Source organism: Adiantum capillus-veneris, chromosome 2 (genome assembly GCF_014529385.1).
Source record: "Adiantum capillus-veneris isolate H3 chromosome 2, ASM1452938v2, whole genome shotgun sequence".
NCBI lineage: Eukaryota > Viridiplantae > Streptophyta > Polypodiopsida > Polypodiales > Pteridaceae > Adiantum > Adiantum capillus-veneris.
Window position 1 is genome coordinate 84,944,545 of NC_140932.1, and position 72,089 is coordinate 85,016,633.

The 72,089-nt window shown below is 40.9% G+C and overlaps 1 pseudogene; it reads left to right on the plus strand.

The window, feature by feature from the left end:
- The first annotated feature begins 42,083 nt into the window (after positions 1-42,083).
- Positions 42,084-44,256, plus strand: LOC147463102 (omega-hydroxypalmitate O-feruloyl transferase-like; annotated as a pseudogene).
- Positions 44,257-72,089: the final 27,833 nt, after the last annotated feature.

The window sequence follows — 72,089 nt, forward strand, 5'->3', positions numbered from 1 at the left end:
TTAAAGAATTTTGAATCAATTTGGTATTCTCCTCTTTTAATTTTTCCTTAAAACAATGTAATTCTGCTAAGATAATCAAGTAAACTAATTATATGAGGTTAACATAATTATCAAGGGTTTTTTAAGATGTAATTAATCTTTAAAAATTATCTTAAAGCATTTTGAATCAAGTTTCTATTTTCCTCCTTTTAATTTGTCCTAAAAAAAGTGTAGGTGTGCTAAGATAATTAGGTAAACTAATTATCTGAGGTTCATATAATTATCACGGGTTATTTAAGATGTAATTAACCTATGATAAATAGCTTAAAGCATTTTGAGTCAATTTGATTTTTTTCTGTTTTATTTTCCTCTCAAAAACAGTGTAATTCTGCCTATTTAATTATGAAAATTACTCAAAAGATTATAAAAGAATTTTTCTACCTTAATGACAGTCTAACACAGCTTTGATAATCATCTCATTTTAATATAAACTTAATTAGTATAGTTCCCATTAATTTATGGTTAAAATGGATAATATCAACCCTACTATGATATAATAATTAATTTGTTTAATATCCCTAAGCTTAATCACAATAATCAACAGAGAATATTTAATTAAGAGAGGATTTTTGAGTATACATGGGATTAATCTTTAATTTATTAAGAAAATAGGCTAACCTAGCTTTGCTAATTAAGAAGGATTAGGCTAATTACAGTTTAATTAACCAACTAGAGCTTGATCTCTAGTGATTTCTGCGTAGCGGTCCCTCTAGATGAGAGAGAGTGTGCCAAGCCTCCGAGTCTATCTGAAATTATGAAGCAAGGGTCATATTTATAGGTTTCTGGTCAAAAAATGCCCCCTGCTGCTAAATTTAGTCTGAGAGGGTTCATCATTACCCCACACAGCCCCCCAGATACACAAAATCGATTTTCTACTAGTTTGTTGACTTTTTAATGATTAATTTTGGAAATATCTGTAATTTCTAGAACCTTAGGATAATAAAGTCTTTATTAATAATAATTACTAACACCATCCAATTTTACGTAACTAATTAAATTCATAGTGTAACCACTCAGAGCCCGTAACCCAGGGTTTGCTATGCTTAAGATTCTAAAAATACCAATATTTGCCACGGTCGGAGAATTCTACATTGATTTTTCAATAATCATATCAGTTTGATTAGGGGGATATTTCCAGGCAAGCACTTTATAGGAATCAGGTGAGCAGATTCCTAACAAGATTCTCTCTTCCTCCTTGTGGACTATCTCTATCTCTCTGAGAGAGAGAGAGAGAGAGAGAGAGAGAGAGAGAGAGAGAGTGAGAGAGTCATAAAATCTAATATCTGACCAACCCAAATGATTTTCTCATATTAAACTGATCATTTAATGTGGGAGAATAAACGGGAACAAGGGTTAAGATATAGAGGTTCTTATAGATCTATTTAAGCACGGGGCCAATGGTAAAGGGGCCCATATGAGAAAAGGTCTATCAAAGAGAAAGGTTAACTAATGGAGAAAAAGACCTTAGGGTTGTCTTCATTAAAGCCTCCAAAGGTAACTGTTAAAAGCTTTAAGACATAGTCTTTAAAATTTTACTCTTTAATCACTAAAGTCCAAGCAGGCAAGGGGGTAGCTTGCTTAAGCCAGGGCTGTGCTTAAGCAGGGGGGTTGCCTGCTTACCAAGTTTAGAGTACTTGCTACTAAAGAGGGGGCGAGCCCTACAAAGGGGGGAGGTAGATAGTAAGTGAGCATCTCACCAAGGACCCATACCCTTATGAAAGGAAAGGGGCCACTTGTCAAGTGTAGAGACACACTACTCAAGCAAGTAGGGATTGTGCTTAACCAGGGGCTGTGCTTAAGCAAGGGGGGGTGCTAGCTTAGCCTCACAAAGGGAAATAAGGACACTTGTCAAGAGGCTACACACCTTGCCCCAAAGGGAGCCCAGCTCTCATTGGCTAGAGGGCTAAATGGCCCAATCAACTTCAAAGGAACCCTAGGAAAGGGGGTCGACCTAGCTAGCTCTCTCTCTCTCTCTCTCTCTCTCTCTCTCTCTCTCTCTCTCTCTCTCTCTCTCTCTCTCTCTCTCTCTCTCATTTGAGCCTCCCATGAGCTCTCTCTCCTTCATTCTTCCCTTCACACACTCTTGTGAAGCAAGGTTTCCATCTCCTTCTCCGAGCTTGAGAAGTTGAGTGCCTACTACCACAAGCTCTTGGCTATGGATGCAAATCCACACAAGAGAATGCTTATGCTTGCTTATCAATATCTGTAATCTCCATTAACTCTATGCTAAGACATGCTACAAGAGCTATCAGTGATTATGTGCAAGGGGTTATTTCTTTCTAGTAGAGCTACTTCTACTTCTCTCTTCCTCCTCACTCCCTGCTAGCTCTCCTCACCTTTCATGGTGTTTGAGGTCTTGGGATTGAGGCTGGGCATTTTTCAAGTTCATGCTAATCATGTTTATTGTTGTAGTTATGCTAATGCTTGGTGAGTGAAGCTTACCATCTTCATCTCATCAAGAAGGTCTCAAGGAACACAAACAGTTGTATTGAAAACAAGTCTTGCGTCATGGAAGAATCTATAGTACAAATTCCTATTAGAGGGGGGGACCGGCTCCAACTAATTCGGTCCTCTATTGGTGTCAATTTCTCTAAAATCTCACTCTCTTTTACAAGTATTGATCATGCCATGTGAAGGAAGTAATGTGTTAAGTGTTGCTCTCTCTCTATCCAAGCACTCTCTTTCTCACTATACATCTACACACTAAAGAATACTCAAGGAAATGCTCAATATGTTATTTACTTTCCGCTCCAACTCAAGTTAAAAGGCTAATTCCATTACATTGGTATCAGAGCATTTGGTTTCTCTTTTCTTGCTTAAGAAGAGAGGTCCTTAAGTAGCCTATAAATGGTTGATGTTGTTACTTATGTTAGGGTAAGTGGAACTGGGATCTATTATTGGTTTTGTTGAGCCCACTATGTGGGGGATGGTGCACACCTCGGAAGCTTTGGACTTAATAATGGAGTCTTTTTAGACTTGCCTACGGCTTTACCATTATTGAGCTAGAAGAAGTCCGAAAAGAGCTAGCCCTTGAAAACTCTGCTATGTTAGACCTACTCCTCTACTCTCTATAATTAACCACTTCGAGCCGTGGGTGTAGATACTTAAGAGCCGATTTTCAAAGGCTAAGAGGAGTGGCAACTAAGGTTTTGAATTACCAAAGCATACACTAAGTACATATATAGATTTTGAGTAACATGGCTGACATAATCAAAGGAGTAGAATGAACATTGATAGCTTTGATTTTGCACATGAAGGTGCTAATGATGATGCCTTCATGTTTGTGAATTATCTCGTCACTAGGTTACAGCAAGCTATGGGCAACCCTGCTTTGCAAGCCGAAGTTACTCAACAACTTTGTGCTTATGGAATTTCCCTTCCTCTCCAAGAGGAGGGAGAGCTTAGGAGGCCTCTTGAAGAGACCCAAAAAAGACTCTCTCCCATTCGAGAGGAGGAATCCAAGGAGCAAGAAAGAAATGAAAGTTTAAGTTCCTCTGAAAGGTGGCTCCACAAAGACGGCGGTCTAGACGATCGTCCACTCCTCTCAAGAGGAAAAGATCAACACATAGTCCTTCTCCTCATCATTCTAAAAGGCAAGAGAGGAAACAAAGGAGAAAAGGGCTAGGAAGAGGTCACCCTCTTCTCCTTCTTCTTCACCTTCCTCCTCTTCCGATGAAAGTTATGGCTATTCTCCTAGAGAATACAAGAGGGGACATCACAAATCATTTCCTGCATGGCGAAGGTCACAAAAGCTAAAGAAGTTCAAGGAGGGAGGAAAGAGTATCTCTTTTCTCACCTATGATGGCACCTTTGGTGCTACCGACAAAGTGTTGGCCTTCATTCAGCAATTTGATGCGTCCTTTGGAGATGAGGGCTTTACAGAGTTCTCCAAGCTAGGCCATGTAGCTATGCACTTCCAAAAATCAGCTCGTCAATGGTGGGCTAGCCTTTGTGGAAATGGTGAAGCCCCAAAGACATGGAAAACTCTACAAGTTTCCATCATCAAGCAATTCCTTGCAAGCGGTGCAAAGGACAAAGTGCTTACCGAATGGCGCAGCTTGAAGCTCCTCTCCCGTGAGTCTATCCACAAATATGTAGACAAGTTTTGGGATTTACATCTCAAGGCTATTGTCTTTCAAAAGATAGACTTTGCCGAGCAAAGGCAACAATTCTGTGCAGGATTACCTGAAGAGATGGCCGAATACATCAACTTTCAATGGCCTAGTACTATTAGCGAAGTAATCCATCACACCATGGTTGCTTCACGCATCAATTTTCATAAAGGGGCCAGACGTAATGTCAAGCCCATGGAAAACAAAGACAAAAATGATGCAAAGGGAAAAACCAATGTTCAATATACTTCCCAAGCCAATTCCAACAACAACAACAACAATCGGTCCAAGGAGAAGGGAGTTTACAAAGGTAAAAACAAACTCTCTCCTGAAGAGCTTGAAGATTTTCGCAAGGACCATAAGTGTTTCAAGTGTGGGGAGCAAGGACATGGCTATCGTTCTTGCCCCCAAGAAGAATGCTTGCAATGAGACTCCTAGGGCTTCTACCATCGAATCGAAGCCCAAAAGAGGATGCTCATTGCAAAGGATCATCCTATGCTTGGGGAAAGGTAACAGAGCATGATGCCTTCATCTTGTTTGACCTTGGCTCTACTCTTAACTTCATATCAATGGAGCTGGCCACCAAGTTGGGCATTCAAGCTTTTGAGATGGGAGATATAGTAGTGGTTGATGCATCTTTCAAGGGACAACAAGTCTCTATTACTCCCTTGATTGGAAGCTGAGGCTTCATGTACAAAGCTATGTCGACAAAGAAGACTTCTTCATCTCTCCTCTCCAACATGAGGATGTTATCCTAGGGGCACCATGGTTTGATCGCATGGCTGCCAACATGAAGTTCCCTGAAAGGAGAATCTACTTCACCTACAGGGAAAGAACATGTATATAAATGCTAGTGAGCGTGGTCGCACTATTCCACTTGTAAATCCTCTTGCTTTTGATAGGTCAATGAAGAGCTCAGTTTCTGCGTACATGATTTTTGTCAAAGAGTCTCTAAAAGATACTAATGTTTCATCAAATGTAAATGGTAAGAATCAAGGAGAGTTAGACTTGTCTAATTTTCTAAAAGGATTCCAAGATGTGTTCATCGATGATATCCCTATGTACTTACCTCCAAAACGAGGGGATGATGACCATCGTATTGAGCTCCTTCCTGGAAGCTCACCACCTAACAAGCCTCCTTATCAAGTCTCACAAGCTCAACAAGAGGAGATCATGAAGCAAGTACAAGAGCTGGTAGACAAAGGGATGGTGAGGCCTAGTTCCTCTCCCTTTTGTTCTCCAGTCCTTTTAGTGAAAAAGAAAGATGGTACATACTGTATGTGTGTGGACTATCGAGCACTAAACCATATCACTATCAAAAATAGATTTCCCGTACCTCGGGTAGAATATCTGTTTGATAAGCTACAAGGCTTGACCTACTTCAGTAGGATTGACCTTAAGAGTGTCTATCATCAAATAAGGATAGTGGATGAAGATATCTTAAAGACCGCGTTTCGCACAACTTTTGGTCTTTATGAATATCTAGTCATGCCTTTTGGCGTGACTAATGCACCAGCTACGTTCAATCGTTTGATGGAGAAAATTTTTAGACCATACCGCAAATTCACTGGAGTATTCTTTGATGATATCATCATCTACTCCAAGTCTTTGGAGGAACATAAGCAACATCTCCAAGTGAGTTTTCAAGCATCGAGGGAGAACAAGATTTATCTCAACCAAAAGAAAAGCAAATTCTTCCTTCAAGAGATTCAATACCTAGGTCGTATTATCTCTAAAGATGGTATCCAAATGGATCCATCAAAGTTAGAGGTAATAAAAGCATGGCCTAACCCAAGAAATCTACATGAGCTAATAAGCTTTGTTGGTATGTGTGCATACTATAGACGCTTCATAGAAAAATTCTCTCAAGTAGCAGGACCACTACACGACTTAACTAAGAAGAACGTTAAGTTTGTATGGACTGCTAAGGAGCAAAATTCTTTTGAAAATCTCAAAGAGAAGCTTACTTCCCAACCAGTCCTCATGCTTCCGGATCTCTCAAAGCCATTTGAGGTCCAATGTGATGCTTGTGGAGATTGCCTTGGAGCAGTTTTGCTTCAAGAAGGGCATGCCATAGCATATGAGAGCCGAAGGCTCAATACTGATGAACGAGTCTTAGGCATTTATGAGAAAGAGATTTTAGCAGTTCTACATGCCCTAGACACATGGAAGCACTATCTATTGGGGACTCCATTTATCCTACGAACCGACCACCAAAGTCTCAAGTATTTCATGATGCAAACCAAGCTTTTTGACAAACAAATGAGGTGGGAAAATTTTCTTTCGCAATTTAATTTCCATATTGCTCACATAGCTGGTAAGCACAATCAAGTGGCCGATGCACTTTCACGACGACCCAAAGTTAATGCGGTGTCTATAGCTACTCACAATGATCTATCCTCTATGATAGATGAGTATGCTATTGACCATGACTTTAGAGACATAATGTCAGCCCTTGCTTTGGGAAAGAAAGAGGAACCATTCACCTTGCAGGATGGTTATCTTCTCCACGGCAATAGGCTATGTGTTACCCAGTCCCTTCGTGAGAAAGTTATGTATGAATCCCGTGCTCCTCCATATGCGGGCATAGAGGTATTCAACCTACTCTCCAAGGAGTAGAGACGTACTTCTATTGGCCTACCATGAAAGTGGACCTACAAGAGCATGTATCAAAATGTGTAGTATGCCAAAAGACCAAGTATGATAGAGGGAAGCAACCTGGATTACTCCAGCCATTGCCTATTCCAAATTCACCATGGGAGAGTATATCCATGGATTTCATCTTTGGATTACCCAAGTCTATCCATGGGAATACAGGAATATGGACAATAGTCGATAGGTTTAGTAAGCAAGCACATTTTATTCCTGTCAAAAAGACTATTAAGCACATCAAATGTCAACTCTCTTCATATCTCAGATTTTCAAGTACCATGGATTACCCACATCCATCGTGTCAGATAGAGATCCTAGAATGACCAGTAATTTTTGGAAAGGTATCTTTGAAAATCTAGGAACAATATTGGATTTCTCTTTGGCCTATCACCCACAAACGGATGGCCAAAGTGAGATAGCCAATCTTACGATACTCGATCTACTCAAGACTTATGTTACCGAAGTAGATCAACGCTCACAATAGGAAAAGTACTTACCTCTTGTAGAGTATGCTTACAATAATACTGTACATACTTCTACGGGAAAAGAACCTTTTGAGATCATTGAGTGAAGACCTAAAAGTCCCTTGCTACTCAAAGTACATGGGAAGATCTTCGCCGTCGATGAATATAGCCGTGACCTACAAGAATATTTTCAACAGATTAGGGAGGCTATATCCATCTCTCAACAAAGGCAAAAAGCTGCTACTGATAAGCAGATAAGAGCCTTAATGTTCAAACAAAATGATTGGGTGTTACTCAAGTTTCCTAAGGCTCGATTAAGGCAAACGACGGGCAAAATCCTACGGGCCATCAAAAGTATTATGCTAAACTAGCAAAAAGATACTATGGCCCTTTCTAAATCTTGAAGCCCATCAATGAGACGGCTTATCAACTCAAGTTGCCCAACCATTGGCTCATACACAATGCCTTTCACGTAAGCCTACTTAAGCCCTACAAAGGAGAGCCACCAACTGAACCAATTATTGAAGACCCTCCCGAAGTTGAAGACCAAGAAGAGCTGCTATAACCCGAAGCTGTCCTTCGGCATGAAGACAAGGTACTATGACATGGTAAGATTATCCGACGGTATCTTATTATGCTCAAAAATTATCCTTTTGAAGATGCTAGATGGATGCAAGGAGTACAACTTAAGGATAGTATGAACCTTGTCAATGCTTACAACGCTACATTAAAGTAAGCAAATGTACAAATTTCTTTTAAATGACTCATGTTTTTGTCTTATAAGACTAGTTCTCTTTTTAACTGTGCACAAAATTAACTAGTATGCATGCTTAGAATCATGTTTGTGATGACGACGTCTCTCAAACACCAAGTAGAATTTGTCACTCTACTTTCAGAGAATGAAATGGGATAAAGAGCAGACATGCTTGCGGCAGATACGTCTCCCAACGACCAAATGGATTAGTCATCCATCTTGAAAAGATGTCCTAGGGTAAAAAGGGATCCTCTACCCTAAGTAAAATTGACTAATCACTAAGTCTTTATCTCTTCTACCTCATAGTCGAGGATGACTATGATTTCAAGAGAGAGGTAATGTCATAAAATCTAATATCTGACCAATCCAAATGCTTTTTCATATTAAACTGATCATTTAATGTGGGAGAATAAACGCGAACAAGGGTTAAGATATAGATGTTCTTATAGATCTATTTAAGCACGGGGCCAATGGTAAAGGAACCCATATGAGAAAAGGTCTATCAAAGAGAAAGGTTAACTAATGGAGCAAAAGACCTTAGGGTTGTCTTCATTAAAGCCTTCAAAGGTAATTGTTAAAAGCTTTAAGACAGTCTTTAATATTTTACTCTTTAATCACTAAAGTCCAAGCAGGCAAGGGGGTAGCTTGCTTAAGCTAGGGCTGTGCTTAAGCAGGGGGGTTTCCTGCTTACCAAGTTCAAAGTACTTGCTACTAAAGAGGGGGCGAGCCCTACAAAGGGGGGAGGTAGATAGTAAGTGAGCATCTCACCAAGGACCCATACCCTTATGAAAGGAAAGGGACCACTTGTCAAGTGTAGAGACACACTACTCAAGCAAGTAAGGGTTGTGCTTAAGCACGGGCTGTGCTTAAGCAAGGGGGGTGCTAGCTTAGCCTCACAAAGGGAAAGAAGGACTCTTGTCAAGAGTCTACACACCTTGCCCCAAAGGGAGCCCAGCTCTCATTGGCTAGAGGGCTAAATGGCCCAATCAACTTCAAAGGAACCCTAGGAAAGGGGGTCGACCTAGCTAGCTCTCTCTCTCTCTCTCTCTCTCTCTCTCTCTCTCTCTCATTTGAGCCTCCCACGTGCTCTCTCTCCTTCATTCTTCCCTTCACACACTCTTGTAAAGCAAGGATTCCATCTCCTTCTCCAAGCTTGAGAAGCTGAGTGCCTACTACCACAAGCTCTTGGCTATGGATGCAAATCCACACAAGAGAATGCTTATGCTTGCTTATCAATCTCTCTAATCTCCATTAACTAAATGCTAATCTATGCTACAAGAGCTATGAGTGATTATGTGCAAGGGGTTATTTCTTTCTAGTAGAGCTACTTCTACTTATCTCTTCCTCCTCACTCCCTGCTAGCTCTCCTTACCTTTCATGGTGTTTGAGGTCTTGGGATTGAGGCTGGGCATTTTTCAAGTTCATGCTAATCATGTTTATTGTTGTAGTTATGATAATGCTTTGGTGAGTGAAGCTTACCATCTTCATCTCATCAAGAAGGTCTCAAGGAACACAAACAGTTCTATTGTAAACAAGTCTTGCGTCATGGAAGAATCTATAGTACAAATGCCTATTGGAGGGGGGACCGGCTCCAACTAATCCGGTCCTCTATTGGTGTCAATTTCTCTAAAATCTCACTCTCTTTTACAAGTATTGATCCATGCCATGTTAATGAAGTAATGTGTTAAGTGTTTCTCTCTCTCTATCCAAGCACTCTCTTTCTCACTATACATCTACACACTAAAGAATACTCAAGGAAATGCTCAATATGTTATTTACTTTTCGCTCCAACTCAATTTAAAAGGCTAATTCCATTACAGAGAGAGCCACATAGAGAGAGAGAGAGAGAGAGAGAGAGAGAGAGAGAGAGAGAGAGAGAGAGAGAGAGAGAGAGAGAGAGAGAGAGAGAGTTGAGACATAGTGAAAGATATGGAAACTAAACAAATTGTTTCAAAAACAATAGAGACAAGGGTACTTAAAACAAGAACACCCATTAATAATAAAAAAGTTACATTTTATTAAACTTGCATTACATAAGCAAGAAGTGTTCATCTTCTAGAAGGCCCGGTTTTAGGAGTTGGTGTGCTCCCTTTGATTGGCATATTAAGATTCACCACGTTGCTTAGCTGCTGCCTCATTTCCTCCTCATCCTCCTCTGTGATGAGCCCAATCTTCTTCTAGCAAGAGAAAGCAAATTGTCCCATATCGTTCAAATTGATTAAGCTCTGCATATTGAGTTCCTTGCGGCATTGATAGAGGCGATACACGTCGATGGTTGCCTTTAGAGCCTGACTAAACCAGTCGGCTCCATACAATGCCTCTCCATTTGCAGTGGCTTCCATGGCATCCCACACAGACTTCATTTTACTCTCAAGATCGTCGGACATCGTGAAAGAAAGAGAGGTGTGCTAGGAAGCTAGTGGACGCTGTCACAAAAATAACTCAATCTATGGCAATTTATAGACATTGTGGTAATATTATATTATTTTTTACACGATTTGACACATAAACAACCAGTACTCAAATATGAAAAATAGCTGCAAATGAATGTATCCAAATTTGGCCATCCTAAGATAAAATTAGAAAGTAGTACAGTTGTCTAGGTAAAGCATACTAAGAAAAAGTGAGCATTGACAAATGCTATACATCCATGCCTGGATAAGTCCGACTTCGACTCAGTGCCCTGAAGATATCAACATCTGTCAGGATTGGTTGATGGATAAACATGTTCTCATTTTGGCCTAGCCCTAGCACACGCAGATAAATAAAATACAAATGTTTACATGCAAGATATGGTGCTTTGACACCCGTTCCATGAATTCTGGACATGTGCATGATGGCTGGTTGCTAATACAAACTTTGTACATCCTGACATGACCATCTTCACTTTTCGTCTCTACTTTGAAGACCTCACTAACACCATCTGCTGCACATATCTCTTCTATGACCTTCGCTCTCAGGGCTAGTGCTAGACTGATCTTGCGAGCAGCATCCTCGAAAATGGAAGTCCGATACTGTACACGCAGACCATCTCGCACTGTGGCTCTTGCACTGCCTTCAGGAGTGGATGTATCTTTTGACTTGAAAGGAGAATTTGTCATATTTTGTTCTTGAGCAACTGGCGTTACATTAGATACTCCTTCTTTGCTTAGCTCCACTCGATACCCCCCTTCATGCAATATTTGCATCTCATCCTCCGATAGGTTGGTGCCCACATGCACGGGCCAAGTGTGTGGTGGATGCTGAGGCTGCGGCTCAATGTTCTGGTCTACTATATGGCAATGCAAGACATGATCCGGACAAAACCAAAACCATTGACGCACCACACCATTTGGATGTTTTCGATATCCTTCAAACGATGGGGCTGGTATACCAAGGCTAGAACCTGCTAAACTACTTCCACACCTACGTCTGCCTCTTGGCGTGCCGCTACATGTGACCATGCTACCTTGTGGAGTTCGGCGTATGGCCCACATTGCCTCATTGACCTTGCGCTCAACTATATACTACCCACCAGAACCTATACTTCGTTTTGGGGTTTGTGATATCCCTTCTTCTGCAAAGTTGATCTTATGTGGTCTTCCACACTTCTTGCGATCTTTGGTGACCGAGTTGTACTCAGGTCTATGTGATGCATCATCTTCCACATTGATAACCTCATTTGGCTTCCGTTTTTGCCTTGATGGCTCCTTATCTCCTGTTAATGGAGTTGGCTGTTTATACATTGGAGTGCCCTCAGTAGCCGCATTCACTGCTCTTATCACTTGGCTAGGACGTTTTTCATGGCGTTCCATAAGATTTTGTATTGATGGACCCTTCCCAATGTGTTTTCCATGGCTGTATGAAATGGCCTTTGTGTTGTGAGACCAATTGTGGACATTTTGAAGATATAACATTTCTCCCCCTCCATACCCTGACCAGGAAACCGGCTTCCATGGGAAAACTCATATGTGCAGTCTCGCTTCAGTTTTAGGAGTGCATCAATGCCAAAAGATTCTTTGTACATCCATTTGATGAGATTCTAAATCAAATTGAACAGCAAATGCCAATAAAACTCGAACACTTGTAATGCGAACAACTAGTGAAAAAGTCTCTTGATAATCAACACCAGCTACTTGGGAGTAACCTTTTGCAACTAAACGTGCCTTGAACTTGTCAAAAGATCCATCTGCTTTTACTTTTGTCTTATACACCCACTTACATTTAATAGTTGTACGACCAGGAGGTAATTCAGTTAGTATCCATGTACCTTTAGAGATAAGAGAATCGTACTCTGCTTCAATAGCCTCTTGCCATTGATCCTTTTGTGGTGAAGAGATAGCTTCATCATAAGTAATGGGATCTTCAGAAGTATAAAAAGCATTATCTGCAATATCGTCATCATAAACATGACATGGGCCATGTTCAAAATCAATAGGAAGATCAACAAAAATATCAATATCATCATTGGCAACATTCAGAATGGATGGTTGTGAAGAGGAAAGTTTCTCTATAGGAAGACTTTCATCTTCTAAAAGAAATGGAAAAGCCTGAAGCAATGATTTAGTATCATCAGAATCATCCATGGACCATGAGCCTCCCATAAGCTGTTCATTAAAAGTAGCATCACTATTGACAATTACTTTCTTGGACGAAGGGTCATAGAATTTGTAGCCTTTGGAAGTGTCAAAATATCCAATAAAAATCACTTTAAGACCAGGAGCATCAAGCTTTGTTTGTGTTTCTTTGGGAACATGAATATAAGCAATACATCCAAAGGTTCGAAAATGAAATACAGAAGGAATGTCACCTGTCCATGCTGTGATGGGTATTTTACCAGAGGGTGCAGTAGTAGGAAGATGATTCTGAATAAATACTGCTGTCAAAGTAGCTTCAGCCCAGAAAACACGAGATAAGCCAGAATGAATCAACATACATCTTACAGCATTGAGAATAGTGCGATTCTTTCGTTCAGAAACAGCATTTTGTTGAGGCGAATATGGAATAGTGTGTTCATGATGAATTCCACTGTCAACACAGTAACTCACAAACTCTCGAGAAACATATTCACCTCCATTGTCACTACGAAGCTTCTTAAGGCGACGACCAGTTTGAAGTTCCGCAGCCTTGTGGAATTGTTTGAAAACAGATAAGGCTTCAGATTTTTGTCTAAGTAGAAATACAGTCGTATACCTTGAGAAATTATCAATGAAAGTAATGAAGTAGCGATATTGTGATCTCGAAGAAGGTAGAGGTCCACATATATCAGTATGAACAAGATCCAATATGTCATGAGAATGAGTTGTATTTGAAAGAGGAAAGGGTTTACGAATGTGTTTTCCAAGAGCACAAAATTCACAAATTCCCATATGGGGATGGGCTTTAAGATCCATGCCATGAACAAGATCACGACGTTGAAGATCAAGGAGTTTTGAGAAATCAGCATGAACAAAACGGTGATGCCATACTTTGCAATCATGATCACCTGGAGCAGTGACAACATTTGCTACAGCATCGTTGAGAGAGAGTTCAAACAAGTTACCATTTCGAGGAGCAGTGGCTATAGTCTGTCCATCTTTCTCAATTTGGCATTTGGTATGATCAAATCCAACAAACAGACCAAGATCAACAAGTCTAGCAACTGAAAGAAGATTACGTTGAAGATCTGGTACATGTAATACTCCTCACAAAATTCGAGTGGAAGAAGATAAGGTGCCAAGATATAAGTCTCCAATACCCTTTACTTGACAAGTAGTATCATCAGTAAGATAAACAACACGTTGAACTGGCAGTGGATGATAGTTATGAAGCCCCTTAGACTGATATGTCATATTTCCTGTAGCACCAGAATCGACAATAAAAAGTGATCCATCACGTACATGAAGTATTCTGTCTGGAGCAACTGAACATAGGACGCAGCTTGTTTCTGGTACAATGTTCTTTCGATGTTCAGTAGCATATGCTCTATTACGATCTGTGTCGAATCGACGCTTATAGCACATATGAGTGGGGTGATCAGATCGTCCACAATATTCACAAGAAGAAGAAGAACAGTCTCTAGATAAATGTGGTTGCTTTGTGGTAATATTGTGTTCTTCATCATATTGACGTGCCCAACAATCATCTTCAGTATGGCCATTTCTGTTGCAGTAAGAACATTGCTTATTAGGAAATTTGAGATGAGAGAAAATATTACCGCGACAGCCACCTCTGCGGTTGCCTCATTGAAATGGACGCCTTGGAGCATAAAAAGCACGTTCCATCTGTTGTGACTCAGTCTCCTCTTGTGAAATCATAGCTGTATCGTGACCAGCATTATGACGTTCTTGACGTTGAGAGTATTCAATTAAAGACATGCAGGCTTGGTCGAAATCAAGACCATCTTTATTAGAGAGAATAGTAACACTGTTATCATAAGAGGAGTCCTTCACCGTATCAAGAGAATTGTAATCAGTTGCTTTTGTGGAACAGGATCACCGGAAGCAGCAAGTTAATTAATAATAGATTTGAAAGATTCAATATGTCCCGTCATGGCAGTACCAACTTCGTATTGTAACTTGTTAAGCAACCCTCTCAAATAAAGTATTTTTGTAACAGATTTCTTCTGAAAGTTTGCAATAGGGTACTTGCATACATCGTGGGAAGTAGGCAGTTCATATATATCAAGCAAAAGGGAATCAGAAAGAGCAGAAAGAATATACCGACGAGCTGCTTAATCACGTCGTTGCCAATCCGTATAGGCAACATTCCAAGCTTCAAATATAGGTCCTTCAGTGATAAGCACGTTATCATTATCCGCATCAACAGGCTGAGGCGGACAAATACGATTTCCAAGAACAACATCGGAGAGTTCATCGCCTTCAAGAATTAACAACATCTTTGCTTTCCAGCCTGGAAATCCTTGACCTTGGAAAGGAGGAACAGAACGCTGTCCAGAAGGAAAGACGTTTACGAGAATATTCATAGCCATATCTTGTTGTGAGAAGACGTATAAGATAAGATCACAGAATCTGCACACCATATACGGTGAAGGCCGCAGAGAGAGATATGAGTACTGCATTCTGTCAAGGATAAACGTAAGAAGGATTCTCAAGGAGCGTCCAAAGATGTGAGAGACCTCACCCAAAAAGGCAGGGTAAAGGAGACGTTAATAATAAAAGAGTCCTCAAAATAGAGTGGCGTGAGACGCAAGATTGACGGCCACAATACGAATAGCAAAAAGCTAAATCTTCTTGAAGAAGTTAACGCCAAAATAAGAAAAACAATCGCGGACGCTTCACGAAGAAAGCTGCGTCAAGCTCAATTGCAGTAAAAACAACATAACTTTCTGCTGCGAACTTCGATTGACGCAAACCTAGAGCTCAAATCGAAGAGCTCGAGAAGACGAACAAGTTTTGGATAAAAATCTTTTTTCGTTTCTCCAAATTTTGAGCAGAGCACCCCGAAAAATTGAGATGAATTTCAGGGTGTCATCAACAAGAAAACGTAATCAACGATTAGATTGATTAGCAATAAACGCCATGCAAAACACTAATCATATTCTTCTCAATTTTGAATCTTACATGCGAATCTCATACACATACTGTTTTGTCACCATGAATTGAATCGACGCGTGATCGTTACCGCTCTGATACCATGTTGAGATGTAGAGAGAAAGAGAGAGAGACGAAACAAGAGACACACCATGTACGCTCCCAAAGACTGATTCATATTGAGGACAAGATACAAATATATAGGTGAGACCAAGTTGAGTAGAGTGAGCCATATATAGCTCCAACAGACCTCAGAGACGGACACACGCTCGGTGTGTGTCCCCCTCTGAGGTCAACGCACCGCCGGAGACAGAGTACACACACACGCCCATGGCCGTGGCAGTCCACGTGGACACGCCGGACTATGTGTCCACACGGATGTGCCACGTGTACCGTCGCTCGACGACAGTACACCTGCCGGCCACGCAGGTAGCGCGTCGGCCATGTGGCCCGCCATCTGTACTGTCGTCGGCCACGTGTACTGTCGGTTGACGACGATACACGTGGCACATCCGTGTGGACACGTGACGGCCGGCCAGCGTGGCCAACGTGTCCACGTGGACTGCCACATGTGTGTGAACACACACACACACAAACGCATACACACATACGCTGGCATGTGTGTGTGTGTGCACCACACATACGCACCTGTGTGCAGCATGTGTGTGTGCTCACACACACACACAAATGGCAGCGCCTGCGTGTGTGTATCTGTACACACACGCACAGGCGTGCACCCACACATATACGTGCGGACGTGTACACACACACACACGTACATTGCAACACACACACACTCCTCTCTCTCTCTCTCACACACACAAGGACAAAATAAAATAATTAAAAAAATTAAAATTAATAAAAAAATATGAAAGCTTATTGATCTTCTCTTCTTCATTTTCTTCTTCTCTATTTTCTTTTGCTGCACATATCTCTTTCTTTCTCTCTGTCAAGTTTCCTTTTGTTCACATCTCAAACTCTAACCTACAAATTCTCATAAATCATCCTATATCTATTTCTCATAAATTATCATGTATCTATCTTCTTTATTGCAAGCATGAGAACAAGAAATTAAACAAAAAGTACTGGTGCCGTGGATGAGGTTGATGTTACTACGTCACAAGAAGTACCTCCGGTATGCACACAGGATGCCCAACAATCTCAAGCCTTGAGTTTTTTAGATTGCATTGTGTGCATCATAACTGGAGTGGATGGAACATCACAATCAAGCGTCGGACCCAGTCATCGTGTGGAAACAGGTACCGCTATTGAAGATGTAAGAGACGAAGCGTTTGGAAACGTTGTCGACAAGCGCATTTCATTGGGTTGGGTGGATTCTCATAGAGTACCATACGATGGCAAACTTCCGCGATTGCCTCTATGTCGACTTCTCTCAAACCCCGCCATCCGCACTCATGATGACCATGTGGCCGATTTGCAACTCTCCATTGAAAACAAAAGCTACCAACCAACTATGGCAAGATTTATTGTTAGTGAACGGATTCCTTGGGAGGATCACAAACAATTTACTCGTCGTGGTCACGCTGCGAGGGATCTTGCAATGTTACATGATTTGGATGAGGAGCTTCGCCTAATCCCCGAGCTTAGTCACATGGTCGAGAGGTACTTTGTAGTTTGGGATGGTAATCACCGATTGGAGGCATGGATGCGGTGGATGAACAAGAATGAAATTCCAATTGAAAAGGCACCAAAGGTGGAGTGCGTTCTAGTTGACTTTCAGCCCCATGAGACAGCGGAGTTTCTATTGGTTTTGGGTATTATCAATAGGTGAGCCCTTTTTTTTTGCGAATGTAAATGCATCTTATTTTTAAACTATATAAATTACAATCGATTGTTAACCAGGGCCATGAGGTTTCAGTGCCTCACACAACTGCTCATGATATTTTCATGATGAAAAAGCTAGGGTTGACGAACCCTGCTTCACTTTTGCAAAAATTCCCCGAAAGAGCGCGTTTGGCAGCAGAAAGGGCTTTGTATTTTAGAGGTCCAAACAAGTCAAAGTGGCTAAAATTTCCAATGGATGTCCTTGCGCAACTACTTTGGAAGGTATCCTTCAAACCAATTGTAAATGAGAATATGTTTTGATTGCGAAATCTTATTATGTGTATTTTGATTGAGTCCTTGGAAAATGATAGGAAGAGTTCGATCATATGTTTAGTAGTAAAACGAAAGGGCTGCCATCAAAAGGGAGTTTTGACTACGAGTTTGCACCTGACGCATACGAGGAAAGCATCAATCTAGCGCTATCTCAAACGGAACAATACTTTACGTACAAAGGGCTTGAGATAGCCACCATTGCAAATCCAGAGAATGACAGCAAATTTTCCAGAAATGTATATCATTTACAGGTTGGGGCAAGAAGACTACGAAAATGACACCCTCGAGAGTGGCAAGAAGACCACGAAAATGACACCCTCGAGAGTGGCAGAGGTTGCGCGTGCACGCATTAGCCCGACAGAGTAAGCAAAAGTCATTTAGATCATTGGATATATTTCTCTTTTTATTATGTAGCAATAAAAAATAAGTCTCGCTTTTCCTTTGATAGGAAGTGCCGCTTGCTTGATTTGCTCCAATGCGATGATGCATCCTTGAAGGAGAAGGGCATCGATTTGATGGAGATGGCCTGGATCCAGTGGCTTTGATATCACGTGTTTTGGTGGAAATTGGAAAGGTTAGATTTAGTGAACATCTGCACCAGCTAGAAATTCGTTGATAATGTAACTTGTGACTTATTATTTGCTGATGCAAGAGAGTGCTTGAGATGGTCGAGAAAATGGAGGCCGAGAATCATGATGTTGCTATCCAACATGAGAAGGCTAAAGGTAGGCATGGTTGCACACTTGCCCACACATTATTGACATACAGACGCAAGAACTTTGAGAAGGACTTCAAGAAGTGGAGTGTTCGGATCAAGTCCACACAGGAACCCAAAGAGCAACCCCATTTTGCTTGTACGGAATGACGCTTGTTGTACAGGTTTGACATCTTTCATTGACAAATTAAGAATGTCCTAGGACACACTAATCAGGTTCTATGCAAATGAAAACATTTTGTTATGTCTTGTAGATGGTGAAGAGATGCTCTTGTCTTTCCCATTCCCGAGCACCCCAGTGATGCATGGTGCAAGTCGGAGAGAGAGGAGAAGGGCTTATATCTTGACGAGTGGATAGAGGACTTGTGGGCAAAGGGAGCGTGGCTCAAGTGTACTTGGTGGCTAGACTACCCGATCAAGGAGTACCACCTGAAGAGGAAGAGCTATACATAGGTATGCTCTATATAGTTTTTACCTTTGCAAGCAATAGAATATGGACTCAATAACTCTTCTTCTTTTAATTAATAGCGGATCATAGTGCGTCACGGAAGAAAGCGGTTGTGATATAGGATGATCTATCTCCAAACACATACAAGAAATCGGAGAATAAGAAACAAAACTCAAGGAAAGACTCGCAAGCACAACTGACTGACAAGCAACATGGGAAGAGAAAGAAGAGGGATGTAGTTTCCAGTGACAGTGAGAGCGAGCATGTGGTTGTGGAGTATTCTGTAGAAGTCAGCGATAGTGCTCATAGCCTTGGTGCTATGAGCCACAGTGTATCGACACTATCCTTCACTCCAAGACCAGTGGGGGGCATCCAGAAGTCCCCTCCATGTTCACTATCACATGGTAGGGCTGTAGAGGACCTATCAGACATGGGCAGAGTTGTGGGAGATAACCATCTAGGTACATGAAAATGCTTAATGTTGTGTTGTTCTCTTTAGCATTGCTTGAAAGATATATTTGATCTTATGTTGCTACATACAAATATGCATGTAGAGCCACGCCACCTTGCAGTGCATGCTAGTGCCAAAGAGTTGGCAAAAGCTATTCCAAATGTCTTGTGCAATGACATGTAAGACATGCTTATTTACAATCATAGTTATGTACACAATTTTAGTGCTAGCAAAGATTGCATCCAGTTCTATGCAGCCACTATGTAGATGGGCTCTCTATCAGGAATAGGGCAGATGAACCCCAGCTTGATATTGGGTGGCATTCGTTTGGTGTACATGGCCTTTCCCTTACACACTAGGCCACATGCATCTAGCATGGGTTGGGTTCCTTTATGAACCAATGGGATAGTGACCTTGTGGATGCTGCATTCCTTTTGGCATCCAAGTTTCTTTTGGTTGATGGCATGACTGTGGCGACATGTCGTGCAGAACATCTTTCCATTGTCACTTCGAAGGCAGAGGGAGCTGGTTTCCAATTGCTGAGGATATTTTACTTATGGCTACTGGAGGCTAGTTATACGACTGTTCAAGAATATTTAGAGGGGGTATGTTTTTTTTTTTGATAATAAATAGTAACTTCGATGTTTGCAAGTCAAAAATAATGTTTTACTTGCTCCCCGTAGGTTGGTGCTTTGTTGCTGGCCATTTTTTCACCCCCTAGAACTGGTGGGTGTCGGCTTCCGAGGTACGATCGAGCGGATGGAGAGATTGCAGCAAATGTACATGGCTTCTATGCAGATGATGACATGTTGTGGGAGAAGCCACCAGGATCAGATTCCACACAGTGGACGCTTGATCGTATGGGCCGGCCTTATCATAGAGGTGTTGAGAGGAGTCCAGCATTTGCCAGGTGGAAAAAACTTTTTGGTAGTTTTTTTTATTGTTCCTATAAAATTATAGGAATAATAAATCTAAAGGTTACTTTTTTTGTAGATGGCTACTAGGTACCTTCACAGACATGGGAGATGCTGTGTTGGATTGTTTTGAAGGAGTTGGGACATTGGCAACACAATGTTTACTACTACGTAGACATTGCATCAGTTGTGAGAAGGATTGGGCAGTTTTCAGTGCTTTTTTGGAGCCATCTCGGCGCCTACCTTCCTATTTAGGCTCGACATTGATGTTTCATAGGAGTGTCAGAGCTCAGGTAACTGAGCAACCGAAGTAGGTGTCCGAGAAGCTTCATCCACTTGACCCACCGCTCCCGACACCACTCAGCAGTCACGACGGGGTAGTAGCAGCACCATATCCCACTTTCACGACCCCATTTTTGGCATGGCGTGCAACTGGACCGTCTCCCAGTGCATTCATTGCCTCCACATCTGAGGCCCCGCCTGGGGTTGATCCATTGCCTCTTTCACTACCTAAACCCCCCCCCACATATAGTTCGTACCCTCTGCCATTTGGAGGAGTTCCCCTACCATTTGGTGCACTACCCCCATTGGCACGACCTTTGTTTCCTCCTAGAGCATATGGCCCCCCACCGCCCTTCTTTCCTCCACGTCACCCATGATGTATCACCCCCCATATGTATTTACTTCTGATGCAATGGAACACATAGATTTGGGGTTTTCTATTTGAAATAGGCCGTAATTGTGTGTAAGGAACTTCTATTTCTCTTATTAATAGTGTATTGAATGATTCCATGGTGTTTTTTGTTTGAATGTAAGTTGGTCGTGAAATGACGATCAAATTTTAGTTGAAGAGAGAGAGAGAGAGAGAGAGAGAGAGAGAGAGAGAGAGAGAGAGAGAGAGAGAGATGGGTAGATTGTCCCTTCTTTTGGGAATCCGCTCGCCCGATTCTTAAAAAGAGCTCGCCAGAAATTGCTCTCCCAGAAATCACGTCCATTTGATTAAGCTTTATACAATCTTTAAGGTTTCAGAAACTGGAAACCTTACAAGAAGTCACTGAAAAAAAACTTTGTGCTTACCACTACCTTGCCAACATGTATGCCAAATGTGGTGTGGATTGTATCCATTGATGGTTTTTGCCAATGGCCGTCGCTGAAAAGGACTTTGTGCTTACCACTACCTTGCTAACATGTATGTCAAATGTGGTGTGGATTGTATCCATTTCTGGATTTTCCCAACATGAGTAGGGCCAAGAAACTTTGGACTATTCTTTGAGGATGCAAAGCAAGGGCATCTCTTTGCATTGATTATAGGATATGCCCAAGAAGAGTGGGGCAAAGAATCCTTAGCCTAATTTTAGTAGATGCAAAGCATTGTATGCAAACTGTGGTGTATTGCAAAAAGCATAAAAGCACAAAAAAAATGCTTGAAATGATTTTTTTCGTCACACAACATTTGGGATACATGTCAAGGCAATGCCAAGCACGTGTTTTATTTTTCAACAGTCCTTGACTAATATTGTCATTATTTGCTACTTTTCCCATATAAGTAGCTTTCATATTCCCACATGCCTTCAAGATGCAGGTACACATGATTGCATATGGGGAATACCCTCACTTCACATTCGTCACCGAAAACTTCCTACACTACTCTTTTTTTCCATCCAGCAATATGATTATGAATATGTTTGTCCATAATAGCATCTTTCCTAGTGCCACATGTCTTCAAGATGCAACTATACGTGATTGCATCAAGAGGATGCCCTCACTTTGCATCCATTGAAAATGGCACAAAGCTTGTTCGTCGTGGTTCGGTTGGGAAAGTCTTATAATCAGTGCAATCCAAGCACCATGCCTGAAAGATGTAAGCATACATGATTTCATCTTGAGGGAAGCCTCGCTTTTTATTCGCTAAAAAGAACCCGAAACTTCTTTCCTTGACCCTCTTGAGAAAACCCTACAATCAGGATACATGTCCACAAAGGCAATGCCAAGGAAAATTTATTTTTCAATAGCCCTTGAATAATAATTTCATCGTATATTCTTTTTCTTATATAAGCACCTTACATAGTCCCACATGCCTTCAAGATTCACATACATGGGATTTCACATGGAGATATACCCTGGAATTGCATCCGCATAAATAGCCCAAAGCTTCTTGTCTGTTTGCATATCCCCTAACTAGCAATTTCAACATGCCCATAGCAATGTCTTGCCTAGTTCCGCATGCCTTCAATCTAGAACTACAGGTGATTGCATGAAGAGATATGTTCTTGCTTTACAACCATTGAAAACACCCCACAACTTACTAGCCTTGCTCTAGTTGGGCCCAAGTCCCAGAATTAGTGCATTCCAAGTGACCACCAAGTGACCTCCAAGTGCTATGCCTTCAAGATGCAAGCATACATGATTGCGAGTGGAGGGATTCCCATAGCTTCATATGTTGCCCCTCTTGGGAAGACCCCACAATCACTTCATTTCAAGTGACATGATCACAAACATAAGTTGTGTAGGCACTTGTTTGTGCATTTTAAATGCGCCAATTTTCACATCGGATGAAAACAACCCACAACTTCCTTCACTGCCCCTCTTAGGAAAACCCCAAACTCAATCCATTTTGAGAGACAATGTCCTAGAAAGAATCTCCTCAAGCACTTATTTTCTCTTTCTAAATGCACCATAGTTTTATACATGTCCACCAAGGCATTTCCAAGTAAATTTATTTTTTAAGTACACTATAGTTGGGATACATTTCTTTGCATCCACTCTTAAAATAGCCCAAAGCTTCTTGTTGTTGACAATCAATGCATTTGGAGAGATGCCCTTTCTTTGCATTCATAAAAAGCACCCTAGTGCTTCCGAGCTCTACTAGTGCTAGGAAAATCACAATGGATACACTCCACACCACACTGGGCATACAGGTTGAACAAGATAGTGCCAAGCACGAAGTTTCTTTCCAAAAACCCTTGACTAATAATGTCATCATGTATTATTTTACCTTTATAATCATCTTTCATATTGCTACATGCCTTCAAGATGCAAGTGCATGTGCTTGCTTCTCGAGAGCAGCATGTACTTCACATCTATAAAAAACACCCCAAAGCCTCCTACGTTGGTCCTATTGATGGGCATATCCCTTGACCTGCATTATCTTCATTAATACTTTAGCAACGTCTAGCCTAGTGCCACATGCCTTCAAGCTACAAATATAGTAAATTTATTCAAGAGAGATTCCCCTTGCTTTGCATCCATTAAAAACAACCCAAAGCTTGATGGCCTTGCTGTAGTTGGGAAAGTCCTACAATTAGTGCATTCAAAATGGTGTCCAAGTGCCATTCCTTCAAGATGCAAGAATCCATGATTGCATCTAGAGGGATGCCCTCGCTTCACATCCACTAAAAATTGGCATCCATTGAAAATCTCCATAGCTTTTTTCCTTACCCCTCTTGAGAAAACACCACAATTAGTCCATTCCAAGTGATGATGTGTATCCATTGCAGTATCTACCCAACATAAGCAGGGCCAAGAAGCTATATGATATTTTTTGTGCAAGCCTATCTCAAGATGCATTGAATCTGGGATATGCCCAATAGGAGCAAGGCTAATAATATTTAAGATAATTTTAGCAAACATGAAAGGATGTATGCCAACTATGGTGTACTTCACAAACACAAAAGTCGTGCTTGGGTTTCCTTGTTCCACATGTATGTGAAATGTGTTGCATTTAAAAAATCACAAATAAGTGCTTGAAGAGCTTCTATTTGGTACATTATTTCTTAAAATAGACTAATTGTGAGGTTTTCCCAAGATAACCAGGGTTTGGACATTAATTGTGGGACTTACCCAACTAGAGTAGGGACAACATGTTGTGTGGTGTTTTCAATGGATGAAAAGTGAGGGCATTTCACTTGATGCAAAATCACCTAAAGTTGTAGCTTGAAGGCATGTGTCACTAAATAAGACATTGTTATGGTAAAAAGTATTCATGATCATAATGTTGGTTAGGAGATATGCCAACACACAAGAATTGGATAAGAAGATTTGGGCTATTTTTGCAAATGAAAAGCGAGGATATCTCTCCATGTGCAATCACATGTAGTTGCATTTTGAAGGTATGTGGGACTATGCAAGACGCGGTAAAAGAATACAAGATGACATCATTAGTCAAGGGGCTATTGAAAAACACCTTTATGATTGGCATTATCGTTGTTGGCATGTACCCCATATGTAGTGTGGACTATAATTAAGATTGTGGGAATTTTTCAACACAAGCAGGGCCAAGAATCTTTTTGCTACCTTTTGCAAATGCGAAGCAAGATCATCCCTCCAAATGCATTGATTTTGGAATATGTCCAAACAGGAGCTGTGCCTAGAGAAATAGATATTAACTTGAATACATCACTAAAATTTTACACACCTAATTTATGATAAATCAAGAAAAAATTGTGAGCATTTCATGAGAGCCGTCATTTTGGAGAAATTATAATTTCTCTTTTGCAAAATAAAGTTAACTCCAAAAACAATTCTATTACTTAGTTGCCTTTAATTTATTGTATTTACCTTTATAAGAGAAATTTAGGTAAGAGAATAAAAGTAAGTTAATAATCAATAAAAAGGTTTATGCGGGAGATTAAGGGATAATTAAAGATATTAGTCACCATTCTTCATGCAGGCTATCTAAGTAAATATGATCTCCAATCACCTATGGTTAAAGAGAGTGCTTTCTACTCTCTCTACGACATATTAGGCTACTAATCTAAAGAGCTTAAAATAACGGGACTTGAAATAGCATCGTGGCTAGTTGTTAGCAATGTGGTTAGTTATGGTTAGTAACGAGCCATAGTTAAAAAGAAACAAAATAAAATTAAGAAGTTGTTCTTCTTTTTAAACAAACAAGGGAAATGGTTTCTCGTGAGAGATTAAGCATGAAAGGTAAAGCACTTTCAAGCAAATACAGTAGGATAACGAGAACAAGAAAACGTTGCCTTAGTGTGTGTATGGTATAGTCTTCTCCTTTCTTGATACGTAGTCGGCTCTCTCCATCTTCACCTTTACTTGTGGACCAACAATTTTGCTACTTGGATTGAGAGAAAGAAATGGGATAAACAAGATTCAAGGTATGGAAAGCTTGAGGGTTAGGAGAGAGGATAGGGAGAGTATAATGTGAAGAACATGATTAAATTTGGACAAACTTGATTAGGGTTTGGGCCATGGCTTCTCGTCTCACGTCTCTTGGAGAGGTGTGTGTGTGTGTGTATGTGTGTTTGAAAGAGACTTGGATATGGCTTTCTCAAGCTTACTCTCAAGTTTTCACCTTGAGAAATGAAGGAGATAAGTGTAAAATGAGAAGAGAATCCCTATTTTTATGCACATTTTTTATAAGTGCCTTCACTTATCTTGATAGCTTATCTTTCTTATAGATAAGTTTCTTTTTACTTATCATGATAACTTATCTTGCTTTCTAAAACTTATTGGACAAGCTACTTACTCATCTCATCCTTATTCTTATCTTCTTTTTCTTTTTCTTTATGCTAATTTTATTAAAATGAAGAGCTAATTTTCCATACATTGGTTATTTCCATGTTCCCATGGTGTAAACCTAAAGTGTCTCCTGAGTAAACTTTGGAGCTTGGATTTTGCCAAATTCACCCCAAACATTTTCTTATGCTAGAAGTTGATGGTTTAGATGCATCGGTCAAGAGTAAGGGCTAGGAGGAGGCCAATATCTTGATGAGATCATCCTCTAAAATGTTAGGTTTCTAGTTAGAGGAGATATCCACCACTTGGTAGGGAGGATCTTCCCACTGCTTTCTGGGTCTTGTGCAAGGTATTTTGGCATCAATAAATCACCCAATTAGCTCCTCACCTTGGCCAAAACGCTATGAAGAAAGTCGAAAAAAAACACAAACTTGACCATAAAAATGAAAAATATTCATAACTTGATCAAAACAAGTTAGAACTTCACCAATACATCTAGGACAACTACAAGCACTAGGTCATGTGGTTACAGGTCATATTTGGATCATGGGAGTCATGGCTTGTGATCCATGTCGGAACACATATGAGAATTTTAGTGATACCATCTAATAAGCATGATTTGGGAATGCTATGATTCACTTCATGGGAAATATAATTCTTTCCTTGCTTGTGCGAGGGAAGTACAAAGTGTCAAATATTGACATCTACCTCGAGCCCCTCATTGAGGAGTTGGAGGAGTTATGGAGAGGCATTCTTGTTGTAGATGTCTCACTTGGAAAGGGGGAAAAGAAGCCATTATGAGGGGAATCCTTATGTTGACTATGCACAAAGTATCCTGGGCTTGGAGAGATTTTTGGTATCTCCCTTATCCTCTCTCTCTATTCTCTCTCCCTTTAGTCTGAATATTCTCGCTAACAATATGATATGTATGCAGGGTTGTCCACATTGGATCACAATGCATGTCCTACTTGCGAGCCATCGTTGGTGACAGAGACGCCAAATTCCTTACACAAGGTAATCTATACAAACTACCATAGTCTCTTTACCCCAAGGTCAAAGAAATCACAAGGCTCCGACAAATGGGAAGATGCCTCTAAATCTCACGATGGCAAATTGGGCAACCATTTGGGGAGAGCACTACAACAACAATCCGGCTTTGAGTACTCCACTAAGAGGTATGTCAAGGTATTCCATATTTTTAAGGCCTGCATATTGAAAGGATTTGAGATAAACACTACAACACTAAATGAAGATATCGACGTGTATATATCGACGGCCATGCTTTTCCACGTGTATATCAACGTCATTAGCGTGCGTCGCTATACACGTCGTAGTGTACGTCGATATACGAATGGAAAGGTTTTATTTGCCACGCGTATTGCGACGCCTATATCAACGCGTATATCGACGCAAATAAATTTGGGGAAAAAAAGCGAAACCCACGTGCAGGGGCCATTTTCGCCTGCTCGGATCTTGGCCGAAACCTGCTGCATAGGTATTATGTCCATCTCCACCCTCCCCAACCCCTCTCTCTCTCTCTCTAGCTCTACCTCGTGTGTGTGTGTGTGTGTAGGAAAGAGAGAGAGAGAGAGAGAGAGAGAGAGAGAGAGAGAGAGAGAGAGAGAGAGCGGTATGTGTGTGTGTGTGTTGGAAAGAGAGAGAGAGGTGTGTGTGTGTGTGTGTGTAGGAAATAGAGAGAGAGAGAGTGGTGTGTGTGTGTAGGAAAGAGAGAGAGAGAGAGAGGTGTGTGTGTGTAGGAAAGAGAGTGAGAGAGAGAGAGAGAGAGAGAGAGAGAGAGAGAGAGAGAGAGAGAGAGAAATGTGTGTGTGTGTGTGTGTGTAGGAAAGAGAGAGAGAGAATTAATGTATGCTTAGGAAATTAAAATTAAAGAAAAAAAAATTAAAGAGAGAAATGAAATGAAATTTATATTAACGTCTTCGAAAGGCCAAAGTGACCTATGAGACATGAGACAAGAAAGTTACAATGTGATGGATTTGATACAAAGTCAGAGTAAGAAGATGACAAAATAAAATATTATGGAATCCTAAACTATTGGGTGTGGACTAAACGGCTAAACGAGCTAGTTGGGATAGGTAGATCTCCTCCATGGTCAGTACTCTGACCGGCGTTGTGCATGTCGAGCCAAAGTGACCTAGCTAGATCGTCTGATGTAGCCTCTGTCGATGTTGTGTAGTCCTCCGCAGTCGTGGGCGTCTAGATCTCCCTAGATCAGTCGCTCGTTCGATCATTAGAGAGATAGGGAAGTAGAGAGAGAGACAGAGAGAGAGAGAGAGAGAGAGAGAGAGAGAGAGAGAGAGAGAGAAGAGAGAGAGAGAGAGAGATAGAGAGAAAAGGAGAGAGAGAGAAAGAGATAGAGAGAGATACGAAATAGAGATAGAGAAAGATACTTATATATATATATATATATATATATAGAAGAGAGAGAGAAGAGAGAGAGAGAGAGAGAGAGAAAGAAGAGATAGAGAGAGAGAGAGAGAGAGAGAGAGAGAGAGAGAGAGAGAGAGAGAGAGAGAGAGAGAGAGAGATAGGAAAGTGGAGCTCCAAGAGTTATGGCAGAGAGATAGGAAAATAGGGAAATAGAGAGAGAAAGAGAGAAAGAGAGATAGCGAGAGAGAGAGAGAGAGAGAGAGAGAGAGAGAGAGAGAGAGAGAGAGAGAGAGAGAGAGAGAGAGAGAGAGAGAGAGAGAGAGATAGCGAGAGCGAGATCGAGAGTGAAAGAATGAGAGATAGAGTACGTAGACAGAGAAGAAACTATGGAACTAAAAGAGGCAAAGGGGCATGCATAGCCATGTACACCTGGGAGTGCATGTATGTCTCTACCCATATAGGATTTGACCAATAAAGATGAGATTTTGACCCGGTGGTCTTGATCTCCGTACACCTCTAGACCGAGATGTACGAAGATTGGGCAAGACTAGAGAATGCAGGGTAGTTTACATTGTGAGGAGTATATATATATATATATCAAAACAACATTCATAATCATTGTAGATGGCAACGTCATCAACTAACATGGAGGAAAAGATTGCATGCTCGTGCACACTCTGCAAGTATCAAAAACTGCACAAGCGTAAGATATGTAATGAGCATGTGCATAAGTACAGAGAGTTTGCTAGAGAAACTGTACATAATTTGCGATACGACTCCTACGGAACAGGCATTGATTTCCGCGACATAGCACCTACATCTGAGAGAGAGAGAAAAAAGATTATGCGTGAAGGTCTGACCAATATAGAGCCATGGATGGAAGCAGAAAAGGGCTTACAAACAGAAGACGATGGCATGGAGGAGATGCTGGATGCCTTCTTCCAGACAAGCGAGGAGAACGCGAACGAAGCAGCACCAGAAGCCGTACGCCTATCTTCTGAAGACATGTTGAAGAAGTTGGCACGTCAACCAATCTATGAAGGCGCCAAAATATATGTGCTTCGTACTTGTCTGGCATTTTTGAATCTTCAGTCAGTGTACGGGTGGTCAGATGCAAGCGGCACTTCTTTGTTTAGGTACGTAATTTACAAAAGAGATTTTCCGATTGCAACGGTGATGTGCTCGGAGAGCTTTTTAATTTAATGTGGCTTAAATAGGTTATTGCGGGAGCAACTTCTCCCGGCTGGCAATGAAATGCCCCCCTCCAGGCCAAATGCAAAGCAACTTCTGACCTCAGTTAGCTTGGACTACAACAAGATTCATGCATGTCCAAATGATTGCATTCTTTTTCGCAATGAATTTGCAGATTTTATGTCGTGTCCTAAGTGCAAAGCAATGCGCTACAAACAAGATGCAGTTGGCGAGACAGTGTCAGCTAGAGTGTTGCGGCATTTTCCTATTATTCCTAGGATAAAAAACATGTTTCGCTGTGGTTCCATTGCAAAATTGATGCGGTGGCATTCTACGAATAGATCCACTGACGCAACATTTAGGGTGCCCACTGATTCAAAGGCTTGGAGGCACATTGAAGATACCTGGCCACATTTTAAGAGTGAACCACGCAATTTGTGTTTGGGCATGGCAATGGATGGAGTCAATCCATTTGGATTGAGAAGCTCGTCATGGAGCACTTGGCCTATGTGCCTTATCAATTACAACCTCCCGCCATGGCTTGCTATCAAGAAGGGTCATTTATTGATTTTAAGATCTTGATTGTACCTGGTAAGTTCAAGGCAAAAAACATGGGAATGTTTATTAGCTCCACTAGTTGACCGAGCACCAGGAGTTATGGCATGGATCGACATAGCAGATGCGGTTGAACCAGTAGGACAATAGCATGCAGGATTCATGGACTTCTTATGTGGACTATGCATGATTGGCCAGGATACAGAACTTCTCGTAATGGTTATTGATTTACAAAATTCTCGCTATTCGCAAGCCCTTTGGCTTGGCCTGATTCATGCTTTAATATATGTAGGACTAACAACTTCGGGATACAATGCATGTCCAATTTGCGGGAAGTCTTTGGATGTGCGCTATTCTACCTCTCTTCTAAAGACAATTTATCAAGGCCACCACCGTTATCTTCAGATGGCCATCACTTGCGCGAAGGCCAACTTGGTCGCGTCAAATGTCGTCCTATGCATGTACAAGAGTGGCGTCGCCGATGGTAGCAACATGAGGGGCAACCTGTTCCAGGAATGAAACGTTTCTCCATTCTCCACACGTTGCCGTACTGGGGTGATCTACTAATTAACCATTTGTTGGATCCAATGCATATATTCAAGAATGTGGGAGAGCTCCTCTGGAAGACAATCATGGAAATGAAAGACAATCGAGCTTCACGAGATGATTTGCAGTCGGTTGGAAAGATACCAAAGCTGTGGCCTTTCACCAATGCACCTAGCCAAACAAAACTTCCAAGAGCACCATGGGTATTGCTAAAAAACGAAGAGAGACAAGTGAAAAGGGTGATTTCAGAGTTCAGGACGCCAACAGGATATATGCGATGTCTCAAGACAGCATTCACCCGTGACGATCAACTGTCAGGGTTGAGATCGCACGACTGGCATAAGTTCTTACAATTCATTCTTCCAATTGCGATCAAGGGGTGTTTAACGGAGGAAGTGCGGACCTGCATATACAAGATTTTAGAGCTAGTGCAGTGGATCTCTTCCAAGGAGAGACGGGAGGAATCTATTACAGTCGCAAGGGCTAACTCCTCAATAGTTTGCATGATTGAGAAGTATCTACCTATGAGCTGCCTAACTATCCAAATGCACTTGCTCGTCCATGTAGTAGATGAGGTTGCAGTGGCAGGTACAGTCCACAGCCGTTGGATGTTCTTCCTAGAGCGGTTCATGAAAACACTTAAGGGTTTTGTTCGCAGGGAGCATGGCAGAAGGATGGATGGTGCAAGAGTCTCTTGTATTGACGACCAAATTTCTATCCGTTTCTGACCCAGAAATGCCTCGACTGTGGAGCGATGAGGAGGATGCAAGACTAGTGGGAGAGGAGCCGCAAGGGCAAGGGGTGCCGAAGAAAATGAACCTGGCCATGTGAGAAAATATCATGAAGTTCAGTATACTAAATTCAGCGCCGATGAAAAAATGGCCTGAAAGGTACGAAGAAGAGAAAGAGAGACGCAATAGGGAGCGATCGGATTTCAGGCGAAGTCGAACGACTAGAGGCTTACCCTTGCCAGACTATCTCGCTCCTCTACCTGAATTCCCTACAATGGCATGGTTGGACAAGACAGTGAGAGCAGCTCAACAAATCGGAGAACCCATGTCTCTAGAAGAGGAAGAGCTGGCTATTGGATGTGACTGGAAGTATCATACATACATGGCACTGTGGTCACATGGAAATCATTTCAGAATACAACAAATTTACAGCAGAAGAAACATTTGATAGTGGGGTAATGGTTAGTTTCATGCAAAAGAGCAGGGCTAGTGCTAGAGACACGAATGAGAGCACTAGCAACCTGGATTACTGTGGTCTGGTGTCAGATATCCTGAAAGTAAGCTTCAGGAGGTTTGAGATGTTTTTGTTGGATTCAAGTGGTTCAAGGTGATTACTTCTGGTCGCAATGCAACGGTACGTAGAGATGGAAACAAACTTGTGCAAAGAGATTCTACAAAGATTTGGACAAATGCGAGAGACACATTTTCTCTCCCCGAACATTGCGAGCAAGTGGTCTTTGTACCGGACTTTCGAGAGAGACAATGGTGGTTTGTGGTTCAGGTTGCTCCAATAGATAAACAAGTATTTGAAGGGCAAGATCTCCTGGAGGAAAGTCAATCAGAGGACGTCCATACTACTGTGACATTAGATGAGATGGACGAAGGTATGGCAGAGGAAGCTGACAGATATATGAGGGATGACGCAGACGAGCCAGAATTGACACTTGTAGATGAAGATGCAATGGATGAAGAAAATCTTCCAGAACGAGTTGGGGCAGAGTTATGTTTGCAATTAGAGATAGACGATGATACGGTGCAAGATCTTATCGATGATGCCTCACTCGTCGAGGCCTAGTCCTGTAAGTGTTTGTGTGAAGACTTTGATTTAAAATTAACTTAAACAACTGTGTTTTGGCGCTTTATTTTACTTTCTTTGTGCAGTACTTTAGTATGGCAGACCAGATTCCAGATCCCGCTTCCATGAGTGCAGATGCATTCATGGGCTTTGTTACACGGATGACGCCTGCTCAGATGGTAGAGGCTTCTCAGTATTGGGTAGCCAGAGGCACGGTTACTACGTCTCCGGGATTCACACCCGAGGGTCCGACGCCTAGGGGGGGGATGCCTACGGGGTTTAGGACGCCTATGGGTATGACGCCTGCTTCTCCCATCACGGCCTCTTCGACACCTAGGGGTGGGGCATCGACGGGTACGTCCTCATCTCCGCAGCACAGGCGCACTCACCGATCTCGACGATCGTCAGGTGGAGGTGGTGGTTGCTGTGGAGGAGGGTCCACAGATTCTTCGACCCCTCCTCACTCACGACCCCCGTCCTAACTAGGTACACCTCTCGACACACCTCTTGGCACACCTCGGACACCTTGGGGGACACACGATCCTAGTGCCTCCAAGCTCTATACTGTACGGGGAGATGGTTCTGTTGACATGGATAGAGTCGGGACTGAGATGTGATAGCGAATTCGCCAACTCGCGGAGCTGCAGTTTTCGACCAACATTCTAACGTCTTGGGATCAGCAAGAAAACAAAAAAGTCACTTACATATTGGAGACTATCCTGAGAGAGTACCAGCCTGCTCCGGGTTCTTCCGTTGTTCCGAGGAGGTGGATCAAGAGTGTTGCATGGGACACCATGAAACATTGTTGAGATGCAGCTTGGAAGGCTTTCAGGACCGGCTCGCCGAAGCCTTCGGGCATCCCACATGAGACGTGGCCGCAGATCAGAGAGGATGAACGGACAGCGGCCACGCGGTTCAGACAGCAGCGTGAGGCCGTGCAGGTACGACAGATGACTAGGGGGACATCTCATCTTGGCATCGGAGGCTTCGACACCTTTCGCTATGAGTTTGTGAGTTTCTAATCCAATCTTAACTATGGCGTTTTTTAAAACGCGATGAATCATGTATTCTTATTACTTTGATTTTTGTATAAACGCAGAATCTTGCGATGCATCGAGCTCTGATATGCGAGGAGGAGTTAGATGGATATCGCAGAAATATCTATGAAGTACTGAATGATCTTGAAGCTTCAGGAGAGCCTGTAGACTGGGAGGCCTTACAGTCTCGCTGATCACTTGAGGTGAGACGTTAATATGTGTGAGTTGATTTAATTAAGTCAGTATATGTTAAGTAATATCAATACTAATTTTGTGAGTTGTCCTATGTGCAGGTTGCGACACCTAGTCATTAGTGGACCACATTTCATATATACGCTTTGTGAGACACAGACACGCTTCTGTGTCTCTTTTGTGTACAGACAGTTAGTGTTCAGACAATTATTGTTTCTCTTATGGTTATGATTATTGTCATTGTCATTGTATAGACTGTTCTTGTTTCCCTTTCTGGTTATGCTTATGGTTATGGTTATCTACATTATGGTTTTGATCAAAGTGGTTATGGCCGGTTATGGTTTTAAGTTATGGTTATGCTTTTAAGTTATGGTTATGGTTCGTTATGGTTATGCTTTTTAGTTGGTACGGTTGTCTTTCATTGGCCTTAAATCTCATGTGAGATCCTACATGGATAGCATGTAGGAGGCGTATACATGATATGGTTTTTCTTTTAAAGTTTATGTAAAAACAAAGAGAACTCTGCCGAAATTTTTGCGCGCGGGAGCATGGTTGATTTTGGTGCTGCTCCCTTTCTTGGGCAGAGGGCAGGAAGTCTCGCTGTGGCTCTGTCCATCTTTTAACTGGGCACAGGCCAGGCTACCTGCCCTCTGCCCAAGAATTTTGTTTTCTGTTATGGTCGTCGCTATGTGCGTGGCAATCTGCGTCGCTATCAGCGTGGCAATATGCGTCGCTACCTCCATGGCAATCTGCGTTGCTATCTACGTGTATACCTACGTTGCAAATAGCGACAGGTTCACAATGACGCGCATAGCGACGCACTGCGTCGATATCTGCGTCGATGACACCTTTTTTTGTTGTAGTGAAAACACCTCTTGAATCCCATGCACATATTCAAGAATGTAGCCCAAACCCTATGGGACCACATTATTGGCAAGAAGGACTCATTCGGTGCGAGGGAGGATTTGACGGTCTTGAAATGTCTGCTGACTCTGCTACTCCACGCCGTGCCCCCAATGGGAAGATTGTGCTTCATAAAGCGCCATGGATGCTATCCAAACAAGAATTAGAGAAAGTGAAGGGTACCATTGCATCTATTTTCACACGAACAAGATACATGTGGTCAGACGAGGAAGATGCAAGGAAAACTTCAGACTTGCCAAGTGGAAAGGAAAAATTATTTAACATGGATATGAATCTATCCTGAGTGGTCAATAACTTTTGTATTCTCAATGCAAAGGTTATGACCATGTGGGTGGACTTGTGGACAATGGCAAAGGCAAGGTGTTTGCAAGAGAGAGAGAGAAGCATGGAAACAAGTACATGGAGGAAGAAGGGCACCCCCAGTGCCTAGGCACCTTGCATGTTTCCCAAATCTCATTAGTGTGGAGTGGATTCATGAGGGAATTTTCAAAGAAAAAGCATGCAGAGAAGAAATCACCACCACAAACAATGGGAATATGCACGAGGCTGTGTAACAAAGGTAGAATACTCATATACCTAAACCATATTGTATAATTTTTTCTTGATTTTATCTTTCTAATTGATAAAAGATATTTTCCTATTTTGCACTGCGTTTACTTTAACTCTATGTGGTCAAAGGATCGTCACTTTCATACGCACCGCATTGACGAGCGTAGAACCACCATGGATTGTGGCATCATGGGCAACTTTGACATAGATGGTGATGAAGTCAGGTACTATGGAACTATTGAAAAGATACTAAAGGTTAATTTTAGAACAGGCTTTCATACCTTCATCTTCCAGTGCAAGTGGTTTGAAAATGTGTCTAAACAACATGAGAATGGCCTCTACATGGTGGACTCTAGTTTGCATCACACATGGAGGTATGACAATTTAGTTTTTCAACGCAATTGTGAGCAGGTGAGTGACTACCTTTTTATTCTTATTTTCTTGTAGCATTGATTATACCAATGTTACTCACTTTGAGCTTCTCTTCTATAGGTCATCTATATGCCATAAATCCACCAACCAAAACTTTGGTTCATAATTCTCCTCACGCCTCGAGGGAGAATCATTTTTTCCACTAATGAAGTGGAGACCATCTTTGACCCTCTTCCACCTCCTACTTTGGATGAGGGGGTGACAGAAGAGAGGGAGGTTGATGAATCAAGTCCGGCGGCCGCAAGTCTTAGCAAGGATGATTGTCATGATGATGAAGATGATGAGATGGAGGATGAGGAATTTGAAGATGATGAAGCCAACACATCCACAAATGAGAATTCAATTTCTCTCCTTATTGATTTAGGAGCCATGAGCTTAGAATTGGATGATGCTTCTTGTAGGGATCTTTTGGAAGATGATTCATACAAAATTTGTGTACTTTAAGTTATGAATTTTTTTGGTTGTGTCATCCATTCATCTCTCTATCCTCCCTCTTCCTCTCTCTAATTTTGTGAAACATGTTAAATTATGTTAACCAAATGATAGTGATTAGTTTAGCTGTAACCAAGTGTAATTGTTCCATGTTTTCATATCTCTTTCCTTAAAACTTGAAAATTTTATATAATGTTCTTTAGTTTTTTTAAGAGAAAGAAAACACCAAAATTTTTGGGAGGAGGAGATGTTTTAGCCAAAATTTGAATGTTTAGGCGCTAAATCGTGCTCTGAGAATAAACGCATAATAGTAGAGGTAAATATCTTTTTTATACTCACGGAGATACTCCTAGTAATATCTAAAATTCAAAAAAGAAACCCTTGCGCTCCTCTCTCTTCCCTCTCCAACTGATTTTGGACCTTCTCTCTACAAAACGCGATAAAAGACCGCTGTAAACAATTAGAGATTTTCATAATGTATCACCTTGTGATGGGTTTTTCTATGCACGATATTGCATATGTGTAGAAGCCTTGCTTCACCATGTACAATCGTGTGCTAATCAAGTTAACCAGGAAATTTATATGAAGCAAGATTTAAGAGCGAGCTGATGAGCAAGATTTTATTTTCTTTACTCTTGCATACCAATTTTGTTCAAAAATACCCACTCGATCGGAAATTGGAACCAAAGTTTTAGGAGAGAGCTTTGTTATCCATCTCCCTCATAGCTCTCCATATCTCTTAGTTCACACCTCCCTCCCTCTCTTTCTGTATCTTTTTTCTCCCTTGCTTTGTCTCTCAACCCTCTTTGAATGGAAATTACATTTTACTATAGAAGATGTCATTCAATATATCTCTATTATTCACCTCCAATGTACTTTGGTTTTCCAGTCGCACTTTTGTTCATGCAGATACTGGGCATAATTGACTCCCTTTGGTACATTGCTTCTCAATGCCCATGTGTGATGGTGGTAGATACTTCATGTGGTGAGACAACATACGTGTATGATGTCCAAGTGCTCATTAGGTGATATTTCATATGTGCATAGCTCCTAGCATGTACATCATGTTTATATGTCTAGATTTCAATTTGATGTCATTTGGGCAAGCTATGACCATTAGAAATCCTTCTAGGCCTTGGGAATTCCACCTTTGCACTGCCACAACTTTCACACCATGGCTCCATTGAGGAGTCGTCTAGACCGGCTTGTACCACACTTCAAACACCAAATTGTTTCACTTCAGATGCCTTGATTTTCCAACCCAATTGGCCCATTATGGAGCCCCTTTTACCTAAAACCCCCATCAGGTATACATTTTTGCTATCAGATGCGTGCCTAGGTCCTTTACACCTGCTTTAGCACTCCCACTTGCACTTGTAGGCACCCCTAGCATTGCATTTCCCACTTCCCATCATCAACCAACCCAACGGTTACAAAGGGACAGCAATGTGGAAAATGAATATGTTCTTCTTGATCTCATTAAACCTCCTATTGGACCATTCTCGAAGTAGTTTTATGTGTGGTTAGTTAGCCGAGTTCAAGACTATTTGAGGAGGTTTAGATCTATATCAAGATCACAAGGGAGAGGGAATCGTCAAGGCGAGCATGGTTCTTGAGGATCTCATACAGAAAGTGGTTGAAGAATGAGAGTGTAAGATGGGTAGATTTAGAGAAGAACTTCACTATTGGGGTAGAGTTTGATTGTATGGAGCTTCTCGCTTCCACGTGTGCATTGGAAACATTTTTTACTAATGTGGACTCAATATGCCATGACATTATTTATTGACACCAACCAAAAAGTTCCAAGCAACACAATTTTACCATTGCAGCCCCCATTATGCTTAAAATAAACCTAGTTCTAAATATTGGGTAAACTATCTTCACTGTATTTGAAGGTGACCCACTAACTTTCATAAAATTTTGTAGGTTTTCTCACATTCACATGTCAAATTTAGAAGTAAATGACTATATATATGTGGGATTACACTAAACCTAGGTTCTTGTCCTGCACACAAAGCGTGCCCCACAAATGAAAGATACATCACCTCTAAAACTTTGAAGAAAGTTCTCTCTCTCTCTCTCTCTCTCTCTCTCTCTCTCTCTCTCTCTCTCTCTCTCTCTCTCAAACTACTACAACTACAAACAATAGTTTCCATGTCAAAAGGCTAGAGTTATAAGAGTACTTGCAATGAGAGGATGCATGATTAGTTCCTAATTCAGCTTAAAAAATTCTTCCCTCTTATTCTATGCATGCTAGAACCCTCCTCATGATGTCTTGAGATGATCCATGATGCAATGCTTCAGAAAGAAGCTTCACCAATGTTCTCATTAATTCATATCTAAGGTGGGGGAAAATCTACCCCACGAGAACACACCCTCTACCATTGCTTGCATGCCCGTGAAACTTATTGATAGATCATAGTCTCTTGCTTGCAACCTAATCATTCATCTAGAAAACATGTAACATGAGACTCTTAGGTTTTAATGCTTAGTTTTATTAGCTAAAAATAATCCTTATGCTTTCTTGGCCACTTGCTAGCCTATCCAGCTGTAAAGTCCACCAAGTTGGTGCTTCCCATGCGAATCACACTTGATCCTTGCTGCTAGCACTTGTTCCCATTTGTCTTGTGACCTGGTGCAGATCCTTATCCTTCACCATCTTGTTTTCTTCCTTTATCCTTGTCTCTTCTAGATTTGATGTACCAACCATGGAAGCATTGTGTCTTACCCAATTGCATGTGATTTTGAGCCATGCACTCCTGCTATGGCCACTCCCTTGATGTGTCAAGTTGGTGATCTAGGACACCCTCTGTCGCTTCATGGTACCTTGTTAGTTCATGTATGTATTTAAATAGATGAAAAAAAGGGAAAGGATGATAGGAGGGGAATTATTGTACATTAGTAGGGACCCGAAGATGGTAGAGGCCATAGCTTTGTAGAAGGGCAAACCACTCAATGCTTACAATGTTCTATTCATGAATTGTTCTTGACACACATGTACTTCTAACTTACACTTGCCTCCATGCAACATCGTTGTCTCTTATGTTGTGCACATGGGGAATTTGGCATGTTTGGTAAAAAGGAGAGCACCAATTCAATAGGGCCCTCCACACCTATGCCCTTAGAGAAAGAGATTACTAACCAATCATATCGTAATAAAGGACATCCTTTGAACATGTTTGCAAGCAATCACCTCATTCACATGGAAGGAAGGAGACTTATGGCATTGAAGGCCTACAAAAGCTGCCATGCTTGTGACATGGAGATGCTAGAGCCCTTCATCCACCTATAGCATTGTTCTCACATCATATATTTAGCAATTCGATCACTGGATTAATGCTCTACATGTGCAAAAATGTTTAGTTGGCCATCACCTATTCAACATTGCAAGATCGGGTGCATGAATGCATGTTCATTCTCTCTCCCTCTCTCTCATGTTGTAGGACAATAACAACACACAATTCTTGGTGTGTGTGTGTGTGTGTGTGTGTAGGGTGATGGGATGAATCAAGTGTTCGTACAAAGTCCCTCTCTCTCTCTCTCTCCACCCATCTTGCAGACTATGTTTCAACAAAGGAGGATTAGTGCATGCAAGTAATACCACTTTCATGGATACGTAAGATTGGTTCACATTCCAATTCTCCTGTTGTGACTTTGGTGATGTTTCCATGAGGTAAAGTGAATTCTAAGCCCTCCTTGTTGTGTATTTTCCCTCCCTACCCACGTTGAGACCCTGTTGTTGCCTATGTGAACCTTAGCACTTATCGAGCATGTTGCCACCCTTATATCATAGTAAAGACATAGTAGTATAGATTTGTTAAGAAATTTTTTAAATTTGTTGTTGCAGCTATGGCAAAGGCATGTGGAGGAGGACACTTCACAGCCCTCCCTCCCCGCCCCATCTCTCTCTCTCTCTCTCTCTCTCATACACACACACACACATGATGGCTTGCTCTCTCTCTACCCCCCTACTCCCTCTCTAGTGTTGTGTCTTTCTTCTCTCTTGCTCACACATGGGGCGACACTAAGTCCTTGTCCTTCTTGCTTTTTGCATTGGCAACAAGGGAGGCAATACTTGGGGATTCCACTATGTTAAAATTGCATATAGCACGGGAAAACAAGGGGTATTTAAATAATCCCTTACTTGTATATAGCTTTCATGGAATGCATGAACACCTTTTCCTTGGCTAGTGGCTCCCAAATAGACCATCATAGAATATTGGTTGACCATCATAGAATATTGGTTGAAGATTCTAATGTAATATGAGTCACTACGACAGAGTGTTAAGAAATCCCAGATAGACATGTTTTCAAATTTTTGGGAATCCCTATGGGCTTCAAGTTCTCAATGGCTCAAAAATGGGATTGGGTGCTGGACAAATTCATGAAGAAATGGAAGTTAAACTTTGTATTGCAAACGTTTGGAATACACACTAGTAAACAGATAGTCAGAGAGGAGGCCATGCATCTTCACTTGTTGCAGATCTCTCTCTCTCTCACTCACTCACTGACTCTTTCACACACACCAACGCCCACACACACAGATGGGCCTTTTCTTCTCAAATTCCATCTTATACATACTTGTTTCCTACTATGTGTGACTCTGAGATTCAACCTACTTAGATCTCTCTCTCACTCTCACACATACTCTCTCTCTCTCTCTCTCTCTCTCTCTCTCTCTCTCTCTCTCTCTCTCTCTCTCTCTCTCACACACACACACACACACACACACACACACACACACACACACACACACACACACACACACACACAAACACACACACACACACACACACGCATGCAGACACACAATCGTATGCATGCAAACACACACATCAATATACACATATAAAAAAAGCACATAGTAAACTTATAATGCAATGCTATACTTGATGAAGGGAGTGCTATGGAAGGGTGCAACATTAGATGTAAAGCTATCTGGGTATGTAATTACATTGATGCAACAAAGGTAAAAAGCTGGCACTGCGATACTTGCTACTACCTAATAGATTGTGCATAGTACTTGTGTCGTTGTGTGTTGAGAGAGGAGGATGTATAGGGGTGCAAATGGGAGCCGGAGGCATCAAGATGGTGTGTAAAGAGGGTGGGAGGAGGACCGCATATATGTTTCAAGGATGATGCCATTCAACTAGAATATTGGGAAATGGAGCGATCTTGCTTGGATAGCAAGAGGTAAGAGTGGTCTAAGTGGAGGAGTGGAAATGGGTTGCAAACTATGTGCAGATTGAGAGAGGAATCAGTTCCTAAGCGGGACACTGCTAGGTGAATGAAATGAGCTATTGCAGGTCTCAAAGAACGATTTTTGAATTCTTAAAATTTAGGAAATTAATAGAAATTAATGGAATTTTTAGTTTAATTTTCTCAAATTCCTCCTAGGGGGACTTTTTGGATGCTGTGAAAAATGAATTTTCCCAACCACTTCTTACTTCACTCCCCTCAATAGTACTAATTGACACGGATCTCCCCAATGGAGATCAATGGTCCCTATCAAAAGGCGCAAGCGGTGCTCATCTACGCCATTGGATCGTGGATGTGCTCGGTTGTGATCACAACTGGATCATCATATGTGATCACCGCGTGCTTTTGCTATAATTGCAATGTGATTGGCATGTGAGCTACACATGTATGTGATCCAAATGTGATCCCTGTGTGATCCTCCATGTAGCTTTTGTTGACTGCTAAATGCAGGTGATCATTTGAAAGCTTTGCTCGCGTGTGACCGTGACCATGGCTCAATCAACTACCACTCATTCAATGTGCAGGAGAGGCTTAGTAGCCTTGGTTACCCAAACAAATAATTGAGACCTCGCGGGACCATAGCCTTAGTCTCATATTCTCTATGCTTCTCTCTCTCTCTCTCTCTCTCTCTCTCTCTCTCTCTCTCTCTCTGTGTGTGTGTGTGTGTGTGTGCGTGGAGGCAGCTAAAAACCAAGCTTGTACCGCCGGGATAGTCTGAGTCCGACCTTTTAGTCTTATCTCTCTCTCTCTCTCTCTCTCTCTTTACTTGGAGAGTTGCTCTCAGTTTTTCTGCACGTGATATACCAGCTCCCTGCTCAACTCGTACAACGCTATTCAAAAGGCCATGTGTTTAAACTTTATTGGCGTTATGCTCTGTTTGAGAGATTACCGAGTCGTAACTCCCGAGTCCTGACGCTCAGATCATTTACAAGGTAAGTCTGCATCAACCAGCTGCCATTTGGTCGTAGACACCTGCCATATGATCGCAGCGCCATGTGCTCAGAAAGAGGTTTCCTGCAACGTCTCGAGCTTGTATATAAGAAGAACCAACTCTTGAAGAAGCGCACACACACACACACATCTCTCTCTCTCTCTCTCCCCACAGACAAAGATGGGTTCCTTCAACACACCTCCATGTTCGCTCACAACAAAACTGATGAGGCTGGAGGCCACGATAATGGTGAAGCCCCCCCCGCCCTCCACCGCGGTGCTCGAGCTCTCCAATCTTGACCATATGCTCAACTTCTACTGTAGTGTCATCCTCTTCTACTCTACATCTATCAAACCCCATACACATGGTAACAACAAAGTTATTCCCTTCAATGACACCCATTATATCCACCCTCGTGTTCACACCAAGGACGTGGTCCTTATGGTCAAGTGTGCCCTGCAAGAATTGCTCACCCACTACCCCGCGGCCGCCGTCCGACTCCGTTTGAATACCTCACAAAACCGACTTGAAGTGGAGTGCAATGACCAGGGTGTCCATTTGTTTCTGGCCATGCCGACATCCCGCTTTCAGACTTGGGCGATGTGTCGCTCGCCCATCCCTCCATCGACCTTTTGATTCCTAACATTGTCTCTCATGAAGAAGAGAGGCCTCCAATTGTCGCTTTGCAAGTAAGGTTGGGTTCAGACGATGCCGGTGGAAGAAAGCCAAAAGCATACAGTCTTCCAGGCGGAAGGTGAGAGAGAAGAAAGCTTCCACCGGGCAGGCGTTCACAAGGCGAGGCGGAATCGCTCAAGGCTGTCAGAAGCTCTTGCGTGAGTGGATGCTGAAGATTGGGTGGGGAGTTGAGCTGGAGGGCGGAAGGAACTTCGGGCGAGGGGGGGGGGGGGGTCGGAAGATCACATAGGGGTGGCGGAAGAAAATTCATGTTCCTTTGCCGTGACGTGGAGCAGAGTTTACAATCTCCCACCGCGCCATCTGAACGGAAAATTCCACTTGGGGGAAATTAATTGGTTGACGCCTATTGCCACCGCGCCTTGTGAACCCAGCCTAAGTAGCCATTCGTCCATATTGTTGGGCACCAAAAAGTTGGTGTCAGTAAGGCTTTGAGGAGTGTTCTCCATCTTTAGCTAAATAAAAACCTTACTCTTACAAACAAGTAACTTGATGAAATTTTGAGAAGCCGGCTTCCTAGTCACAAAGAGAGTGACAAACGTAGGAATAAGCAGGAAAGGAAAGTAGAGAATCCTTGAAAACAAAATAAGGAGAAAAAACACACACACACACACACACACACACACACCTTCTCTTCTTTGTCTCACTTCTCTAGCCTAAGTTCTATTCCTAGCAAGTTAGAGGCATCATTTAGCATCACAACCAAATACATGTGTGTCTTGAATATCATCCCATGCCTAGCTTGAAGTGTACATTTCATGTAACTAGAGCATCCTCATCCCATCCTTGTTCCCAATATTGATGTCAAGTTTTGCTTTGATTTGATTCTTGTCACCCAGGTTACTATGTTTAATTGTGGTGGCTTTCCTCTTGCCCTCACGAACAACCATGTGTACATACCTAGATGGGCATTCTGCAGCTGTTTTCTTGCATAATCTTGCCTCCATTGCAAGAGGAAATGGAATCTGCTACCTATGTTGACATGACACTCTTACCCATTGAGCGCTATGGGATTGCCACAAGGATATCCTTTTGTGCAAATGCTTTGATGAGATTACGAAGTGACGTACTCATTGGTCATACTTACTTCAAAGATCGCTCCAAGTAACAAGCTCTCATTGCATTACTCTGGAAGGCAAGAGCTAGAAGCCTTCTACAAACTCAAGAGATCCCCAATTGTATTGAGCTACCCATACGAATTCCTATAAACCCTAGAGGAAGAATGATGCCTTCACTCACTCAAGGCTATGTTGGAAACGGCATAATCTGCACCATTGTTAGTGCCTCTCTTCAAGAATTGTGCGAGTCCCCATTATATCTCATTGTGGTCAAGATTCAAAGAGCACTTTTCTCTGCCACTCCAGAGTTTGTGCAATCAATGTTGGATCATCTAGAGTGTGGAGAGGGTCCTTTTTTAATCTTGGTCTGACCCATCTTTCTTTGGGATGAGCTCCCTTGTTAACTTGCCTTTCTATGACACAGATTTTGGATGGGGCTCTCCTATCTATTGTCAACTTCCAAGTAGGCAAATGAACAATCATTTGTAAATACTTGATGGGGGTGCACAAGCTCCATCAATCTTGGAATGCTATGGTGGTCCTTGAATCAAACATGGAACGTCAGATCTTCTTAGAGACACTGGCAAATTATGTCAACTTCTCCACCTAAGCTTTCAAATCTTCTTTTGTCAATTTGTTGACTATCAATGGTAGTTTTGGAAACTGTTCAAGAATTTTATGTTTGGATCATGTGAATGAGAACAATATATGGGGTATTTGTAGAAGAATGTAGAAGTAGAGGGGTGAGTATAACAATACAACCATGTAAGCATCCTTTGCCACATGTGAGTTAAATAACAATACACGCATGTAGGCATCCTTTGCCACATGTGACATGACTTGCTCACACCTTCATCCAAAAACACCAAGACAAAATATAATCTTTTTTACACTACAAGTGCCGAAAGACTTTAACAAACATTCTACCAAAACTAACACAGAATGGCACTTTCGCACTTGACATTACTAAAGTGTATTACAATTGCATTGAGAATTGTCGTGAGAGAGCTTCTATATGATTTGTAATTTGCATCAGCATCATATTGGTATGGAAGATCTGAAAAGATGACGGACAAGAAATAATAGACTATAGACTTTGGATTGTTGTTGCTTACCACCACAAATTGAAAAAGAAAACCAAAGAGGCATGCCAAAGCTGGGACTACCATAGAAATAAAACAATAAGCAATCAATGAAAACTCATCCTTGAAAAAACTAACATATGTTCACGATAGTAACTACCATTAGGTTTCGCTCCCTCTTATTACTGGTACATGTGTGTGTGTGTGTGTGTGTGTGTGTGTGTGTGTGTGTGTGTTTGTACATCTCCCCATCACACACAAACACGCACACACATTGGACGCTTGTTTACCCATGCTCAAACGCTTGTTTGTTCCACTCCATCTTCGACACGCACATGCGAGAGAAGAGAAGAGAAGAAGAAGAAGAGAGAGAGAGAGAGAGAGAGAGAGAGAGAGAGAGAGAGAGAGAGAGAGAGAGAGAGAGAGAGAGAGAGAGAGAGAGAGAGAGCGGGGAGGGGGAGACCTAGATTCAAATTTCAAACTCCAAACATGGAGAAAGACATCACACTGGCTCGAGCCTTGCAACCAGCATGCCGTTTTAGGGTAGTTTGACATAAAAGAGAGAGTGATGAGTCGGCGATGCCACGCTTTCAAATTAAAGTTGACCACGTTTGACAATAGCCACCCCCCACATTGCACTTTTTCGCATCTCTCTCTCTCTCTCTCTCTCTCTCTCTCTCTCTCTCTCTCCTCCCAAGCTCAAATGGCAATCTTATACAATTTTGCGAGCTCACTCATGAGTACACATATCTCTCTCTTTCTTTTTTATTATCACTTTCGAATGTCTCTATGTATGTATCTCTCTCTCTCTCTCTCTCTCTCTCTCTCTCTCTCTCTCTCTCTCTCTCTCTCTTTCTCTCACACACACACACACACACACACATACACACATTACAAGCTACTACTTTTCTTTGGCATTCATCCACCCACACTCAATCAATCCATCCTCAAACCGACCCCCACATCTGTCATTACCCTTCAAACACTTAAAAGCCACACTGATATTTGATACATGCACAATGTAGGACACATGCACACAACCATAGACGTATCATGCAACCAATGCACTCCTTGAGACAACATTTCATATTGAGAGACACACTCACTTCAAATCCACAGAAAACATCCGAGAGCATATGCGATTGCATTTGGAGAGACACCCTCTCTTTGCATCTGCCAAAAATAGCCTTGGCCAAGCGTATGGAGAGACACCCTCATCGAACATAGCCCATAACTTCAAGATGCAGGATATGTGATTGTATCTAGAGAGACAACCTCACTTTACAACTACCGAAAATAGCCCAGAGCTTGACGATGCAAGCATATGTGGTTGCATCTAGAGAGACACCCTCACTTCGTATCTACCAAAAATAGCCTAGACTTTCTTAACCCTAACCTTGTTGGGCATACCCAGCAATCAAGGCACTCCGAGGGCACTCCATGAGACAACATGCATTTAAGGAGAGACCTTTGCTTGCATTAGCTGAAAAAAAATTGTATGTGATTGCATTTGGAGAGACACCCTCACTTGGCATCCATTGAAAAACTCCCAGAGCTCCTTGCCCTAACAAAGTTTTACATATCTTGCAATCATTGCATTCCAACAAATGGCATCCTAGACTCAGAGCTCCTCAAGTGCTTTTTGTGCTGTATGAATTCTTTTGGCCAGATTAGCATCTTCTGTAATGCCACATGCCTCAAGGTGCAAGTGTACATCATTGCAGTTGGAGAGATGCCCTCTCTTTGCATTTGCTGAGAATACCTCTCTCTTCCTAACCTGACCCTATTGAACATATCCTACAATCAATGCACTCCTTGGGACAACATGACCTTTGTTTGCATCAACTGAAAACAGCTGAGAGCATGTGTGATTGCATCTAGAGAGACACCATTGCTTTGCATCCACCAAAAACAACACAAAGCTTCTTTGACAAGCGTATGGAGAAACATCCTCGCTTTGCATCCACCCAAATGATGCAAGCGTATGTGGCTGCATCTGGAGAGACACCCTCGCTTTGTACCCGTCAAAAATAGCCCAAAGCTTCTTGAACCTGACCCTATTGGATATATTTTGCAATTGGTGCACTCCATGAGACAACATGCATCTGGAGAGACACACTCCCTTTGCATTAGCTAAAAACAACCTAGAGGGTATGTGCTTGCATCTAGAGAGACATCCTTGCTTCACATCTGCTCAAAAATGCCCAGAGCTCCTTGGCCCTAACCAAGTTGGGAATATCCTACAATCATTGCATTTCAAGAGACGACATCCCAGACACAAATCTCCTCAAGCACTACTCGTGCTTTATGAAATCTTTTTCTCATATCATCATCTTGTGTAATGCCACATGACTTCAAGGTGCAAGTGTACATCATTGCATTTGGAGAGATGCCCTCTCTGTGCATATTCTAAAAATACCTATCTCTTCTTGATCTGACCCTAGCGAACATATTTTGCAATAAATACACTCCTTGAGACAACATAACCTCGCTTTGCATCAGCTGAAAATAGCCGAGAGCATATGTGATTGCATTTGGAGAGACACCCTCACTTTGCATATGCCCAAAACATCCTAGAGATTTAAGATGCAAGCGTATGTGATTACATCTGGAGTATAAGATAGCACAGTTGGGTGGAGACTACCACACACATTACCACTGCCCTTTCACTGGTATCCGAGCTATTTTTGGAAGGAGGCAAAAAGCGGGTTGCATGTGCGTGCGACGTTCTGCTTCTCTCCCACGTTCCGCAGACAGCAGCGACAACTGACCGCGGCCTCCCCGTCTACATCCCCCACAACGGATGAACAACGCAAACTCGACGGCATAGAAGGCTTTCGTTGACAACGTTGGCTACGTGCGTAGGATAGCCCGCTTAACCGCTTAACCCGCTATTGACCCTTATTGTGTATAACAAGGAAAGATAGCATACTTATGTTGAAAGAAAAACTAGAAGGAAAGGGAAAGCTTAAAACTTCAAGGAAGTAGCTTCACCCTTCCTTTTCACTTCTTGGAGGAAGGCAAGCTTTCTTCCAAAAAAAAAAATCCCTCAAGGAGGTAGTGAGGCGGTCTGGGGCGGGCAACAAGAAGAGCGGCCTCTAAACACCCTTCCAGGCTCCCGTGCTGCTCAATTGGGGCTGGGGCAAGCACAATCAGAGACAACAACAACCCACAGCCAGAAACCAAACAAGAAAAGGGGCACCACCTAGTTGTAGATGCGAACTAGGACGCACGTGATATCTCCTTGTACTCAAACGCACAAAGAGAGGGGAATGCAAGGTAGCCACACACACCAAACACAAACATTCACCACGCGAGAGAGAGGTAAAGAGCACAAATCAACTTGAGCAACTCCGTCTTAGCCTTAAAGACTAGATGCACACAAAGCTTGATGAGAAATAGAGAGACAACACAAAACTTGACCTTGTCGCCAATACACAAATTGTCTTAGGGTCACGGGAGCCCTCTCACCGAGCACCCTCTTACAATTGAAAGTTTTGGCAAACAATTCAACAAGCCCTCAAACCACCAAGCATGAAATGACACAACAAACTTCAAGGACAATATACCTTCAACCACCCGATGAGCCAACTTATCAAGTCAATTTGGAGAGAAGAGTCGTAGTTGCAACATACAATTGCACCCAAAACTATGAATCTTATTTATGGAGAAGAGTAGGCTACAAGTGTGATTGCAGAGTATAGTATCACTCCACTCCTCTAGATGGCATAACTAACTTCAAGCTTCTCCATGCACCTATGTGTAGTGATGGAATAGAGCACTCACAATGCACACACTCTACACAACTAGGCTTGAAGAGTGGTGTATTATGTGTTGAGAATGGTGTGGTGTAGTGTGATGATGGGATGATTTACAAGGGAGAGAAGGGCTCTATTTCTGGGTTTTAGAAGCCCCGATTTGGATTAGGCCTAATCAAGTTTATTTGAAGGAATAAAAGATTATGCATATTTTTTTATTTTATTTTTAATGAGGGTGGGTCTCTCTTGTCCTTTGAGTCACATGGATGTGGGCTCAAGGGAAGAGAATTATTGAGGATGATAGGAGAGAGGATTGAGTGAATAATTTGGGAGTGCCTACTCTAGTAGAGGGTGCATTTTACAATAAGGTTAGGGGTTAGTAGTTAGTAATTATCACTAAAAAATATTTACAAAATCATTCACCAAATGGTGAGATATATGATGAGAAAAGTTAGCGAAGGGATAAGCTTGTAAAGCAAGGTTGAAGCTTGGAGAAGTTGACATTCACCTCTTTACAACACCGGTAGAAGAAGCGCTCAGCATGGCGAAGTAACGCGTGTCGATGAAGCTACATTATCTTCAAACCTTGGAAAATTCATGATAAAGCCTTCATTTGCAGAGGTTAACCTTGCATTTTTGCTGATTTTTTGAAGTTCTTTACAAAGCTGAAGAGAGTATGCTAATATGGACATTTATGTAGAGAGAAAGGGAGAAACATAGGGTGTAGAAATGGAGGATGAAGGCTATGGAGGTGACAGAGATGTGGCAATGGTGAAAAGGGTGAATTAGGACATGGGAGTTGCAGGTTTGGGAGTGGGAAGGAGAGGGAGGAGTGTGTGTGACAGATAAAAATGATAAAGTGGAAGAGGGAGTGTGGCTGCATAGCATGGGCAAATTGGGGTCCACCACTAAAATCATAGCTCACAGCTCGTAGCTCAAACAAATATGAAAAAAGTTGAGGTGAAAGTTCAACCCACGAGCTACAACTTTTGTTTGTATCACCTTTTCAAATTCGGGGAGCATGTGATCTTCAAAAATTCAGCAATACCGACTGTTTTTTCCATTGCACAAGGTCCTTCTTTGGATGATTCTTTTGAATACTTCCAAGAGTGAGCTCCCCATGGTGCATGCATGTATTCCACATACCCTTAACCTCATTTGGTAGGTCTATAATTGAAGATATTGTTGAGATCATGATATAAGTGAGTAGTACAACTAAGAAAATCAAATATTGAGGGGTTTAAAAAAATAAGTACATGTCAAATATAAATAATATAGGTGAAAAAATATAAAGGGGTCAAAATAAATCTCTCTCATTATAAATCTACCATAAAAAGATGAATATTTTTTGTGGTCTAATTTATGAAAGTAATAGAGAATAGATGTAGGAAGGAAAAAATCACAATAGTGAAAAAATATACACATAAATAGAACTAGTTTTTTTGGATTTTTGTTGGGATGGAGTTACACCTAAAATTAGAGAAGCTTGCATGAAATTATTTTTATATGGAATAAAGAGTATGCAAAATGGTAAAAAAAAAATTATGATAATGGTGAGTCAATGTACATAGCATAAATAACACACTATAGGTAGAAATATTTAAATAAATAGCAAAATAATTATGAAAAATCCTTTTATTTAGGCCCTATATAGAATGAAATATTTACGCACAAAGAGGCCATAATATACCTTTTTAAAATTATTTTTATTATTGTTTTGGCTTAACTAGCCCATTGACTAGCTAATTGAGGGTTTTTAAAGAAAATATAGGAAAAGTTCTCTAACTCACACATGCCTATATATAGTGAAATGGTAGGGATAGCCATAGTGTTTGAGTGATTTGATAGGGTGAGGTAGCTTCCTATGGCAATTATGGAAAGCCGAAAAATGGCTATCATTAGCCCCCCCCTTAGATAATGGTACATTCATGTACCATTTATCCGATCATACAACATGTAGATTGTGTAACGTCTGTCTTTGTCTGCTCTCATCTTTGAATAACCTTTGTTGTATGATTAAAAAAACCTTGTGTGATATGAAAGGTTCTCAGAGCCAATAACAGGATGTAATGAAGTGACGGAGTAAACCTCCTCCATTGAGAAAGTTTCCATAAGCATCCCCCAGGATCAAAGATCTTGAAATTTCTTTCCCAAAGAGAGATATATGGTATGGAATCACTTACTGATTTCGGTTGAAGAAACTTGTAGATTTTATTGTTGTCCATCATTGCATCTATCACTATGAATGTGATATAAAATATTGGTTGCTCTTCCTCTTGTGTAAAGTTGATGTATCTGCTACGATCTTCAAGAGCTTGTATGAGCAAATTCCTGAACTGTAGCTCATAAAATTCATTCAAACTGGGTAGGCTCATCAAGTCGAAAATTCTATGACCTTCATGATTTAGGAAAGGTTGATCCATGCTTCCAGCTGCTATTGGAAGATATTGCAAATAGTTTACCACATAAGTATATATAGACGAAGGTTTCCATTTCTTCCAACACATTCGAAGAGAATAAATTTTGGTATTGATTGATGAAGTATCCACATGTAGCAATCAACAAGTTTTTCATCTATGATGAAGACCAGAAGCATCACAATGTGCGACCTCCATACACCAAATAACCAAATGAAGAAGGTTTGGAAACATTCGTTCATCACCAAGTATTCATGTCCTCTTCCACTTAAGAAGGTATGGTGCCCCCGATGAAAGGTATATGTGAAGAGAGGAGAAGTTGACTTTGAAGAGGTGAAACCCAATGTGAAGATGATTGAGGCTTCAAAATCTTGGGTTTTCTTGCTAAGAGATTGTCCCATGAATGAAGAGCCACCCACTAAAACACCATTGGAGAGAATGATACCCTTCTGATAGTTTCCTTTTATGAATTTATCTTTTACTACTCTCCCATGTTCTTCATCACCTTCTAAGCTCCCCCTTTGGCAAGGTTGTAACTCCTCACATTGTACTACCTCAAAGGTTGATGGATTACTATTTGATTTTGTGAAAACTTTGGCTTCTTGCATGATAGGTTCCTCTATGCTTAACATACATAGGTCATACCAATTCTTTTCAACATCCTCAAACACTTCTTGAAGATTATCCTCACATGGATTCAACTCACACTCTTCTACTTTGTTTTGGAGTTGGCATTCCATGTACACAATCATCTCTTTATGATCAATGTGGTCTATGATCTCCCCACCTATGATTGCATCTTCTTCTTCACTCTCTTCTTTTAGACAAGATACACTCTCAGAACATTCCATAAGATCAAGGTTACCTTCAAGGTCTTCATTCTCCATAGAGTCATGTTGCACAAAAGCTTCGTCTGCTCGGACTAGAAATTGATCCTCTGCCAAAAGGTTGGATGTATCCATTATTGAATCATCAATGCCATTTGAGATATCTTGTGTCGATTTTTGCATGCTTGTGATAAAGGTAGAAGAAAGAGATTCCACATTTGAATCTTGGCCACACACTTTAGCACTTGAATAATCAGTTGGCATGTAAGTAACTTCTTCAATATTTGTCGGAGTAGAAGGAGACAAGTATGGAAAAGAAGATGACTCCTTGATAGAAACACTTTCATGGTGGTTGGTTCTTCCAGCATTATGGAAACCATTTTTGATGTAGAAGTACTTGTGAAACTTCCTTCGGGAAATAGTGATTGCTTCTTCAAAGGTAGAGGGTCCACTACAAGTAACCTTAGTCTTTAGGAAAGGAGACAAACCCAAAATAAATTGCTCCATTTTTACATAATCTAGAAATCTAGAACTAAACCCACATCCTCCCCATTGACGAGAAAAATATCCTCATAAGCATAGTAGTCTTCAACATGTTGTTGAAGTCTCCCTAATGAAGCCCGTGATGTTTCTGTTGTTGGAAATTTAGAGAATTTGGTCTTCAAAGCTTTGGAAATTTGGGTATATCCATCTTCAATCTGAGAAGACATACTCCAAAACCATTGCTCATTGTTGCCTCTAAGGCATAGCAATAGAAAATCCCCTTTTTCAATGTCATCCCTTTTACCAAGGATATGACAAACCATTCTAAAATCAGCAAGAAAATCATCAACATCTTCTTCTAGATTTCCGAAGAAGATTGGGATATCATCAAAGGTAGAGCGTGTCATAGTCTCTCAATGTTAGAACCACACAAAGATTAGTTCCAAACAATCATCAACTAGCTACACAAAGTTTTGAAAGGTCTATCAACATGAATTCTAGACTCTTATGTGAAAATGTTTTTTTCCTTTCTTATGTTATGCTAATCCAAACCATATTTTAGATCAATTTTTGTTGCCTTGAAATTAAACTCGGTCATACAAGTTTTCATAATTCATATAATCTACTTGATTATGCTAAAATTCAAGCTTTCATGCAATACAACAACAATAAGCACAAAGTAAGTCTTTAGTGGGGGCACCAATTTGAGGCGGTACGGGGCGGGCAACAAGAAGAGCGGCCTCTAAACACCCTTCCAGGCTCCCGTGCTATTCAATTGGGGCTGGGGCAAGCATAATCAGAGACAACAACAACCCATAGCCAGAAACCAAACAAGAAAAGGGGCACGACCTAGTTGTAGATGAGAACTAGGACGCGCATGATATCTCCTTGTACTCAAATGCACAAAGAGAGGGGAATGCAAGATAGCCACACACACCAAACACAAACATTCACCACGCCAGAGAGAGGTAAAGAGCACAAATAAACTTGTGCAACTCCGTCTAAGCCTTAAAGACTAGATGCACACAAAGCTTGATGAGAAATAGAGAGACAACACAAAACTTGACCTTGTCGCCAATACAAAAATTGTCTTAGGGTCACGAAGCCCTCTCACCGAGCACCCTCTTACAATTGAAATTTTTGGCAAACAATTCAACAAGCCCTCAAACCACCAAGCATTAAAAGGCACAACAAACTTCAAGGACAATATACCTTCAACCACCTGATGAGCCAACTTATCAAGTCAGTTTGGAGAGAAGAGTCGTAGTTGCAGCATACAATTGCACCCACAAATATGAATCTTATTTATGGACAAGAGTAGGCTACAAGTGTGATTGCAGAGTATAGTATCACTCCACTCCTCTAGATGGCATAACTAACTTCAAGCTTCTCCATGCACCTATGTGTAGTGATGGAATAGAGCACTCACAATGCACACACTCTACACAACTAGGCTTGAAGAGTGGTGTGTTATGTGTTGAGAATGGTGTGGTGTAGTGTGATCATGGGATGATTTACAAGGGAGAGACGGGCTCTATTTATAGGTTTTAGAAGCCTCGATTTTGATTAGGCCTAATCAAGTTTATTTGAAGGAATAAAAGATTATGCATATTTTTTTATTTGATTTTTAATGAGTGTGGGTCTCTCTTGTCCTTTGAGTCACATGGATGTGGGCTCAAGGGAAGAGAATTATTGAGGATGATAGGAGAGCGGATTGAGTGAATAATTTGGGAGTGCCTACTCTAGTAGAGGGTGCATTATACAATAAGGTTAGCGGTTAGTATTTAGTAATTATCATTAAAAAATATTAACAAAATCATTCACCAAATGGTGAGATATATGATGAGAAAAGTTAGCAAAGGGATAAGCTTGTAACGCAAGGTTGAAGCTTGGAGAAGTTGACATTCACCTATTTACAACATCGGTAGAAGAAGCGGTCAGCATGGCGAATTAACGCGTGTCGATGAAGCTACGTTATCTTCAAACCTTGGAAAATTCATGATAAAGCCTTCATTTGCAGAGGTTAACCTTGGATTTTTGCTGATTATTTGAAGTTCTTTACAAAGCTGAAGAGAGTATGGTAATATGGACATTTATGTAGAGAGAAAGGGGGACACATAGGGTGTAGAAATGGAGGATGAAGGCTATGGAGGTGTGAGAGATGTGGCAATGGTGAAAAGGGTGAATTAGGAAATGGGAGTTGCAGGTTTGGGAGTGGGAAGGAGAGGGAGGAGTGTGTGTGAAAGAGAAAAATGATCAAGTGGAAAAGGGAGTGTGGCTGCATAGCATGGGCAATTTGAGGTCCACCAATAAAATCATAGCTCACAGTTCGTAGCTCAAAAAAATATGAAAAAAGTTGAGGTGAAAGTTCAACCCACGAGCTACAACTTTTGTTTGTATCACCTTTTCAAATTCGGGGAGCATGTGATCTTCAAAAATTCAGCAAAACCGACTGTTTTTTCCACTACACAAGGTCCTTGTGAGGTCCTTCTTTAAATGATTCTTTTGAATACCTCCAAGAGTGAGCTCCCCATGGTGCATGCATGTATTCCACATACCCTTGACCTCATTTGGTAGGTCTATAATTGAAGATATTGTTGAGATCATGATATAAGTGAGTAGTACAACTAAGAAAATCAAATATTGAGGGGTCTAAAAAAATATGTACATGTCAATTATAAATAATATAGGTGGAAAAAATATAAAGGGGTCAAAATAAATCTCTCTCATTATAAGTCTACCATAAAAATATGAATATTTTTTGTGGTATAATTTATGAAAGTAATACAGAATAGATGTAGGAAGGAAAAAATCACAATAGTGAAAAAATATACCCATAAATAGAACTAGTTTTTTTGGATTTTTGTTGGAATGGAGTTACATCAAAAATAAGAGAATCTTGCATGAAATTATTTTTATATGGAATAAAGAGTATGAAAAATCGTAAAAAAAAATATGGTAATGGTGATCAATGTACATAGCATAAATAAAACACTATAGGTAGAAATATTTAAATAAATAGCAAAATAATTATGAAAAATCCTTTTATTTAGTCCCTATATAGAATGAAATATTTACACACAAAGAGGCCATAATATACCTTTTTAAAATTATTTTTATTATTGTTTTGGCTCAACTAGCCCAGTGTCCCACTAAGACTATGGTTAAGACACCGAAATTAACACGTGTACTTGTAGAGCATATATATAAACTCTACGGTCTTCTAGCTGGTATCGTTAGTGATAGAGATCGCAAGTTTGATAATCACTTATGGAGAGCTGTGTTCCAAAAGTTGGAAACTAAATTTAATCTAAGCACGGCTGATCATCTAGAAACGGATGGTCAAATAGAAAGAGTTAATCTAGTGCTAGAGGATATGCTACGAGCGTATGTTAGCAAGAAGCAAAGCAATTGGGAATACTACTTACCTATATTGGAATTTACTTATGATAGTTCAAAGCATGTGACTACAACCTACAGGGTTTAGTCCATTTATGCTTTTTTATGGATTTCAACCTAGATCACTCGTTACGGTGAGGTTGGCTAAGGAGAAGATACAACAAGCGAAGGATTTTCTCCAAGACCATTCTGACATGCTTCGAGTTTCTTGACAGAATGTTAAGCAAGCTCAAGATCAATATAAGAAGTACGCAGATGAGCATTGACATCTTGCTACTTTTGAAGAAGGAGACAAGGTTTTCCTCAAAGTTTCGGAGCATTTAGAAAGTCTGAAGACGGGAAAAGTTGCTAGACTTTCACCATGCTATTGTGAACCGTTTACCATTCTCAAACGTATAGATCAAGTGGCCTATAAGTTAGCTCTCCCAGAGCACTCACGAGTTCATCCTATTTTTCATGTTAGCCACTTACAAAAACATCTAGGACAGAAGACACCCTCACTTTGCATCCGCCAAAAATAGCACATAGATTCTTGGCCAACCGTATGGAGAAACACCCTTTCTTTGCATCCGCCCAAAACAGCCCAGGGATTCAAGATGCAAGAGTATGTGATTGCATATGGAGAGACACCCTCTCTTTGCATGCTACTACTTCTCTTTGGTATTCATTCACCCACACTCAAACAATCCATCCTCAAACCGACCCTCACACATTTCATTACCCTTCAAACACTTAAAATCCACACTAATATTTGATACATACAAAATGAAGGACACATACAAAGAACAACAGAGATTGGAATCCTCAACCATAGATATATCCTACAACCAATGCACTTCTTGGGACATATCCTGTCCAAGTTAGGCATATCTTGCAATTAGTGCATGCTAAAGACGACATCCTGTACAGGAATCTCCTAGATATACACCCTCACTTTGCATCCGCTGAAAAATGCCCAGAGCTACTTGGCCTCGCCCAAGTTGGGCATATCCGGAAAGTATACATGATTTTGTCTGGAGAGATGGCCTCTCCTTCTAGACCCTACTTGACATATCTTGCAATTGATACACTTTATGTGGACAAGAATCTCATAGATGATCTATTGTGCTTTTTCAAGTCCACTACAGTTGACATATATACTAACTTTCTTGACCATGTGTTCTTTTCAAGCAACCCACTATCACAAATATCAGGAGACACCCCTATTTTACATCTGCCAAAAATAGGGCAGAGCTTCTTGGCCCTACCCAAATTGGGAATACACCGCAAGTGTACGTAATTACATTTGGAGTGCATTTGCTGAAAACAACCCAGAGCTTCCTGGCCCTGACCATGACCCTTTCCTTCATGATGCAAGCATATGTGATTACATTTGAAGAGACACCCTCGCTTTGCATCCGCCAAAAACAGCCCAAAGCTTATCGGCCCTACCCAAATTGGGTATGTCCCGTAGTCACTACATTCCAAGAGACGACATCCCCAACACAAAGCTCGAAAACTTTTGTGTTTTATAAAGTACACCTCACTTGGTGTACATGTCTACCAAGGCAGTGCGAAGCACGATGTTTTCTTTTAGGAGCCTCCCATAAATGACATTGTTTCTTTTGCCTATTCCTGGGCTTTTTCTCTACAAAATTGCATAGCTAGTAGCACAATTCGGACAAGCGTAATGAAGAAGAAATACTAGGAAACAAAACCTATTGCTTGGGCCGTATTCGTTGAAGAAGTTGTGGCCAATGTCATAAAGAAAGGCCTTATGCCCAAAAAGTTGATAGGTGGAGAGAGGCCAATGGGGCCACATGATTTGTGGCATCACCTCTACTCAATGTGAAGCTTCAAGTAAAGCACAAGGTAGAGAAAACGGCCACACAAAATGTGGATTTGCAAGATCATATATTGGCAGCCAAAGAAAATGGTTAGCACCTTCAAAGAAAGGGTTCATGAGAAGAAAGAGCAATTGTAGAGAGTGAATGCAGACTTGGAGGCAACAAAGGCAGACATGCACATAAAGGAAGGTCTCTTGAATCGCGTAGCTGTATTTCAAAAGAAACTGGTAGATTCTCAGTGCCAATTGAAAGCAAGAGATGCAGGGGTGAAAATACAAACATGGAGTAAATTATAAGGCTCCATGCTGCCATTAATTAAAGCGGCAAAGGAATTTTTAAAGCTTCTAGGATCTTGAGAAATGTCTAACTATGAGAAGTGTGCCACAACTTACCAGACAAAGAGCGATAGGGTGCAAGAATTTCGTGACTAGGATTTTTGCAAGTTGGAGTTCTGCAAAGACAGACTTAAATTGCTGGGGCAAAATCATGTGTACACAATTCATCCATTTTCCCCGTCAGACAGTCATAGATCAATTTGTCTCATCATTGAAGACATTTGTGCATCTTGCTGCTTGGGGTATCCCAACAATGAGGTAGTGGGTGTTTGTATGCTCCAATGCAAACACCCTTACCATCTCTTATGCTTTGCAGATCTTTGTGGAAGTAGCAATATGTGCATGTACAGTGGCTGCAATCAAGTAATTGTCAATGTTGCTCGCCAATTGTGCTCACCCTTAGTTTCCAAGAAGTCTCTATTAGCTGGTATGTTCATATGAAAATGTGCTTCTGCTTCGCATTTCCTCGCTTAGGAGAACACCCACAACATAATCAAACTTAAGAGTATTTGCGCCAGAGATAGAATTACTTACAGCCATCACAAGGCTGTCCCAACTATCCGGTAGAGATGATAGTATAAGGAGAGCTCGCACTTCGTCATCGAAATTGATTTTCACTGATCGAAGTTGACTTATGTTTGTGTTAAAGTCATTTAGGTGTTCTGCAACTGAACCATTCTCTTCCATCTTTAGATTGAACAAGCGCTTCATAAGAAATACCTTATTGGATGCCGATGGTTTCTCGTAGAAGTCGTCAAGTGACTTCATCAAGTCCTCCGTGGTCTTCATCTCCGAAACATTGAAGCCACCGTTGACGCCAAGCTTAACCGGATTGTTCCCAGTGCCTTTCGATCAAGGACAATCCATGCTTCATCTGCCATTGTTGTGGGCTTCTTCGCAAGACCGCCTAGTGGCAAATAGAGGTCCTTCTGGTAGAGATAGTCTTCAATCTGCATCTTCCAATGTTGGTAGTTTTTGCCGTTGAACTTATCAATCTTGAGCTTTCCTTCCTCCGCCATAACTCCCACTCAATTCAAGGAATCCTTTCCTTGAGATAATTTAGCTACGAGCAAACCTTGCTCTGATACCAGTTGTTAGGAAATAAGACGTAGCTAAATAGATAATTGAGTAGATTACTTAATGGAGAGAGACAGATTTATATACACGAGATTATAGAGTAGAGAGAGAGAGAGAGAGAGTACACACGATATACGTGGTTCACCCAATGTGGGTTACGTCCACGGGAAAGCAGCCACTCAATGGCTTTAGTACTTCAAAACAAGAAGTAGTTTACAAAGAGATTATACCCTTAATGGAGCTCCCGCCTTGCTTCACTCTCACCACCTCACACTCACCTTGTTGCATCAACTTCACACTATGAAATGTGTGTAGAAATGGCCTCCTTTTATAGGCCAAAAGGGCTGCCCTCTCTTATGAGAGACAACCATGTGTAGCCGCCCTTGTGCGAATAAGTCCAAATCGGACCCTCCAATCCACCCATGTGTGGCCGTCCTTGAGAAGACAAGTCCTCTTTTGAATTCGGCCACCGGCCACCGGCCATTGACTTCTGCCGGCCATCGGCCATTGACTACCGGCCCGTGGCCAACCGACCGATTGTTTTTCGACCATTTTCCAGACGCCGTCCGGCCATAATATTCCGGCAAAAAAGAATATTCCGACAAAAAAAAGTCTCAGGGGCCTCCGCCCCCGAGGCCTTTAAAGTTGCCCCTGATTCTTGTCCGTGAAAATTTTGGTTTCCGATGAGTGATTTTCCTTCACGCACGATGGCTTCTCCTCATAATGGGGGCCTTACAAATGTGCGCTTTTACCACAAAAAATTACAAGGGTAAATCAAGCTCCATAATTAACAGTAGAGCATACTTACCACATGGTTCTGGCACTAATGTTTGCTACCACAAAGTTCCTCTCCTATCTCCTGCCTAGACCCTTTGTAATCCTGACAATGGAAGAGGTTTTTCCATATGTAATGGGACACATGGATGTCTCATCTAGGATCTCAAAGTGGTTGATTAGATTATAGGAGTTCGACTACACCATGCAAGTAGAAAACTCCACAAGGGCTACTCTAGCCGGAGTTCTCACTCATCGCCATTATGAGAAGAAGCTGAAGGTCAGCACGGAAGCAAAGAAAAAAACACCAATGGTAGAAAGTCCTAGGCTAGAAAGAGCTCACTCTCTTTTCTTTGACGGAGTATACAAGAGAACGATGGACCAGTGTCGTGTCGCTCCGCTTCCACGATGGAAAAAAAAGTAAAGAGAAGCATAAAAAGTCTATTTGAAGCTCACACATTTATTGAGCAGTGACCAGGGCTCGAGAACAAGCAAGGAGATCCAGAAAGTGTATGCTTTATGTGGTTATGAAGGCCTAAGCGTAGAGATTTTATGTTTGAAGAAAAGGTTTTATATGTGAAAGGGCTCTTAGGACATATAGGGCAACTTGGGTAGAGGAAGACATGTGGTCAATGGTAAAAACGAAAGTGTGTGAGAGACTTCACATCTTTGCCTCTGCTGCATTTGTACGCCCGTATAACAAAAATTATACGTATAAAACGTCAATATACGTCGTATTTCCGAATAATTACCGAATAGCCGATTAAAACATATATATCGAAAAAAAGTATATATATACAATCGTCGCCGTATTCGATCGAAAAGTATTGTAGACTTTCTTAGGGTTTGGAGAGCTTGGAGCTTCTGATAGTTTGCCAGATAGAGACAGCGTCTTCGATTTACAGCGGTTTTCAGGTATATTTTTTAAATTTTCAATAAATATTAACTTTTTTTTTGTGTTGTTCCAGACTTGTGTGGTGCAGTAGTTTCGGCTCTCACCACAAAGTTGGCTTGCGGGTCGTAGGCCACTTCGTGGTGTGTAGCCATATGTCTCACTCCAGAGGTGTATAGAATATAGTTTTCTTTCACGTGGTGTGTAGTTATATAACTCACTCCAAGGAAGGCTTACTACTTAGGGTAAATTTAGATTCTCACTCGTATGGTGTAGTAGTATATCTCTCACCATAGAGATGAGTTAGGATTACAGGTCGACTCGTGGAGTGTAGTAGGCATGATGCTACACCTCTTACTTCAGAGTGGCCTATAAAATTTACAATCATAAAGTAGATCATTATTGATTATTCTACATAGAAGCACAAAAATTAACGTTCGTCATTTTAAGAGTGTAGAGATGCATACTTTATGTCCTCTTCATCTTAATACGACTTTCGTTATTTTTGTGCTTCTATTTCTGTAGTAACATCATTGTTCATCAGCAGATGACTTGGTGTTACTTTGAATGTAGATATATACAACAATTGATTTACATTTGAGATTGTTGAGCTATTTGCTGATGGTTATGTTGTGCGTGCCACACACTCCATTAGAAATAGCTTATAAAATTTAGAATTTTAGATTAAGTTTTTCTGTTATATGTGTTACATAGAAACACAAGCGTTACCACTCGTTATATTAAGAGTGAAGAGATGCATATGTTCATGCCCTCTTCATCTTAATGTGACATACTGGTTACTCGTGTGTTTCATATTACAAAAGAACATCATTTTTCATCATTAAATGACTTGGTGTTGTTTTGGACGTAAACACATACGATAGGTAACTTACATCTGCAATTGTTAATTTATCCGCTGATAGTTGTGTTGTGAGTTCCACACACTTTATCAGGGATTAGATTGATAAAAACTATCAATCTATTTTACAACAGCATCCAGGACTTGTGCTGAGAATATCTCACACTAGCTGAGTTGTTCACATATACGATTTCCAACCCTTTAGATGTAATTTCTTTCATCATCTCACACTTCTGCACATAGCAGGGTCCATTACTCGTCAGAGGCAGAGATTAGGCGTTGTTTAAACCCTGTCGCTCCGGAGCATTTTTATCAGCTTACAGAGACTCTAACCAAGTCTGTGTTTGAGCAGCTCCAGGCAGAGTTTGCACCAGCTATTTTTGACATAGCCCTCCTGACATCAGGTGCTTTAATAAACATGGTCAAACAAACCATTGGACAGATCATGAAAACCTTTCAAGAACTAAAAAATCCTGTAATTACTTCCTTGCTAAACATAGCTGAGCGCATACATCTTGTGCAACACCTTTACACGGAGTTCAAGAGCAAGGAAAAGTTAGAAAGAGCAGCAAAGCGTGCAAGAGTGGAAGCCAGCTCTTCTCAAGCTGCTATTGAACCAGAAATCATTATTAGAACAGAGCCTGCAACGTCATCCGTTCCTACATTAGACCTCTCTCAACTACCGCCTATTTTACACCTTTTACCCGACACAGCCATCTTCAATATCCAAGCTCCACAGCTGGGAGAGGGAAGATGGGCACATGTGAAGCGTGTGGGTGTCACACACCCCGCTTTCAAAGATCAAGTGTATGCTACAAAAGTTTTCAAAGTACACTTACATGGACCCACCATGGAGCAACAGGTCAAAGACAAAGCAACAATTTTGGATATTTCACATCGAGGTATTATCTACCCTCTTGCCATGGTGCACCACGTGGAGCGACCAATGCTCATTTCACGATTTTGGAATGGCATCCATGTGGAGCAGTGGATCAAAGAATGCTCTGTAGACGGCAGCCAACCTGTCATCCACGATTATGTACTCATTGCAGGAACAGTAGAGCTATTCTAGGAGAATATTTTGAAGATCATCAATGCTCTCCTCCAATCTCTAAAGTATATACATTCGCATAACTACCTCCACAATGATCTACACTCTCGGAATATGATGCTGAATTTTGGCAAAAAAGGTGTTTACGCCGGCATTGTGGATTGGGGTTCATGCACCAAAACAAATACTACAGCCAGTTTTCCTCCTCTACGCGACATGCAGATAGAAACTAGAAAACAATATGAGAGAGATTATCCATGGGCAGCCCCGGAATGTATATCTAGTAACCCTCCCTCCTGGACCAAAGCTATGGATATTTATTCCATGTGTCATACATGTAAACACATTTTGAAGTGCTTACCAGAGCCCCAAGAACAAAGCAAGAGACATTTTTTGAGTAATAAACTTGCTCATCTTGAAACCGGCAAGCGCCTAAACCCCAAAACCCGGCCTAACGCTTTTGACCTCTCCTTATGTTTAAATGGTGCCCATAGAGTGGGTTACAACATTGTAATGACATCTGGCTTACGACCAGCTGACGATTAATGAAAACACAAGTCTCATGATTTCATCATTGTTTTACTTTTGGTGCCAGATTTAATTGTATGTTTAATTGAACAAAATATCTATGTTTGTTATTTGATATACTGTCCAATGAATTGAATGGGTATTTAAAAGTAATGACATGTTCATCTAATATGCAAATATGGAAGAAGAACTCAACCACGCTGAAGCTCAGGCAATTTTTAAAGAAGAACAAGTTAGATGTGGACAAGCAGATCTTTCTACTATTGCGAACATTGAAGAAGATGAATCTGAGCTGCAGGATGAACCACTAACCCTTAAAGAGTGCAAAAATCTTTGCCCTAATCACTTTGTACGCCATCAACTATTTCAAATAAGTGGCAATGCAAAAGATACAGCTCCGTTAAAGCTCTCTGATTTGCAACATAAAGGACTGGCACGTGTATTGCTGCAAAGGTTTATACGACAAGAGAGATGCCTACCAAACAACAACCAAGTAGAAATTTACTTTATCCAACAATGCTATGTTTGATATGTTTTGCTGAAGAGAGTGGATTGGTCAGATCGTCCAGGCACCGCTGGCGTTGGACGTGGACGCATTGCAGAAAAGGCGGCAGCACGCAATGCAAATAATCCAATGCCTCCTCGCAAGCGTCCTATTGTTTTACTTCTTGAAGAGTCAGAAACATTGACTGAATTAGCGAGCCAAGGACAAGACCTTGCCAGCCAAGGAGAAACACCGGACATGCTTCGTGGCCGTATTCTTGAGCTTGAAATAGAGTTAAGTGATGCACAAGCAAAGCTTCAACGATATGAATCATTGTATGGACCTTTGCGAGATGATACTACCACTTCACATAAAGATGGTGCTCAACCATCCCTTGAGCTAGGAATTACAGATTTTACCATAGACCAGCTTATAGCAAATCTATCAAACTCATAAATCCACTCACCAAGGTTTTTGAAATCTCAAAATTATATCAAACTCTTTTCGATTGAGTAATTTCCCAGAACCTTGGACCTTGGTTGTAATATTCAAACCTACAACGACTTTATGAAATTGTTAATTCGACAATATATTATCGGCAATTTTATATTTGTGAGTGAGTAAATATGTGTGTATGAAGAGAGAAAGAGAGGTTTTGATGTAACGACAACGAGATACCACTTTCTTTCGGTATATGAAAAAACTTGTTAAGTATTACAATGGTACTCTCACAAATCATCTCCATCTTCAAAAACTACAACCATATAATCTACTTCGTCCATATCTGAGCATTCTGAAACTATCTCCCATTCCATATCATCTTCATCATCAACTTCTACAGAAATAGCTTCATGCGTTTGGAAGACTCCATATTGCTTTTGAGCGGCTCTAGTTGCAATGTTTTGAGGCTTATAAATAAGTCTCATATTTCAAAAAACATACACCAAATCAGCAGCCTGTTTAGTATGAAGTCTGTTTCGCTTTTTCATGTGCACAAAGTCAAATGCTGACCAATTTCGTTCACAACTTCCACTTGATGCAGCTACTGATAAAACTCTAACTGCAATGTGTTGCAACTCCACTTTCTCTCCACCATACTCCTTCCACCATAAAGGTGCACTTGTTTTGTCAATGGCATCTATATGCCACGGATCCTGAAACATACCAGTTCTGTTGGCATAATCTACTCGCTGATGAAAAGCTGTTTTTCCATCTTCGTGCCCTAAGAGTTGGGAGCACACTGTTTTGAAGTCGGACATAACTTCTTTGTTGGCAGATTGCTGATGCATTTGAAACTTAGGATCCAATACAAAAGCCGCACCATGCAATGGCGTATGCAACTGCACCCAACGCTTGTTAAAAATTGTAATCATGGTAGCTTTATCCTTTGCACCAAAACTGACATTTTCTCTTAGCTTGCGTATAGCCTCTGACATATACCAGTAGACCCGACCAAAAATAAAAGAATCTGTGTCAACTGCTCTCAAAAGATCTACAAATGGCTTAGACACAGTTACTATTCTTTCTACATTACGCCAAAAGACTGGCGAGTTTACTATTTGTGCACATCGACCAGCTGCTTCCTGATAACTTGGATACTTGTTGAGCCATCCATCCCATCTTCTGTCTGCTAAGGTTTCCATCAATGCAGGCTTCAACTCTTGCAAAGCAGCGAGAACATAGTATGCCGTAGCAAAACTTGTTGCGCAAAATATTTGCAGAGCTTTATTTGGTGACTTGGTTCACCTGCCTTTGCAATTGCACGCTCATACACCCCTGCTAGGTAGGTGATAGTCTTCTCTTTCAATGATCTGTCAATTGCTTCCACGAACATAGCCCCTCTAGGGTTAATAAGCATTACATTGATTAAAGGTTTTTTCTGACAGTTAGTCCATCCATCCAATGCTATGGTGCATCCATGTGCTAGAACGAACTCTAGGACTGTGCGTTTGAGAATGGCTTCAGTACTGTCTTTGACTTTATCAAGATATTCATTTTGCATCTTGTTATAGTCAGGAAGCACAAATCCTTTTTTGGCTGTACTCATCAAAGCATCTTGAAATATTGGATTGCGCAGAACATTGAATGATATGCCACAAGCAAAAAATGCTTGTGTCCATTTTAAATGCAGCTCAAGCAACCATTGTTTACCTAATGCTTCAGGCATTGTCTGTCCATTGGATGACGCTCTGCCGGATTTGCTTGTGCTAGGAACTCCTCTTGATGTAGAAGCATGTCCATGAAGAGGGTTCAATTGAGAACTTTGATTATTTACTTGAGTGGTACACACCTCTTCGGTTGCCTCATTGCATACAGATGGTTCAATATTCGCATGAATATCTTTAGAAACATCCCCTTTATGTTTAGCTGCAAGAATCAACTTTACTTTGCGAGAATACATGGCAAATTTTTCATGAATATCTTTTGGTGGTGCCCCGCACTTTTCAACATTTCCAGGGACTTTAAACAAATGCTCTTTAATTCTGGTTGCATTACCACTGAACTCGTGGCCACAAGATTTACATTTAAGTCGAGATGTGTTTCTCCTAGCTTTCAACTCATGCACATAACTCCACTCTTGTCCTTTCACCATGATGCACAGAAATAGTTTGCTAGTAAAAACAAAGTCAATGATCATTTTCATAATCAAAATCAATTAAAACATTAAATTAATTTAACCAACAATGATTGAACGAACTCAAAATAATTAAAAACAATGATTGAACAAAAATACAATATAAAAAACAATACCATCGGATTACATATAAATTGCATCGATTTATCTAAAGTTCAAGCTTGTATCTTTAACACATTACGATAATCAATAATTATAATTAAATTAAGTATTGAAATGATTATCATTATAAATTGCTTATACATACAAGAGCTATAAGTGACATTTTTAAATGTCAAAACGATAATCACTTACAATACTTGATAATTATCGTATCTATGTAAAGTGTGAACAAAAAGTTCTTACGCTTTACCATAGATTTTTAAGTGATTATCTATCTACAATGCGAGCATATGTATGCTCTCACACAGTACAGTAGATTTTGCAGTCCAAATAAAGATAAGAGAATATCATTATTTTTGGACATGTTTTTCCTAAATTTTTACTCTAGTGAGAGCATAGCAATGTGAATAGCTCTACACAAAACATAAAAATATAATTTTGTTTCATTATATTAATTTTGAAGTGAGAGAAAATCTCCACATCAAAATCGAACTTTAAGTTACATAAAATTAATTTTTATGTAATTATATTTTTAAACTAATTATCTCATGTGAGAGTACACTCTACACACAACGATAATATCTTACTTTTTTTTTATTAGTCACTTTCAAGTGTCAATTAATTGAACACATTGACAAGTGATTCTTATAATTACAGTTTGTATCAGGTGAGAGATTAAACTCTTCACAACTTATAAACTTTCAACTATTTACTAAGTTTCTCAAAACAAATTCATATATTTGAATCACAAAACTTAAAATTCTATTGAATTTGAATTTTTATTGAATTCAAATTGTTTTATTTTGTTACAGATTACATTTTTTGATCGTTTGGTGAGAGTACTCACATGGAAAATACTGACTTTGAAAGTTGGTATAAGGCATTTCGCGTGTTGCTATATATACTAACATATTCGATCGTTATAATTTTTTATCGAAAATACTTTCGTTCGAAAATAATTTCGATCGAAAAATTAAGAAGTTATACGATTGGCCGTTTATGCTGATGTGGCACCATATAATACGGCTGTATAATTTAGATAAACGAATAATACGCCCATTATTCGCGTATTATATGTCTCCCGAATAACGAATAATGCAACTTAGATCTTTGCATGAGGGAGGCCGAAAAAGTCCTATTCTGGAATTTTTTTGTAAAACAGGTTTCTGGACAAAACGGGCCTCGAAAGCAGAAGGAAAAGGGCGTTTTGAGCATTTTTGCCTCTCATGCGTAGAGGCTAATTCTGCAGCGATTAGGAGATATTCAAGTTTTCGTGCTCTGCTGTATTAGCAGGGAGGAAGCCATAAGCTTTGAGCACTCTAATCCTAAGCCAAGCTTCCATAGCTCACTCTCTTCCAAGCTTCCATAGCCAATGTAATCAAACACACCATCAGCCACTCTAATCCAAGCTTCCAAGCCACTCTAATCATGGAAGGAGTTTTAAATAATGTAAGCAGCGGTACTGTTAATCAAGCTTCAGGATCTTGTTCAAGTTGTTTGTTTCAAGCTTTGTCTACATTCATTGTGTCTGCTGCAACTGTCTTCCTCACACCTCGCACAGCCAGAGGCCCTGCGCCTTCCCGGCTCAGCTTTCGAACACAAATCCCTCGACATTCTTGGTGAACCCGACGCGAAACGAGCCGGGGTGGGAGGTAAAGATGGAGATGCCAGAACATTTAATACAGTTTATTGAAGATTACAATTCCAATGGATTTGATAAAACTCTAGCAGTTGCAGATCTGCCAAAAATGTTGCAATTAGTTCAGGGATGTTTACAAGAAGTGAAAGCCATGAAGATGAAAGAGCAGATTGAAGATGAAGTGGAGATAGCACTTGATGCTGTTCGGGAGCAGTATTATTATTTTCAGGGATATGATCCAGAAGGTTTTATTGCATGTTATGAAGCTGAGATGAAGAGCCGAAATGTTCCAGAAGATCGGATGATTACAGCTTTTGAAGAGGCTGTAAACTTGGATTTTAAAAAGCAGGTTCAAGAAGTGGCAGAAGAATATCCGACACGGTGGGAGTATTTTTCACAGGAATTTATTTACGAAAGCTCAAGGATTCTACATCAAGAAATAAAGGAGATTACTGAACGAAGTAAGGTTGTCTTCAGTAAAGGTGAAGGGGATCAGATGCAGATCCTCAACTATGATGAATTCTGGGAGCATATTTCTGCAAGAAGTAAAGCCAAAGAAAATGCTAAGCTGGAAGTAGCGGATTCAGTTTCAGAGGAGCTTAATTTGAGCAACGAAGAAAAGGTAAACAATGAATTTAATGTTGAAACAGATTTATATGAATTTTTTTCAAAGATTGCTTGCATGGACGCTACCTCTAATCATGGTTCCAGTGAAGACATAGACTATGCAGCAAGCGGTTCGCAAGCTGTTGACCTTGACATGGGTTATTCTGAAGGAGTTCATCAAGCAGATGAGCCTCTACAGGATATTATTGAAACTATTTGCACTATAGCCGAGAAGGACAACATGTTTGTTTCAGATGAGTGCATAAACAAAGCTATTATATGCACAGTAGCTGATGAAGTGACCAAGATTGTGGACCCAACACAGGATGAGCCTGAGGATATCAATGAACCTATGATTGCTACTAACCATATGTTTGCAGATGCTATTATCATGGAAGAAGATGCCATAATCGATCATTTCTTGTCTAGCTCTCAAGGAGATGGTTATGACAGTATATAAGATATTTCTGATGTGTGTACCTCTTCAGAGGGGGTGCCAGATGAGCCTTTGCAATGCTATGATGTATTGCTAAGTAACATGGATACAGATGAGGAAGCAGAGAACTATATGGATGAGTATGAAGATTGCTTAGATTATGCTGATTATGAACAGGATATTGACATGGATTTTATATCTATGCTTATAAACGGGCTCCAAGAGGAGCCGAATCCTAAAGCTTTGTTGAATGTTGTGACTTTCAAGGGTGATTTTTCCAAGGATGTTATGGATGAAGATCTTCAGGATAAAGCTATTATTCATTATCAACCTCAAAAACTAGGTAAAAATCTCTCTGATGATACAAGTCCAAGAAGTCCTAAGGTTTTTCGTGATAGAGGAGGTGACGTTGCTAAATCATCCCTGATACAGCATAAAGTGCACAGGATTTTTCATTTTCTTGGGCAATGTGCCAAATGTGGCTGGATTTGGATACTATTCCTAGTAATTCTTATGTCAATGATGTCCTGGCTACCAGTAAAAGGGAGTCATGATTCTTTAATTCTTGTTGGTAACGACCTTGAGTTATCAAAAGTTTGTGAGATGTGGCTGCTGCACTATGCTTCAGGAGAAGCTCTAGTATATTGCGGAGGCCAACAATGCTATGTGATCTTAATGGTGTTTGATCTAGGAGATTTGACAGGTCTTCAAAGGCAGGTTCATAATGGATGGGTATTTTTGAGTATATATTGTGGTTTCTTTTTGCTAGATCTTGGAATAGCATATTTGGAGCAGAAATTCTTGAAGTTAATTGATACAGGATGTCTGTGCTTATGTGGATATTATGCTGCTCCACTATTGGGGCAATTTCTTATTATCCCATTTGATCCTGGGAGCTATTGAAGAGCAACTTGCAGATTCAAAGATATCATTTATTTTCCTATAGCAGGTTATAATGCATTAGGTTTTGTTTTTGGATTTATACTATCAAGAAAAGAGTATTGGATTTTGTGGTCAGTAATCTTATATGGCTAGCTTCCAGTTGACATCTTTGGACAATTGATAAAGTATCTTCACATCTTTTGAGTTGGTTTTGCTACCAGAACTTGAAGTAAAGGACTTGACGGCTATTCCGTGCGCAGACAGAGTAAGGCATACTTGAGCTTGACAGGGTTCCCTAAAGTGAGCTTGATGGTCAAGTCGTGTGCATCATTAACTGGAGCACTTGAGTCTGGCGTGGTTCACTAAACAAGTTTTTCATAATTGAATGCTTTGGAGACACGACATACATGGTTCAAAGATTTGCGATGGACAGCTACCAAATAATTGAGCTAGACCATTGATGATATGGTTTAAGCCTTATTTTGTTTTACATATACTTACCAGTTATGTGATCTTGATGGCAAGCAGCTTAAAGTGATTATAGCAGATATAGATTGAAGACCGGTTGGCACAGACCGGAGGCTGTGCAGGTTCAGAGGGGGTGGATGTCGTGTCGCTCCGCTTCCACGATGGAAAAAGGAGTAAAGAGAAGCATAAAAAGTCTATTTGAAGCTCACACATTTATTGAGCAGTGATCAGGGCTCGAGAACAAGCAAGGAGATCCAGAAAGTGTATGCTTTATGTGGTTATGAAGGCCTAAGCGTAGAGATTTTATGTTTGAAGAAAAGGTTTTATATGTGAAAGGGCTCTTAGGACATATAGGGCAACTTGAGTAGAGGAAGACATGTGGTCAGTGGTAAAAAGGAAAGTGTGTGAGAGACTTCACATCTTTGCATGAGGGAGGCCGAAAAAGTCCTATTCTGGATTTTTTTTGTAAAAGAGGTTTTCTGGACAAAATGGGCGTTTTGAGCATTTTTGCCTCTCACGCGTAGAGGCTAATTCTGCACCGATTAGGAGATATTCAAGTTTTGGTGCTCTGCTGTATTAGCAGGGAGGAAGCCATAAGCTTTGAGCACTCTAATCCTAAGCCAAGCTTCCATAGCCCACTCTCTTCCAAGATTCCATAGCCAATGTAATCAAAGACACCATCAGCCACTCTAATCCAAGCTTCCAAGCCACTCTAATCATGGAAGGAGTTTTAAATAATGTAAGGAGCGGTACTGTTAATCAAGCTTCAGGATCTTGTTCAAGTTGTTTGTTTCAAGCTTTATCTACATTCATTGTGTCTGCTGCAACTGTCTTCCTCATACCTCTCACAGCCAGAGGCCCTGCGCCTTCCCGGCTCAGCTTTCGAACACAAATCCCCCGACACCAGTCTACATCAGGTGAACAACATGAAAGAGTGTTCTCTATCGGGCAGTTATTATACACCCACTCCAACAATGAAGCAGAATATGCAGCCCTAGTTTTTGGGTTGGAACAATCTATTTCACAAGGAATTTAGCACCTAAATGTGTTTGGCAATGCTTTGCTTTTGATAAGGCAGATAAATGGCACCTGGGACTGTAAGAATCAGGTTTTACTTGGTCAACTATGCCAAGTTAAGGACCTTCTAAAGAAGTTTGAAGGAGCGAAGCTATTTCATGTCCCTAGAGCAAAACATCAGGAGGCAGATGCTCTAGCCAAAGAAAGAATTCAAGAAGTTTCCGTAGGAGCAATCAAACTAAAGCTACCCCTGTTTCAAGTTAGTGATGCTATGCCGGATGTCGTCAGTTTTTTAGATACAGGAGAATGTCCGGAAGGATATACCAAAGGCCAGGTGACAGTGGCTGGTAAGGAAGGCTACTATGTACCGCCTTGTAAACGACCACTTGTATTGTAAGGGCAAGGATCAAATTCTCAGGTGGGTACCAACCTCGAGTGAGATCACAGAGGTAATTTCAAGTTGCCATGATGGCGTCTGCGGCGGTCATTTTGCTCTAGACATCACCAGTAGGACGATTCTACAAGCACGATACTCTTCGATTAGATTGAACAGGGATTTACACCATTGGTGTAAAACATGTAAGGCCTCTCAAGTGGCCAGTGAACGCACCTTAACCTACGAGCCACAAACTCCTATCATCTCATATGGTCCATTTGAGAAATGGCGAATAGATGCAATTGGTCTTTTACCAAGGGACCAATCAAGTAAATTGTACATCATAGTGGGTGTAGACTACATGACTCGATGGGCAGAAGCGATAGCCACCACCCGCATTACAGCCCAAGAGGTAACAAAGTTCATTTATGAGCATATCTGTTGCCATTTTGGCACTCCCCTTGAGAAAATATCAAATAAAGGACCAGGA